Here is a 71,106-nt window from a genome sequence, read left to right as displayed (position 1 = left end):
GAATAATCCCATGTTAACTGATACTTTCTGTGTCCACCCATGTACAGAGGTTCACTAGGGTCTGCATGACATAAATTTCATCATTCGCCCACAATGAAGACTATGGAAACTTGCATGAGGTTATGTCAGGAAGTCTGTGAGTAGCCACACGTGTACAACTCAGCACTCAAATACATTGAAATACAAATGAGGAATTTCCCACACACAATACAGTATCTTGAACAAGTAACTGACATGGATCACTATTTTAGTATGAATGGAAGCGCATGTGTAATTGTAAAAAATATTTCATTACATTTAGCAGACACTTTTATCCAAAGTGACTTACAATGGAATTGAATACAATCAGCCAGGGGCGGAGTCAAACTTGCGACCATGGTGTCTTTCGCACACAGGGTACCAGTCTTAACCACTGAGCCACTCCACCCCTTCAATAGATCCCCATCGATACGACACTTCAATGAATCGATACAGTATCCCATCATGATATATCCCAGTATTTTAGTATATCACTATTTTCTTACACCCCTGCTGTGTACACTAATTACTCCGGGAGTGAAGTATTGTTTTTGGTAGCTGTGTCTGTGTGTGCAAAGTCTGCCATGTCTTTTTTTCAAAGAAAAAATCTCATACATGAAGATGCATAAATAATCAACCTTACCCCACCTGGCTCCTGATGGCTGTGCCGGCAGCGTGTGAATAGGTATGAAAGATGAGCGATAGAAAAATAGCTGCATAGAGTTACCATCCAAATGTGAGGTACACAGATATTTCCATGACTAGTGGTGTGCAGGGCTTTTAAAATATTGAATTGTCAAGAAATCAGTCTTTCTTTGAGAGCAGTTTTTTTTTTTTTTTTTTTAAACATTTTAATAAAATATAACTTTATTAATTTATTGACAAATTATCTAACTGATGTACAGTACATGCAAAATCAGCACTGGATGGCCCAAATGAAAGAAAAAGAAAGATACACTTCATGAGTAACTGAGGTAGAGGAGTAAATGCAAATGTATACTCACAGTAGATCTGTAGGGTGAATGGTATTGTCTCCTCTTTCGACAAAGCCGGACTGGTGATGACACAGTGGACCACATGTTGGTAGATTTCTCTGGTAGGTTCACCTATCAGGTAGCTGACTGTGGTAGTCGTACCATTTTCATGTTGGATGTAGTCGGTTGTTGACCTCAGTTTTTGTGTGAGAGTACCGGTGAGCCACCTCACCTCTGCTGGAGGCCTGGAACCAGCAGCCAAGCAGGTAGCAAGGGAAATTTCTTTATCACCCAAAACAGGAAGATCGTCTTTTACCTCTGTGACTGGAGGCACTGGGGGATTAATGAACAACATAGTTAACATCTGAGCAAGACGGTAGCAAATACTCTACCTCTTCCTCTCCCACTATCACACACAAAATATTGGAATGAAATGTTAGATTTAACCTAGCACTTTTAGAGGTATCTCCGTCTTGTGATTTCCACTCGGGAAAAGAGTGAAGATGCATGTGTAGACCCCTTCATCCAGCAATGTGACGTTTGATAACCGGAGAGATCCATCGTTCTGTTTTAAGTTCCCAATGAATTTAAATCGACCATCTTTGTGCCCATTGTCCACCACTCTTCCATTTATGGGCACAATCATAAAGAGGTTTTTATTCAGAGGTTCTCCTCGGGTAGCCCTCATCCATGAAACTTGGCCAAGGGTCTCTGTGGTGTCAATTATGTTGGAATGTAAGACAATTGTCCCTCCTTGGACTGCAGTCCGGTTTCCTCCAATCACCTGGACAGCTGAAAGTAAAAACACACAATGTTTACAACTTACAGTAGAACAGTTTCAGCCTATGGATTTTTTATGGCCACTAATTATGGTACTGCAGCTCTACCGTGTAAGATGCATATCTCATGTAATGGCACCTCATTGTGCAGGAAAGAGAGGCAACTATATATTTAATATATCCTGCCACTGAGGGTGCATATTTATACTCCTGCTGCCAGAATATATTCAGAACTTTATTGATCCCAACATGGGCAATTCATTTGCAGCTTATACCAGTCCATACAGACACACAAAGTTATGTCTCGTCAAATATGTCAATGCTGTATGTAATGTAATCATGATTAGCGTTTCCTGTTTTCTTGATTAGTTTATGTTGGTCATTTGTGTCTCTTTATGTTTAGATAAAGTCACTCATTCTCCAGTCTTGTCATGCACTTACTGTTTTATTTTGAATTCATCTTTTCCCTCCATCTTCAAATCCTGACTTCCTCCCTTTGTGTTAGTTTTGTCATTGGTTTCACGTGTGTTCCCCTACCTAAATAGTCCTTGTTTCCCTTGTCTTGTGTAGTTTGTTTCTGGATGTCTTGCTTTACAGTCCTGTCGTCCAAGAACCACATCACCAAGTAAAAGTTACGTTTTTGAGTATAGATTTTGATCCCCTATGTGAGCGTTTTTGTTGTACTTATGCCTTTGTCCTTGAGAGCGTTTTCTTTACCCTAATTTGGAGTTGAGCTTTGAGTAGTTCTCCTTGTTGTGTTTAAAGCCCTAACACACAAAGCACATCAGCAGGTTACGTGAGAGGCAGCAACAAGAAGAAGCAACAATTATTTTGACTTTCTCGTAGTCATTCACCTCGAGCAGCTGTTCGATCTACAAACTACTACTGGTCTTGTTCTTACTTACAATTTATAAATATATATATATACATATATATATATATATATATATATACATACTGTATATAGCAGTATTATTGCTAGTCATATAATTATTACTGTACTATATTAATAACGACAGTTGCTGCTGTTATTGTTATTTAAGGTTATTGAAAGGTAGCTAATGAGATGTTCATTCATCTTACCATGGCCATATTTGTCAAGGAACAAGAAGACTAACGTCAGCGTTAGTATCCTGGTGCACCTCATGGGAAACGAGGAAAAGCCACAGTTGCCCCCGGTCAACTGTGCCAACCATTGTCAGAACTTATGGGCCAAAGTGATTTTATTGTACAGTAAAAATTGAGTTTTCTGCCTTTTTCTGAGTAAAAAAAGAGAGAACTTTGAGGATTAATTTCTCAGAAATGATACAGTAAAAATGTTTGATAATGAGTGAGTGAGTAGTCAGCATGCTCCTAAGTTCAACTGTGCCAACAATTGTCAGAACTTATGGGCCAAAGTGACTTTATTGTACAGTAAAAATGTAGTTTTCTGCTTTTTTCTGAGTAAAAAAAGAGTCAACTTTGATGCTTAATTTCTCAAAAATTATACAGTAAAAATGTTTGATAATGACTGAGGTAGTAGTCAGCATGCCCCTGAAGTCAACTGTGCCAACCATTGTCAGAACTTATGGGCCAAAGTGATTTTATTGTACAGTAAAAATTGAGTTTTAGGCCTTTTTCTGAGTAAAACAATTACAATTTTGAGGATTAATTTCTCAAGAATTATACAGTAAAAATGTTTGATAATGACTGAGGTAGTAGTCAGCATGCCCCTGAGGTCAACTGTACCAACCATTGTCAGAACTTATGGGCCAAAGTGATTTTATTGTACAGTAAAAATCTAAATAAGTTAAGGAAAATATTTAGTTCAATAGCTTCTGGCTATCAGCTCGATTGATTGCAATTGTCTTATTTTGAAAACCGGAAGTGATCGCGCCGGTATCAAACTAGCGCTGATTCTCAGCCGACTCCCAGCATTCACCGTAAATTCGACTGCACGGGCGCACTTAAAAAACGAATGACGGCTCACTTGACCACGCGAAGACGAATGACGGCTCACTTGACCGCAGTCTCTCGCGACAGTAGGTTTACTCCGGAACAACAACATACTGCCTTCTTTTAAACTTGATTGAAAATGTATCACAGATAGATAGAAAATAACATCAATGAACCTTGATCCCTTAATATGGGAATACACCATTTGAAAATGTAAACATGTAAGGACATACACCACAGATACATTTAATGAGAAATAAGACATTTGAACGCAACCAGATTACTAATAGTTATTGCCCTCATGCAAAAAACCCACAGCAAAATACACAAATTTAAGGGTTTTGTATCCACCCAGGCATTGAGGATTTCCATCAAAAACATTTGTCACAACACAACCTTAAAAGCATTTCACAAATCATCCTTTGTGCTATACTTTCAGCATTTATAACAGTCTTTGCCTCCATCTGCTGGCGTCTTACACAACTACATACATAGGCCCCTTTGCAGACATTTTAACATTGAAAGAACAGGTGCAAAATCAAGGAACACCTAGTCACAATATCACCCATAAGAACTTGAACTCTTGTTTTGAACCCTTGATCTGAGCCTTTGCTACAGCATATTCACAAACATAATTTTAGATGAATTATTGTCTCGATCTGTACACGTCTTATTCCACAGACTGAAGAGAATATCTTTGTTTCTCACAAATATCACACAGTAATCCTTTTAAATATGTTTTTGAGAATGTAAATGAGCATAAAGATGTAAACATGAACATCTCCTCTGATATCACAAAGCATATCTCAATCACAGTTCCTCACAATAATCACAATTAAAAATCATTAAGCCCTAGTAGTAGTAGAGGTTCCAATTCTGACTGCATCTTGTGCTTCGATTGTATTGTGCTTCGATTGTATTCTGCACAACTCTAGTGTTGTCGCCTCTAGAGACTGGAAAAAAAAACATATATCAAAATCAGACACAGGAAATAGCAGAGGCTGTGGGAAAATGTTTAGCGAGCGACACAAACATGAAATATTTGAGGTATAATTTCTGACTGAACATGAAACTAGGCACAACTGTGGGCCCTGCTGTCAATGTCGAGTTTCTCTTTGGAGGTCATGGCCAAGCATTTGCTTCTTCTGAGAAAACAATATGACTTAACTCACCCGTAGCATCTGGCAGCGGCAGTGATGCCACACAGGAGCAACACAGTTATAATTATACATGGGAGTACATAATACTGCCTCTGAACATATGCGATCTTGTCTATATATATTTGTATATATATATATATACATATATATATATATATATATATGTTATCATACCTGCAAGGATGGCACGAACATAAGAGCTGGACATAGAACAGAGCTGCCTTGTTTAAGTCAAACCAGGCAGCTCTGATGACCACAACACAAAGAATGAACCTACCTTTCAGTCCTTATATGTATTGGTGAAGGAAGGAAAAGGAAGTGGTTACTTGCTTTTCAGTTAAGCTTGCAATTAAGGTTACACCCTATGCGTCCAATGATTTAATTCAAATCAGATTATTGAGAATTCAATTTTTTTATTAGGAACAATGACAAAAACCAAATTACAAAATGCACATACCAGACATTTTTAACTGCAAGAAAACAATGTGCGCATGATGCTGATGACACTTAAACCAGTGAGACATTGCTGCTGAACAAGGTTTAAGAGCTGGACTTGCACTTCTTGATCAGAACCACAACATTTTAGTCAATTTCAAATGTTCTTCTCTTGTTTCATTTTGCGTTGCTTTTATCACAAAAGTCTAATGATACAACCAAACCTGTTCATTTAATAATATTAATAAATTAATGTATTCACTGGTAACATAAGCATGACTCTATGAAGACATTAAGACTTGGTATCTTGGTGTCCACATAAATCCTTAATCCTTTGATTGCCAGCACATGAAACATTGTTCAGAATTCAACATTTAACACACCATATAATTAATAAACCTATCACAAATAAAGGAAAATAACAACAATAATACTGTAAACATTTAACACACCATATAAAAATATAGTTCCTTAAAAGTATGGATACTGATTGTATTAAAGTTAAATAAGTCTGAAACAGCTGTCCAGCTCACTTGAAGCACCGGGTTTGAAATTGAAATTAAACTCCAGGTGCCATTTTAAAGTCCATAGATTGAGTTCAGCCTCTCCATGTACTGACTCCTGTGCTTTGTATTCATCCGTCCATCTGTTCCAACACGCAGCACCACCTACAAAGGACAACAAAGTGGAAGCAAAATTGAACAATTTCACAAAAGAAGAAAGGAAAAGAAATGTGACGACATGAAGATGTTAAAAACTCATCTGACCTCTGCTTCTGACTGAGGGAGCGACTGGACCTGGACTGAGTCGTCCTCTGGAGACCGGCTCCTGACTTTTCTGTAGAGATCAAACCGTGACCCATAATCACACCCAATCATTAAATCACACATGGGACAATAGAAGAAGAAGAAAAAAAGCTGATCGTTTGATGATTTAATCAAATAATAATTGAATAATTTCCCAAACAAAAAGACTAATCATTTCTCTAATTGCACAAGATGTCTGAATACATTACCATGTAGTTTGGCAAATTGTGATGGACATTTCTGACTGAATGGACTAAACAGGAAAGAGATCAGATTATCAGTATCCCAGTTATAAAAGGAACTATAGAGGCTGCTGTAGCCTACTAGATAATATTGTTTCACAAAATTGGCAAATTCACTAAAGGAAAGCTGTGTCCAGTGTTTATTTGCCTTTTGCTTTTGTTCATTACAATGACTTGTAAAGACCTTTTTCTGTGTGCGATAACCAACAAAAAGAGAAAACACATATATTAAATCTTAAACTTTATCTTGTAAAGTTGGTGTTGAATTGCAAGTTATGACTGTTTGTCATGACGGCACAAAAATATCTTGACCAACAGACAAAACCCACAATGACCTCACGGCCGCTTGTGCCACTTTCTGCAGGGCCATGCAGGGACAATTCACCCCGTACATATGAATGAAACCTTCCGGTGATCAAAGCACTAACAAGATGTAAAACAGTGTACAAAACAGTGACAAAAACCCAGACAACAACCCTTCTCTCCTTACACTGATGGATAGGCTTTCAAATGCAGCCACAAGAGAATGAGGATGAAGCATCTATGTATAGTGACACTTAAATCATCTGTGGACTATCAGGGTTTTTGGGGCCAATTCTTTTTTTCTTTTTTTTTTCAGACTGATACAACAATCTCAGCACAAGGTTTGCTCACAGTCAGGGAACAACACCGCGTCCAATTAATAAATGAAACACATAGCTTAGGATGTCTCTCGGGTCTTCTTGGCGGCAAATCAACTTCACCATGCACCAGGTCACAAGATGATCTTACTCTTGAAAACCCACCACATTATCATAGCCACCGGAAAGCTTGTTTATAAATATAATTATGCTCAAATCAAAAATAGAAAAACTGGCAGAAAGATGCACAATTGGATGCACAAGTTGATCCTTGTATTTCAAAGAGACCTTTCTCTCTTTTAAATACAGAATCTCTGTGGGATGCTTTTAGGGCCATTGATATAACAACGTCATCTCATTTAATTGGCATCTGTGAGTCGGTTCATTGACTAGTGCTGTTATATTTTATATTTTCTTCAACAGCATTTGATGATTGTCATATTCTCACTAGGAAATCCCTCTATCTACAGAGCTTTCTGGAAAGATATTTCACAAGCTGTGAAAAATGTTCTACATCTAATTACATGACATGCGCTATTCTACACTTGACTTGGGGGCTGTAGTTGCTTGCTATTGTCAAAGGTCAATAAGGAACTTCCAAATACCACAAGCCGCACAATCAAACGTCACATTAGCCTTTTGTAGAAGTGAAATTCTTTAAGTAAAATTTCCAAACCTGCACATAAGTCATCAGTGATCATTTGCTTGATTTGATTTAAACGCAACAACTCAACAACTCTTATGAGATAATCTGAAAACCTACCTGTGGTAGCAGACAGCGGCAGTGACGCCACACAGAAACAATCCAACCACAGGTGCAAGTATGGAAATTAAAATCCAAAGGGGAAGAGGTAGGGTGTTTGCTGGGGGAAACAAAACAGTCAGGAATAAAATAAATGCAGGTAGCAGACAGTTTGATCTTATGAACTGTAAAGCTGGTGTAGCAATAATTAGCGTTGCTTTGTGTTGTACTTACCTTTTTGTTTCTCAAGCACAGTTAAATTCCATGTAGTAGTCGTTATACCACGTGTGTAGGTCATTACACATTTGTAAAGTCCTGTGTCTTCATGCTGAGCATTCGAAATACTCAGGTTTGAAAGACAGCAAGGTTCTATTGTCACGTTTTGGTAGGTGAAATTTGAAAAAGTGGAATTTCCTAAGATCCTATGGGCAAAAAGAAATTTGCCTTTGGTCCAGTTAATTTGTGTTAAGTTTCCCGCCGATATGTTGCAGTTGAAGATGACGGGGTCTCCTCTGACCACCTGTACCTGTACATGATTATCTGACGCTGAAAAACAACAACAACAACAACAACGACGAGTCAGTGTCACCAGGAAATACGTGGCAACATCTGCAGAGAAACATGCAACAATATCAAAAACACAAATCTTTACCATACCTGCACGGACATGACACACAGCTAGGAGCTGAATGGAGAGCAGAGCTGCTTGATTTCTATGAAACATGACGACCACAACACAGAGACTGAGCTTCATGTTTTTCTGTGCTTGTTTTATTTGTGCTTGTGGAGGAGGCACACATAGGAGGAAGTGGTGACTTGCTCTTCAGCTTAGCTCAGAACTATGTGTCAGAACAAAATGAAGTAATAATAATGATGAAGAAAAGGGGAAAAACAAGAAGAATAAGTCATGTTTGGTTACTGCTGACAATAATGTAGTTAAAACACGTTTCATTTCAGTCAGTCAAGTAATAAATATGAATTCATCATATGAAATGCATATAGGAAATGTATGACAGGAAAATAACACCTCTGCATTGACAGCTGTGTTCCTTGAATGGTGTGACTTTACACTTAACGGTTTTTACAGCCACGCAAACTGAAACCTTCCTCTTAAAAGGATAGCGAAAAATACAGAATTCAAAGAAAAGAATACAGTAAATTATTATGATTATTATCATTTTTATCTTATTCTCAAAAAACCCCTAATAATTTGACTTGTGGTTGAACTATGATGTGTGAGCGTCACCCACATGTCTCTCTCTCTTTCTTAATGCAGGGCTAATGTAGCAGAATGTGATTAAAGGCTTTAAATCTTTTTCAATAACATTTTTGCCAGAGCTCTATAGAGCAGCGGTACTCAATAGGCGGTCCCTGGGCCGCATCCGGCCTGCCGGCCACCTATTTGTGGCCCCCGAACTGTTATTTCTTCAGCAGTCCGCAAACAGTACTGCTCCGGTCACTACAATATTTTCACGGACCGGCCTTTAAGGTGTGGCGGATAAATACAAACAAAATAAAATGATACCACCGGCATACAAAGTGGTATTTTCTGAATATAATAATAAACATGAATCCACTGTGTATGCAAATTTATTAACAGCATCCTTGCGTCGGTAACGGAGGACCCAGATGACGCGAGCCAGGAGACGGGTGCTGCGTCAAGAGCAGCGGCTCACCCTGCTTCACCCTGTAATTGAGTACCAGTGTGTCATGCTCTGTTTGTCCATGTCATTTTATTGTGAAAATCCCCTCTTATTCTGAAGTCCTTTTCGTCGCTTGTCTGCGTGCACTTTACTTTTCCCCTCTGTGATTACCCCAACCTGTTAGATCTGTGTCCCTGATTCCTCAGTGTATTTAACCACTCCCCCTTTTGTCTGGCTGTGAGTTTGACCAAGTGGACAAGTTTTTTGAGCTCTCCGCTCCATCTCGTGGTTGGCAGTTCTTTGACCAGTGGATGTATCTGCACGTGTGTGCTTCTGTGACTCTGCTTAACTTTGCTTTCCTGTTCCAGTCAGTGTCCAGTCCCACATTGATGTCGGGCCTGCGTTTATACGCACATTTGAGGATCTTTGTTCCTGTCTGCCTGCATCGTTTTTTCGCATGTAAATAAAGAATGTTACCCACTGTCCTGCATCTGGGTCCAGTCCTGTTTGTTACAGAGTGTACTCTATATACGTTTGTGTGCATGTACTGCATATTCTGTATGTGTTCAGGGCCGTCAGTGACAATTTGATGTCATTATGTTTAATGCAATGCACATGCTGCCTTCTACTGTGTAGGACTTGTTGAGTATATTTCCTCTTTGTCACAGTATGTTCCAAAGGCCAGAAGCTTAATATGAGGTAACAGCACCGAGCAGGGACAGCGAGAGAAAGAGAGAGAAAAGAGAACAATGCTTTTTTTACCCCCACTAACACAATTAAAATACTTTTAACATCAACTCATTTGTTTCCATCGAAGACACAAAACCCTCTCCGAGCCATCTCTCTTTGCACAACCATGATTCACAATGATTAGCTTGTTTTGACTGCACTCATTATCCTTCCCTGCACTGGCTCTAATATGCACAACTGGGAAATTATGAAAGCAGGGTGATGCTGTTTGCAACAGAATGAGGCACAAGCCTCCTACTATAGGAAGTCTCAACACTCAGCTGTTAACCACACACTTACTCACACACTACAGAGAGAGAGAGAGAGAGAGGCAGAGGGGATCAGTAGACTCACCCGATAGACAAATGGCAGCACAGACTACAAATATGTATGCTCTGTTCGTTTGTGTGCATGTGTGTGTGTTTTTCTCCCCAGCAAGTGTCTGAGAGAGTGATTGTGCGGGACTGTGGCCACTCTGACCCTCTCAGGCACTGATGGATGTTTGTGAATATTTGAGATGCCTCTCAGAAAGCCTCTGGCAGAACAAGGAGAGACATCAGAGGAGCTAAAACCTCTGTTCTCCATCCTGAATACTGCATGGCTCGTATCTACACTCACAGTGCATGAATATAAATCAGTGGTCGTAGAGCGCAGTTTTCACGCCGGTGCCTCAGAGAGGGAGTGAGTACTGTTTGTTGGACAGTGCAGCGACAAAAAAAGATGAAGTATTTATTGTCTCTCACCTGATTGCAGTTCTTGATATTTCACACATAGGGTGTGAAATTTATAGATTTCCTCATCTCGACAGATGACATTATCAGTCTGCTTTTATTAGTTTTTATTTGTAATATGGTTTTAATTAGTGTTTGCAGGAGGAAAACACACTGGTATGAAAAGCCTAAAGAGGGTGGTGCAAATTGGTGATTTGATTTGATCTTTATTCGAAAACAGATACATCTCTGAAGAGTATACATGTAAGCTATGGTTCACATCTTGAAATACACTTGTGGTTAGGCTCAAGCAAGATGGCAGCCATGAAACATGAGTCATGCTTCTACCAGTGGACATTGTAGAGTGAATGATGAGACTGGAGGGGAAACAGAGTAGACCAAAGACTTAGTTTTGCACTCTCATAACATTGTCATATTCACATGAGGAGACCAGTGGAGCAGACACCTCAGCTACGTCTTTATTGATATATTATTCCACACACAATCCTTCTTTTTTGGACAAAACCATGTGCCTACATTGTCCACAGTTTATTTGTAAGAAAAGAAGGCTATAAACAATATGTACTGTGGGTATGTAGTAGTATTTGACAGAAGCAACAAGTTCACAACATTTAGCCCGGAGAAAGTAGAGTTCAGCTCAGCCATACCACGTACATGACTAAATTAAGTTTCTTTCTGTATTGTATCTAAGTTCGCTTCGCAGCACAAGAATTGTTTTGTAACTCCCAAAGGGAAGCTCAAAAAAAAAAGAGAGAAAATAAACATTTTCCTCTCATTTCACAGAGCTTCCTGTATGCCAGCAAACCAGAGAGGCAGGCAAAGGTCAAGTGAGACAAAGTGAAAAAAAAGAAGAAAAAAAAAGAAATCCATAAACAATAATATTCATGAGGCAATCTGAGCAGCATAAAACTCACGCTTTCAAACACAATGTCATGTTTTTTAATGTTATTCAGTGTCTATGCTGGTTGAATATGTAACACCACAACCCACATACACAAACATGGCATACACATTCAACAGAGAGCCCCGGGGTGGTGAATAATCACAGCATCTCTTTACACAGGTACATGTCCTCAAAGGAGATTGAATTATATATAATTGATGGCTTGCATTGAGGAAGAAGATCCATTCATCCCCGTCCTACTACACAAAAATCCCGTGTGCCACAGACCTTCCTTCTTAATCGCTCTTTAATTACTCCGTGCTGGAGCATGCACACCAGTGGTAGTTTGTAATCATGAAATACTGAAATCAGGACAAGATTTGATGCTTTCAGCACATGTGGGGGAAGGTCCTTCTCTATGGGGCTTCTGTGGATGTAAGACTGACTGAAGGGCACAGCCAGAGGGGGGCATTGTTCAGTGCAGCTTAAATTATCTTGTACATTAATAATGTGACAGTCAGCTGAAATAAGAAATCACTTGTACAGATCGCAACAACAATATATGCTTGCACCTGAAAACATTGTCTTCAGATAAAAAACAATCTGCATCTCGATGAGCGTTTCAATATATTATATTGTGTAACGGTTCCATTCAGGTACGTCAGAGCATTTCTTTGTTTGCATAGTAAGATTTCGCATGAAACATGAAAACATACATATCTCACTATCTCACATCTGTGCCCAGCCTTATTATTCTTATTATTATGACTGTGGGTGTCACGAACAGCAGTTATGTTAGTTTAGTTGGTGTGGGTAGTTAGGTTTTTCGGTTGTTATGTCACTTCCTGTTTAATATTGGTGATGGGTTTCCACTGTCTGTGTTCACCGCACCCCGTTGGTTAGTAACCACTTGCACCTGGTGATAATTAACCCTGCGCCTTTAAAAGCTTCACTCTCCCCTTGTCAGTTGTCAGTGTGTCACAGATGAGTATTCAGAGAAGACCAAGTTATCGATTCAAGCGTTTGTGTCTCGTAGTTTCCCCGTTCATGGTAGTATCGCAGCAAGGCTGTCGTTTTGATTCCAGTTTTTCGCAGCTTGGCTGTAGATTTCTTTTCTGTGTTTGCTCCCTCCCTGAGTTTTGTTTTGACCTCTGGTCAACTTTTCATTTTTGCTTATCCAAGCAAATAAACCTTTTTGAAACCTGCTTCTGTTCTCGTGCAATTGAGTCCAAGATCTTGTCTCTCGTCGTGACACATGGATTCACGGCCTGTGGAGGATAAAGAGATAGAAGATGAATGGATGGATGTTTTATCACTGACAGGGATTACGGGTGTAGGGAAGTGGATGGACAGGGAGCGATTCTGTTTTTTTTATTATTTTTATAGGTAAAGCCCTTTGTACTACATTTGTATGCATTATTTATGTATCATGTTATTATAAAAAGTATTCTATAAATAAAGTTTGATGAAATGATTGATAAAAAAACAAACAAAAAAAAGTTTATAAAAAGGGAATATAACCTCCAAAATGGTGTACCGTGGATCTTCATTCTCAGCTGATAGTCAAAACGTGGCAAGTAAGAACGAATCAGAAAGTTGCTGACGGCATCATCCGTTTGTACAGGACTGTGTTGTGTCTGCCCCTCTGCACTGAAATTCAACGGTTTTCTAACATGTTTTCAAACTTCTCTATTTGTGGGACTCTGTGACCCCGTTCAGATTGTCACAACATTTGTCCTGAGTGATTCCGGTCGAGACCAGAATCCTCAGATCCAACCACAGAAACCACACTCAAAGATGGTGTGAGGACACATTTGTCTACATTCCTGAACTGCAATTGGTAATCCGTCCTCAGCACAGGATTAGAGATCCCCTTGTAACAGGCCAAATTAACCCCTGCCTAGAATAAACCCGAGTATAGAGTATATTCACTCACTACCCAAAAATAAAACATGTTCTTGAAATCAGCTTTTTTCTTCAGCAACCTCACAAAATGTAGGATATAGAAGTCATGTCATCAACTACTTTAGTCAGTTTTATACATTTATCCGAAACAAGTCTCTAATTATTAACAAACTTTTCACATTTGACATTTTTCTCAGGGTGATATTGATGTGGTGGATTAAAATGGTGAACAATTAAGTCATTCTTATGTAAATACAATCAAACCTCAACCTCTTTACACAAGAGGGGTATGTTCCAGCCTAGATGTGTATAGTCTGGCCTAGGCTAATTTATACTCCGGGGTTAAAGTGGCCTAGACTGTAATATACCTGGGGTATAATCTAGCATAGGCCACTTTAATCCCGGGTTTATTCTAGACTGGGGGTATACTATGGCCTGTTACACCGCTGTCCTCAGCTGTAGTAATGTGATCAGCACTAGTTTCAGCATAATTACACTTACCAGTGCTCCATCATTAATATTTTCCTTTATCTATTCATTTATTTATTTCAAACCAAATCTGAATCTAATGATTGTGTGTAGTGTTTGAAATGCAGACTTTCAAAAATCAAAAAAATCCATCTGGATCAAATCTGGCTGAACAAAAAGAAAAAAAAAAAGAGAAAAATCCAACAGTCTGAACAAGGCCTGTGAGAGCTGCACTCACTTTCCCCGGCTCCTCCTCCTCTGCTCCTCTGTAAACATCCTCTCAGGAAACCCTGACGCTCTCATTGGTCGCGGTGGCGGAGAGGAGGAGGGAGGAGGAGAGGAGGGAGGAGGAGATGCAGACGGACTAGCACGAATTCCTCAGCTCTCCTCAAATTTCTTGTTGAAATCCCGGACCGTTTTCCCCCGAACCCGCACCGTCCAACACACAGAGCAGCTCCCCCCCGACCTCCGAGCAGACTTCACCAGTGCAGCAAGCTGCCGTTCACAAAAACGGTGATACAAGTTTGTGTGTGTGTGTGTGTGTGTGTGTGTGAGAGAGAGAGAGTGTTCTTTGTTTGTTTCTGAAACTAAACCTCACTTACTTACTCTCTCTTTTGTCCAGATGTTACGAAGTGTCGCCGTGCTCCTGCTGCTCTCCGTGGCTCTCGCTACCGCCGAGGTAAGTTTGGCTCGGACGCGTCTTCTTGAAATGTCTGCTCCCAGTTTGAATCAGTTGTAAAAGCAGCAACTGTCAGGAGTGAAGCCGAACACATCTGGAGTCAGTCTGTTAGTGAAAGCGAGTCATTTACAGCTGTGAGTTTCAGTTACTGTACCGAGCCATAGCGTGTTATTATGGCATCTATCCATCTCCTTAAGGAGAAGCAATTATGCCATTATTTTTGCCACTCCACCCAATTATGAGCTTCATTATGGCGACAATAAAGCTCGCAATTAAGCTTAATTACCATTGGGGGAGTGCTTTCTTTCACCACAGGGACGTCCATTATATTTGTATTCCTAAAAAGAAATTGCACACATGGCATTTCCCTTCACAGGCACATGTACATCTCAGTGCTGTAAAAGGACTGAATAAATACAACTATTTTAATAGTTTGATTTGCTGTGATGAATCACGATTAATCGTGCCTTTTCATTTTACTAGAGTCGTTTGTAATGACCGATGTTCAAATGTAAAATCACTGAATTATTGTAGACATTATTGATATTTTTGATTCAGGGACTATGGTTGGTTTAGTCCATTTAAGAGTTTTTTTTGTCAGAAATGAAATATACTATCCATATGTATGTATGTAGGTTTGTATGAAGTATGAAAGAGCCATCAAGGCCACTGAAAGTGTGTAGAAGAAAAATAATTGCCTGGGTGTACTCGGTATTATAGTGGCATTTCTCTGTCGTACTCACAGTAGTTTCCCGTCTTAAACAGTGAAGTGCACTCAAATGATCATTTTAGATCAATTACTGTCTTGATCTACGCACATCTTATTCTACGGCCTGAAGAGAACATCTTTGTTTCTCACAGATCTGCATGGAAATCACGCAGTAATCTTTTTTTTTGAATCATTTGAATCGAATGAAAGTGAGAATAATGATGTAAATATGACCATTCCCTCTGATATAAGCGAACCGAATTTCGCGATTACATAAGTGTTCAAAATCGTTCAGCCCGACTGTGAAGCCCAGTAATTGCCATCACATACGTTATATAATAAGAGCAAGGACCCTTAGCTTCATCTTCTTACACTGTGTACACTTCTTCCGTCGTACTCTACAAGAATACATTGGCGACAGTATTTAGCCAAAATAACAGTTAGGTTCTTTCTTACATGTTTAATTTTTTGGTCAACAACTAATGCACTCTCATATTTTAGACGGGGTCCATCAGGTAATTCTTTTTAAAGTGAGACTAGAAAGTCTATCAGTAGTTAAGTTTGCATTACCCTTTAGAAATGTGCAAAACTGAAATATCGCAATAAACTACTGGTAAATATATACATAAAAAAAAAAAAACTCTTAAAAGTCACAAAAACATTTTTACGTTCTCATGCGGTGGTTTTTCAGACATGTCGCTATAAAAGTTTATCGCAAATTGTAATGGAAACACTTTTTCCGCATTTATACGTCACTGGCGTCACCGGGTATGACATGAGGGGGTCACATGACCAGTTCACTTCAGACAAGATGGCAAGGTATGTGGTTCACCCGCTGCCTTCCTCCTCAGTTAAAAGCAATCATAGATCACTGTTCCAAAAACCATGGAAGCGCAATATGCTTACAGTCATCGTACTCAAGCTGGAGTCTTGTGGGACAAGAAATTTGTACGAGAAAAAGTTTTTTGTGGAGTTGTGAAGTTAACGGCGCACAAAAGCAGTCACAAGAAGACAAGAGTGACACTGGAGTGACAGACAGCTGTGAAAAGAAAACAAGGGGCTGGGAGGGGTTGTTTGTGGAGACCTCACCATCTCTGCTGCTCTTGGGGTTTGCGACCCCGGTCATCAAATGTGTGGCGTTCATCAGTGCAAAGCACTCTGACAACTGGCAGCTGCTCCGCTTGCATGTCTGGGTGGTCGGTCAGGGAGCTTGTGTGTTTGTCTGTGTACTCAGGGGTGGTGAGTGTGCTCAGGGGTTGAGAGGATACTCACCTTGTGGGTTTCACACTGCATCACTAAGTAGTCCAGCTCTGAGTCAACACAGAAATAATCTGCTGGGAAAACAACCTAAATTGTATCATAGATTACACGTAAGCACAGGAATCCATTCGCTTTGTTAATTAGACTTCAGACATTACCTCTGGAACATGTCCGGACACTTTGGTTCTTTCGGGATTTTACTGTTCATGTGTGAATTATGTAGCAGGAGATTAACTGTGTCAGACGTGTTCATGACAACAGGGATATTACTAACAATACTCTGTTTTCTTTTAAACAAACGCACCCTTGTGTTTCCATGTATAGAAACATTAGGAAACTTTGGGGAAATGATGACGTCATAGCCCCACCTCTCTCTTGCTCTTGAATTCGCAGTCGTGAATACTGTATTTACTGCATTTAGAGCCCTTTCTTGAAACAATGCCATGTTTATGTGTGATGGACTGTCGACCTGTCCAGAGTGTACTCCGCCTTTTGCCCTATGTCAGCTGGGATTGGCTCCAGTGGCCCCCGCAACCCTCATGTAGAGGATAAAGCTGTAGACAATGAATGAATGAATGCCGTGTTTATGGGAAACCTTTTAAAATGACAAAGAAAAAGATCACATAGGGAAAGTTCTGTTTCCGTGTGGATAAGGCTTTATATTTTCAGTTTTTATCTCAGTTTTAATCTCACAATAGAAACCCATGTTCTCATTTTTCACCATTGTTCTTGTTTAAAACTAAGCAAACAACTGCAGAGGAGAAGATCTGCCGGCACCGGCGTGTACCTGAAGCGTCTCGCGGTATATCTGGTCAGGAAAATCACTCGGACTATCTGTGGGGAAATTTGGCTACAAGGGGTTGATGGGAACGATATTTCAATTGTACGGACTCTAGTGCATGTGTTAAATTAGCATTGGATCATGACATTGGCACCACTGTCATTAGTGTGTGATAACGTTGAAACTACATCCTAGTCACTGCCCAGACATGAGAGTGGCGTCAGTCGTCACATTGAGCCTTAACTCCTCAATGGCGATACTAAAACAGAAACACAGCAGGTGGTGTTTAATGTTCCTCACCTCACCAGACACAGCTGCTCAACACCTGGCTTTGTGTTGACTCCTCTGTTGACCTGCACAACAGTTACAGGCTGAGGAAACTAACAGGGAACTGACTTCCTTTCATTTTTTTTTTTCCATTTGCTTTTGCCTAATTAGAGGATGGATTTTTCAAACACTCACCACTATGGCAACCTAGTCTATCTTTACAGCTTCACGCAGCTGGCCATTAGCGTCTCAACAGACACAACATCATTTATAGGCCCTCACAGCTGACCTTACACTGGCTTGCCTACCTTTATTGGCTGGACAATGCGCTATTGTGTGCGTCCATATTGAATTCATGGCCATGATCTGTGAGGTATGGCAAAGTGAAGACAAAGCACGCAGCAGAGTCTGCTGAGTGTACCCGTGAAGTTAATGGGGAGGCATTAGAAAGGCATTTATTCTCCAAAGGTAATTACCCTGATAATATATGGCCTGTTCACTGGCTGTGGGCAGGGCCTCCACTGGCATACCAGTGAGCTGTCTAAAGGAGGTCAACAAGTTGGAGCAAAGCCCTCGCAGGAGTAGATCTGATGAGGCTGTTTTTATTTTCTGTTATGAGTGTAGGCTATTAAAATCTGGAACGCAAACCCCTGATTTATTGTGAAGGAGAATGCCCGTGTGTTTCCTGAGGCGAGAAATTGCAGCGCTTGAAGATAAGCAGCTCAGAGATGTAGAGGAGCAGAGGTTTGCTGGGGTGAAGACCATGGGGAGAAGCCAGTGTCTCAGTGTGAGATGTGCATCTGGTGAATAAAAATGGAGCTGTACTACAATTTGCTTGATATGCAAAGGAGGACGTGTGAACGTTTGCAGTCTCTGAGAACATGTAAAGACGGAGAGAACGGTGTTTATTTCCTTTTTGTGCTGTGTTTATCGCACTATCCTACATCATCTGTGGGGACAGGGGTGGAATGACACTGTGGTCAAATAAATAAACTTGGGCTCTGGATCTGGAAACGCATGCACAAGGGAGTGTCCACCATATCAAACCAGACAAGCTCTCCTCTTTGCTTACATACTACCAGAGTTAATGGTGAAGATTTAGCCTCTTGAGCCTCTTTCAGACTGAAATTAGTGGATGTACCTGAATGTACCTGCTAAAAAAAGGACTACATTCTCACTGCAAGTTGTTCGTCTGCCCTGTGGTGTGTGTTCTTGTTCCACCCATGTGTGAATTGTGACTTCACAAAAGCTGTGGAAATGAAAAGAATCAGAATTCTGAAGGAAAAAACAACACACCCTCAGTGATGAAGTCACGGTGGCTACTATTTGTTGTACCTTGTATTTTGGTTCCTCTTTCAATAGCTCATTCAGCCGATCTGATTGTTGAAATGAAAAAAAAATCGAGCGCTGTCCAAAAGTTGTAAAAGTGAGGTTCATCACAAACATTCATGGCTTATAACTGAGTTAATGTCTGCAAAATGGATGTGAGTTGTAACATTGAGCTAGAAATGATGCAGGAACCTGCGTCACTGCCACTGATGCTGAAGCTGAGAAAAACCCATCGCAGAAGTCATTTAACCTGGGAATAAATGACACATAATTCCCACTGGTAAAAAAACAAACAGTGAAACCTGGGATTTTTTTTGACCGGTGGGGATGGGGTATTGTTGACCTCTGTTGCAGCCACTGATTGGGGTCACAGCCATGCAGGCAGTCTGCCATGTTGCCATGATGATTCCTGTTATTTCTCGTTCAAGGTGGGCTAAAAATACCCGCCCAGGTGGCTGGAACATGAGCATGAGGGGGACACTGTGTCCTCTGTCTGGATCAGCCTGCTCTAATTACTGTAACTCAACATCCAGTCATGGATCCTGTGCATGGGTTGCAGTGGGTGGTGAGATAGAGTGATGTAAAGCAGAGGCAAAATGGAGCCACAGTCGTGCAATTATAGCAGGAGAGACTGGGGTTGAGGTAAGACTCCGTTGTGCAGTAAGGGGATAGAGAGAAAGAAGGGGGTGAGTGGGTGGGATGTACCATGTACCATATCCCTGCGTGTGTATTTTATTCACTCCTGGCTCGGTTTAAAATGAGTCCTCATTTAGTAAACCAGCTGCACTGGTATCTCATCATTACCAGCACCCTGCACTTTAAAGTGATGCGCACACAAATTAGTCTCAAAGAGAAGTATTTAAGTCTTCTACGAATGCCTGTGAGTAAGAGAGAGTTAATGTGTAATTGAAACAAACATGGAGACTAAAAACATCTGGGCTCATATTAGTTCACTCACAAAACAACACAAAAAGCACACAGCGAGATAAGTATTGAATGTTGGTTGTAATGGACGACATTCTCCCATTGTTTGCCTCTTTCCTGCATTCTGCCCTGAAAGAGGCAATAAATCACCATCACTTGGGTCAGATGTTAAAGAAAATAGTTCGAATTCCAAGGGAGGGTCCATTTTTCTTGTCAAATTGACCCAATTATCTTACAGTATTTTCTGATAACTGGCACAGAAACTTTATAACGTGATTAAACATTTATGTGCATTTAAGTCTTACCAAACGTGTACCATCTCCATGTGTTCTGTTCACCTCCAGCAAAGTGGGTAACAGAACAGATACAGTTACAGAAATAAAACAACTTCACTACACTGCTACACCTGATATTGAATATTCTATGAGTGTTTCAATGATGTTGACACGTTCTTCTTCATGGCTTGAATGCCAAATACTGCTTTTGTTGGTTCTATGAGCTGCTTAACTGGCTTCATTCAAACAGTTATAAACAGAAATAGTCTGTCTGTGGAGTGGTCAACAATTAAAACAATGAATCATCATTAAACAGTCATCCTTTTTCATTTTAAACAACCTGTTGCAGAATCGCTCCATTGGGGAAAATACACCAACAAGCACACGGTCAGCAGCACTCAGCTAGGCTGTGGCAACACACTGCTGACACAAGGCAGTTTGGGTCATGGATTCATGCTGTGAAAAAAAATAAAAAAGTCTGACTCGACCATTGACATGACTCAGAAACCCAGACTCGTCAGAGCAGGCTAGATGTTCCCCTCTTCAACAGTGCAGTTTTGTTGAGTGCTTTCATGTGTCTCATACCTGGGTCTTGTGTAGCTGATTTGACAAACAGTGGGTCCACTAATAGCTTCTTGTAAATTTTGAATCATACGTCTTTATCTAGCAGTCGTTCTTGTTAAACATTTAGTTTGCACTTTGGCATGTGTGATAAAATATATGAAGCAGAACTTCAATGTGACATTTTTTCAGTGTCCTTTGAAAGTCCAATGATAAAACTAATTCCCTGGAGCCCAAGGACCTACTTTATCTGACTACCAGTCCAAAAATATTCAAATTACAGTTCAAGTTCCAACGAAACAAAGCACATTTTTATTCTATAGAAGCTGAAACTAGTTAACATTGATGGTTTTGCTTCTAAAATGAATGTAAATGATAATCAAATTAGGTTGGGATTCATTTTCTGTTACAGTAACAAATGGTGAAAGCTCTTACCGAACCCTGACATACTGTATGGATGTGTCACCAGCACAGCAATTCATGGGAAAAGATTATGATTTTGGAAAGTTGCACGCTCTCATTTGAAAAGCTTTTGAATGGCTGGAATCACACCCTGTAAATAAGTCTTCTCCTTGTACAAACATGCTCCAGCTTTCAGCCCCAGCACTGGCCTCAAACAGGGAGAAGAGAAGAGGGCAGGGAAACTACTCATTCTCCTGGCCTGAGCCCAGTACGGACCCTCCCTCCCTCTTTTTCTCCCTACTTTTCCTCTCTGGCAATGAAACAATTCTTAGGACAGAGCAATGGTGGAGATAATGTGGTAGAAAGTACAAAGTTAGGAATGGGAACGTTTAGGGGCATCGTCAAGGTCACTAGGTCAAGAAGGGAGGGAAATCAAAGTTGAACGAGACAAAATAGAGTTTATACTGGAAGGAATGCTAAGAGAGGAATGTAGAACAGATGATTGGATAGAGAAGGTGGGTTATATCTTTCATGAGATGGATGTGGGTCAGGTGTGTGGACAGGGGACACTTTTGTCCCAGCATTGTGACAACAGCGTGAACAAGGCCGGTGGAGGCAGGGGTGGTGCTGTGTTCATAGCATTTTATGTTCCCTGGTGACGTTTTAACTGCTAGCAGATGTGGCTCTGCTCAGACCGGGACTTTTTTTTCCCTGCCTTTCTTTCTTCTTTGTCTCCTTTCTCTCTTCTACGTCTCCCTATGTTTTCCTTTCTGTCTACCTCCGTCTTCTTCTTTCTCCCTTCATTACGTCTCTTTCTGTCCGTTTCTTCATCTTCTAGTGGTTTTTTTGAGGGTGTAGTTGCTTACATTTCATCTGTGGAACATCGAGGCCGCTGGGTGTAAAGTAAGAGGTTGCAGACTGTGGTGACATCATGCCGTCTGTTGTTGCATTCCTTTCACACTGAATAAGAAACGGGGAGAAGAAAAACAGAGATATTAGAGTGAACTGGCATTACATTCAGTACCTTTACAGTACCTTTTATCTGGTTTTCAACTGAACTTTATTTATTTTACTGTCATTATTCTCTTTGTTTCTATTTTATTTCTCTTTAGTTTGTTTTAGTCTTAGTTAGAGCTGCAACTAACGATTATTTTCATAATCGATTAATCTGTCGATTATTTTCTCGATTAATCGTTTGGTCCATAAAATATCAGAAAACCTTAAACCAAAATGATTAACTTTTAAGGATTTCTTTGTTATATAAGAAGAAAGAAATGAAATGAAGAAAATATTCACATTTAAGAAGCTTAAACAATCGGAAATCTTGTTTTAATCATGAAAAAAGGTTCAAACTGATTAATCGATTATCAGAATAGTTGTTGATTTATTTAGTAATCGATGAATAATCGATTAATCGTTTCAGTTCTAGTCTTATTTTTAGACTTACTCACTATATATATAGAGAGAGAGAGACAAACAACCATCCTCTCACACTCACGGTCAATGTAGAGTGTCCAATTTGGCTAATGGACTGTGGGAGGAGAACCCGGAGGAGAACCCGGTGAAACCAGTACACAAAAGAATAATACAACAGCAACAACAAACGTGGCCAAATCAGGGCCAGTACAATTGAATTACATTTTCCGGAAATTCATTTTATGCTCTCTCAGCTTAGAGAATTGAATATTTTAAAGTTCATGGATGCCGGGAAGTCTTGGAATTGCACTCAACATGCCAACAACTAGCCAGAAACCATCTAATAATAACAACTAATAACCCATTTAATAATAGTGTATTGCCACCTAGCATAGTAAAGGCACACAAACTTCATTTAGTAATGAAGTTTGAGAGCACCGAGAGAGAGGGCTGTGACAAAGCTTCCATACCTTTATAACATGCTCAAATAAGTCTTTGGTTGGCCTCATTAATCCAAGGACACATCCTGCCAGTTCCTCTATCAACTCAATGATCCATGAAACATTAACCAAGCGTTTTTGCTCAAAGGAATTGTGCGAGTAGATTGTTTTGTTTCGGGGATTGAGAACGTGTTCCTCAGTCAAGTACTTTGCTGTTTGTCTGATCTCCAGATGCTGTCAAGTACAGATGAAACGAGACTGATTTGAGTCAAATGTAAAGATACAGGCCTGAGAGTTTGAGGAACTTGAATTATTTAGGGCAAATGCTTAAGTTGTAATGACTGGAACTGGAGCTGCTGTTCTGTGATGTTCCTCCCCTGTGCGATGAATTTAGTCACAAGCTCACACTAATTCCTTTAAGGAGGAAACTGGATCATAGTTAACTTGTGTGTGTGTGTGTGTGTGTGTGGAGCCAGGGTTGTTCTCATTCTTCTTTGTAAAGCCTGTTTAGAGGGAAAGAGAAGTGGGAGGAGGAGGATGCGATGAGCGCTTAAGTTTCAGCTCTGCTTCTGGCAGAGTCCACATTTAATGATGCTGAGGAGTGTTGACTAATCTAGAATTTAAGAGACTAAACAGGGAAAAGAGGGAATTTGCTGGGGGGGTGGGGATGGGGCACCTCTCTGTCCTAGATACCATGGAAGGTTTGGCTCAAGATGAACTTTGTTGAACCCCAGCTGAGGCTCACATAGCTCAGGAATGTTAGCCCCATCCTGTCAGTCTCCTCGCTCTCGTTGTGGCGCCATTATTTCACCTCACTGTCTTTAAAACATGTCTGTAAAACACAGGATTGAACCCAAAGGTAGTGAGGGTGAAGTTACCTCGATTTGTGTCCAGTTGTCATGTATGAGTCTCTCTGTTGTGTAGGGAATGGAGTCACTGTTGGTTAGAGACAAGCTTTATCAGTGTTGTTTTGCTTTGATGCTTTAACATGATGGTTTACAAAAATCATGCCATGTCTGAATATGAGACTACAGGTAGTAGCTTTGTATAGAGTAGAGTGTATAGAGTACTCTATACAAAGTACTCTGTTTCCAGAGTATACAGTCTGGAAACAGCCTGGCTCTGTCTAGGAATGGCTTGATACCACTATTTTGTGTCCGTCATTGTTATCAATATCACAATCTAAAGATACCATTATTTTTTATTTAAGGTTTTTGGATCATATTGGTATATTTTAATTTTGACTCGTATCAGACTGATACTGAGTACTATAACACATCTATGGCACTTACAAATGACAAAAGTGTTTCATAGCTAAGTACAGCTTTCTTTCTTTGTTTTTTTGTACATAATATCCAACAGTTTTGTGAAGTTTTAGGCATGGCACGATACCACTTTTTCGTGTCCGATACCGATGTCACTCTGATGCAGTACTTTTAGACCTTTTAAACTATGGAGCTGTTAAGAACACATTTGTGCCATTTCAAGATATTTCAAAGACATAATTCTCCAATCTTGTAACAGATTAAAGAGAAATAAAATTGCTTTGATTTTAACCGGGATCGGACCAATATTGAGTATCATATCGGCTCATTCCATTTAATTGTAAGGTTGATTTTTTTCATTTTATAAATAGAAATTGTCGCAAACTATAAATGGAGGCAGACTGATTTCTTCAGTCAAAAGCTGATCTACATGCTACATGCCTTCGTGACAGCTTCATCTGCTCATGCCATTAACGTGATATTAATGAATATGAATGATTTCTGAAGAAAGAAAGAATTTTCACGGGTGCCAAGTAAAACAAGTTCTTGTTTAGCCATTATTTGGCACTATTTCTTTAGTCATGTACAATTAAAATATAATCAACTTCACATTGTCATGTTTTTAATCAGATTCATAGTCAAAGCAGGAACATGTTTGAAAAAAAAAAGTTAATATAGTATATACTGTATATTTAATTGTGTACATGCAACCCGAACAAATTGAAATATCATCCATCTCCTTCCACCCTCCTGGGATATATTATATTTCAAGTTGTCAAATATCATCATATTTTATTCATGGAAACACATACCTACCAGACTCAGCGTACCCTGGGGAAGAAAAGACATTTTGTCAATTCTTGTACACTGAGTTGTAGCTCTTACCAGATAGATGCATCTTATAAACCCAACACAGAAACCTGTAAATGTCACTTTTGTCCAACTTGTCTTATTCAGATAGTGTTGGAAGTGTGTTGTTGAGATGTTGATGCAGCTCTACCTCAGTCATCTTCCACCTGTTTGTAATGCAGATCAATTCAGCAGCACCGGGAAGCGCAGACTCCACAATGAGCATAATGCTGAATCAACACCTCTGAAACACAGTCTGAAGAAAAGCTCAATATGAAAGAGATTGGCTGCCGAGAACTTGTAGTAATAATAATAACTCGAGCACTAACTTGTAAATCAGGCTTATTTTGCCGAATGCACTCATCAAGTTGATGGAACTGTTCGTGATTGCTTCAGAAATTCATGTTGTCATTAACAGAGAGCTTATATTCAGTGTTTAATGCCTTTTATTTTGTTCGAGCAACCTCCATTATGCTGTTTTTTTGTTGTGGACATATCCATGGCTGGGGTAAACCATCTGTTAATCAATGCTTTCTATGCTAATGATGGGCAGAGTGCATTGTGGGAATGGATCCAGTGTGGCCATTAAGTGACACCAGCCGAGGATCATGGATTGGTCTGTTGAATCGATGGAGCATTGCCAAGATGCACTCACACACACACACATGCACAAACATGCACTTATAACTGGATTATCTCCATTAGTGTGTGTGTGTGTGTGTGTGTGTGTCTTGGGGCCGGTTCATACTTACCCTGTTCCGCGTCTGCAGAAAGCCTCTTCACATTTCTGCAGGCACGCACAGAGAGAGACTGATGGATTAAGTAAGGCGAAACGTTCTGAACTGTATGAGGCACAGATGACGGCACATGCAGTCCTTTTTTGTTTTTGAAGAAATAAGCAGGGCCTCTGGGTGCAGGCAAAACAAAAGGACACCAGAAACACTGAGACATAGACATAGAAATCCTGCTGACACCAAATTGCCAGACATAAAAAGCATAGCACTGTTACACAAACTGCACAGGTTACATGTGTAAGCTACCAGCGATGTGAAAGCAGAAATCAGTCTTCAGGCCTGCTTCTTGTAAACTTAGAGGTTGTCATGATACTACAACTCTATATTCGATACCACTGTGTGTCTTGTTACTGTTATTTGTGTGACTATTTTTCTTCAAACAAATCTTTGTATTGATTAGTATCTGGGTATAACGCTAGTTTAATTGTATGTGGAATATTATGGGCACTATAGTCTGTCACAGAGCATTTCAACACCTCACGGTGGGTAATTCGACTTCTCCTCTTCTGTTCTTTCTTGATCATCGATCACTTCTTGTTCTCCTTTTAGGCTTCCTCTTTCTCATTCTTTCCTCTCACCGCTCACCTCACTCTGTCATTGGGAAAAAGATGACAACGGGCAGAGAATCACACCATAGCAAATGTTCGACTCAAGTTGTGAGGACTTACAGTACAGATGAAAAGGATGCACAAAGAGGTTGTGAGACAAGGATGTTTTATATTGTTCTTTAGACCTATTATATAGTTTTAACCTACTAAAGACACAAGACTTGAATCAAAGAATAGTGGGACGGAAGGAAATTGAGCTGCACAATGTGAAAATGTGTGTGTGTGTGTGTATATATACAGCCATAATACAGCCAGTATTATGCATGAGGCAGCATTGTGTGAAGGGCTCTGTTATGATCTGTTATGTCATTTATTAGAACTCGGCCTTCTGTTTGAGGTTTTAAATGGAGAGGAAGAAAATGAAGCAGCATCCGTTGTCTGCAGTGTAAAATGTATGTTATTTAAGTAGGACATACCCCCCCACACACACACATTCAAATTCGCACAGCTATCCTTTTAAGGACTTTGCATCGATTTGCATTCATTTGGACAGCCTAACTAAAGCCTTAACCATAACCACTATACAAGTCTTAGCCCTAAACTTAACCAGATCCTCAGAAATGAGGATCTGTTTCATTGGGACCACATTTTGGTCACTTGTCCTAATGAGGTAACACATACAAGTAAACACACACACACACATACACACTGTGTGTTGTTTTTTGCTGATGTCGTACATTTTTTTAATGGCTTTTCCCATGGTGATTGGGTTAATGATGGTATTGAACTTCAGATATGCTGATAGATGGATTTTGTTAGTTTGGAAATGAGCCAGTATTAGGGTCATCGGCTCCAGTTTTGAGTCATTACAGAAAACTGTTGTTTGTCCCCGTTCCCACTCTTTTATGCTAAGCATCTGCTGGATTTTTATGACTCAAATGTGGAACGAATCAGAGCCAGAGTTAGTTACCGATTCAAATGATCGGAAACCAGAATAATTTTACATACACATGGAACATTTTTTTTGCATGTAATTAAATCCCACTACCTGAATTGTGATCCGAACCATGTTGATATTCTTCATCATGTTGCATCTAATGGTGCATGTGTGCTCACTCTAGAACAAAGGCTCCAGGCTAAATGCAGTCATGATTTATGATCTCATAAGGTGGACGGGCGACAGCTCTGATTTTCTGTCACACTTCTCTGGCTTCTCCGTTCATTGTTGTCGGCACTCTTGTGCTGTATTGCTGTGTCGATCATAAAATCTGCTGCAATGTCATTATGACACTTGGTTCTGTTTGCCTCATTTGATTGACACATCTGTGATCTTACCACAGCAGCCTGCACATGTTCTCACCATAGCAACAATCCACTTGAATCAGCTGTAAGAAAGAAAAAAATAAATAAATAAAAAAAAGAGCCCATGCCTCTGTATTCATTAACTAAATGTCACGGATCCTCTGTTGGTTGTGTGGAGCCCTTCATTTATACCAGACTCATGTAAGGAGCCCATCCATTATTCATGTTCTCACTGGAGGTTTGTTACAGGTTTCAACATTCCTCTCTGGCCCATCTGTGTCTAACAAACTGGATTGTCCAATATGCTGAAGGCCACAGGGATCGCTTTGAAGATTTTCCATGACCTCAACTTTGGAGTGTCTAATGTATGCATACTACTGCAACCAAAAATCCCCTCTGCCAGTTCTGAATTAAAGCCGCTAAACATGTGATTGCCACCCTCCCCTGTGTCAATCAGGCTATGCCATTTTAACCTACATACCAGAACCTGGACTCACAAACAGACGACAGAGGCCTGAAGCCAACTCACGTGCTATCATATCGGGGGGGGGGGGTCAACTTTCTGCCTCACTCTTACAGGAAATGGCGGCTTATAGGGCAGAGAAGGGGAGTCTGGAAAAACAGGGAGGAGAAAAGATTTCGCAGGGCCTGGGAATGAGCACAAAGGAAAACACAGCTCAGACTCCAGATGTGGAAGCACCCTGTACACACACACACACACACACACACACTCGTATACACACAAATAAAATTACACATATACAAACACTCACAGAAAAGGAGGAGGTAAAAAGGGCTGTAAAAGCTGCTCTTGGAGCTCCGCTTGGCATCTTGTGATTGGTTGGTTCGTAGTTCCCGTGAGCTAATTTCTTGGCAAGTCCACTGCACTGGGGATCATCCGCAAAGATGGATGGCAGTCTTTGGCAAACAGAAGAGAACAACACTGCATACAATTCATTTACAAAGCACTATATGCCAATTTACTAGGATATCTGCCTGGTCTAATTGCCCACAGATCGTCTTCTCAAGATTACCTTGAGAACTGCTGCATTACCACTGAAATCGGAAAGCTTTCTTTTAAATAAATATGCTCAAAAGTGGAATAACTGATAAAAACACGCACAATTGGACAAGGTGATCCTTTTTTCAATTCAAGCACCTTTTAGCTGCCTTGGGGGGGATGAGTGCGGATGTTTGCGCTTGCATTGACAGTGAATTTTTGATGTTTCTTGTTTACCTGATGTGTTTCTATTGCTGTTTTGTGAACTCAGTTTCATATACTGTATAATTTGACAGTTTTTTTTTTTTTACAATGTAATGTGTTATATGTAATTTTGCAGGGCGACCGTGAAAAAGAGAGCCTGCTCTCAGTGGCCCTTGTACGTTTTAAATAAAGGATAATGATAATGATCCTTGAACACACCAAAACACAGCCTCGAATTTGTGAACAAGGAGAAATGAGCGTGAATAGATGAATTTTATAACCCTAGAGACATTTGAATGAAAGGGGTGAGGGTTTGGTTCTAATGTAAAAAAGAAAAAAGCTGCTGTTTGGCAGCAGCTCACTCTCCTTCTCTCTCACATACACACACGCACACACAGAATTTATCGTTGTCATTCAGTTTTCTAACGTGCACCATTATCTTGTTTAGTCTAGATTTAAAAGACAATGGCTCCACTATTCCAATTCTTTTTCTAGGTGGAGTACGGTCTGTCACTTCATTAGCTGAAGTTATTAGCTTAGCTTAGAACCTGGCCAGCGTTCACATGGCAACTACTGGCAAACATACTGTAAATGCATCACCAGCGACCTCCATAAAAGTGCAGACGTGAACTAGGTATAAAAGAGCAGAGACAAATCCATGACTAGGAGGCGTTTAGAGAGCACAATCATGCAAATGACTTGCTTTAAAAAGACACATTTTCTGAATGAATCATTGACATTGCTTTTGGAGAGTGCTTACATTCTGCATTTGTACAAGGCTGAAATGTTGGGAAATGCAAGTGAGTCACCTCGAAGTTATTGCTAATTAAATTCAACATATTTGGGGTTTTAGTCTTTGTGTTGCGTCACCTAGTGGGGAAGAAGGTGCCTCTTACATTTGACTGCAATTCAATTTAAATTGTGTCACACAAAAATAAATGCTATGCAAACATGAAGTCGTGGATTTCATGAGAAATGTGGTAGGAGGAGGTGTGGTAAATCAGGCAGTTTGCATGCTGTGGGGAAATTTACATTTTTACAGCAGCAAGACAGTAAAGATAAAGATAATAAATAATAAACATGCATTATAGAAAATATTGTAATAGAAAATTACTATATAATAAGATATTAACACTTAGACTATAAAACATTAGTTAAAATAGAATGTAGAATGTACGTTATAGACAGTTAGAAGAATATAAACAGTATGGACTTGATATTTACAGTATAAATTTGTATAATACTGTATGCAAGTGCATAATTGGTATGCGTCGTAAAACGTGCCCAGCTGTACAGACCACCCTGCTTATAAAATGGGGGCAACAGTGCCACCCTGTGCGCAAAACCAGTAGAAACCAGTCCTATTTCAAAATCAGCAACACTGACTGGGATTTCTTTTTTTTCACCCCAGGAGCTGCAGAGCAAGAGCAAAGTGTGTGCCAACGTGTTCTGTGGGGCCGGCAGGGAATGTGCTGTCACTGAGAAGGGGGAGCCCAGCTGTCTGTGCATAGAGGTGAGTTGCAGCACAGCAGAAAGAATCACTTATTTCCACACTGGAATCTTGTGCACAAGTTTTCTGTGCAGTTATTTTGATCAAATCTAGTGCTATACAGTCATTAAAACTCAAATCAAAAGAGATATGAGACACAATGTTTTAAATCTCCTTTCAGACCTGTAAGCCCCACAAGAGGTCAGTGTGTGGCAGCAATGCTAAGACCTACAGGAATCATTGTGAGCTCCACAGAGATGCTTGTCTGACCGGCTTGAAGATCCAGGTGGCCCATGATGGACACTGCCAGGGTAAATAACAGCACACAAGATAATCCTGCTTGTTCTGTCCCAGCACAAGTAATATCACTAGTTGTATCACACAGTCTTCCTCTGCAAATTAGAATTTCCTTTGTCTAAATGTGTGAGGCTTAGTGTTGATAACGAGTGCTGATAACGTCATTTTCTTTTCATGGCACTGATATGTGAGGTGATCGGGTTGACAGTCAGCCATATACAGCCTGACTGAGACAATCAGCAAATACATTTGCTATCCTCGCCTTGACCTATCATATCGATGCATCTAATGTGGGCTTATCTAAACTGCTCTCTCTCTCTTGAAGATGTTGCACGGCGTGTGTCCTCGCTGGCCTGAACATTGATCGCAGCAGTGGCAGAATCAAGAGCAATAGTTATCTCTGTGCTGTCTCATCTTCACAGACCTTTGGACGAGTGCTCGGTCACAACCGGGTTTAGCTTTGTTAATCTGAACTAGTGCAGTAGCTGTTCTATGTGTGCCTGTTTGATTTTCTTCTTGCGTTTCATATCTAAACATCGCCAAAAATTGGCGCCGCACACACTGGTGCCCTTAGTAAGTCACCTGCTATGTAAGTTTGAAGCTTTCTCAAGTGAGTCATTTGACAGCTTTGTTGTGAAGATGCAGGCAGATGTTGCATTTATAGATAAATTAAGTCAACGTTGTTGAGTCAATTTGCCTCAAATGTCGTGTTCTCTCTTGTTTCAAATCTCTTTTAGAAAAAAAGACTGAGCAGGCAGCTGCCAGCCCAGGTGAGTTCTTGTGACACAAACACAGACACAATAATGCTGTGGGAACTGGAAGCGATAAGTGGGGAAAAATGGAACCAAGTTTTTTTGTTTTATAAATCTTAATCAAGCAATCAATAATGCATTGTCATACTGACACACTCACATGAGGACAGTGAGTTCAGTGATGTCAGAGATATCTCGCAAGATAGATTTTATTATTTGGATTATTCATTGACGTCTGTATATGTCCCCACCCTGCAGTGGTATGCTACGCTGCCGACCGCAATGAGCTGAGGAGTCGTGTGATCCAGTGGTTGCAGACTGAGGTTGTCCCAGACGGCTGGTTTGCCAAAGGATCCAACTTCTCTGACATCCTGCTCAAATACTTCAAGGTGGGAGTCTTTTCTCTGCTGTGGGCAGAAACACAAAATGAAACCTAGTCTGTGTGCACAATATTACACAGCTGGCATCTGTATGAATGTCTGTCTCTCGGCCCCCCTTCACCCCAGTATTTATTCCCAGTGTGCTCCACATTTTGAAGATATACTTGTATACTATAATCTTCTACAAACATGCTACATGGATCTTTAGTCATCTGAAGATTCCACCACAACACCACGGCCAGAGAATTTCCCAAGGCAGCGATACCGATGCTGATTGTAAAGTACTACTTAAGTCATGCTCAGATACAATATGTCATTTAGATAATACATATATATATATATATGTAAAGAGTAATATGAGCATAATAATGTAACCTTGTCCACTGTACACAACACACAAAACTCAAACTTTGAGTCTGTTTTTCTGAGACAATGTGCTCATTTTGAGGTATTTTCCATGGAAAAAGAATACAAAACACGGTGTTTGCTTCCTACGGGTGTTTGCAACCCCCTTGCATGGTACCTGGATTAGGATTGGCCTATATATTGCATTAACAAGCAAAAGGCAGCTCTATCAGTATCTTCTCAGTTCAGCATGAGCACTGAACACACATTCATGTAAAGCACCAACTTTTTTAGGTCGAGAACAATATGGAGGGCTACCATAAAAACATTCAAATGATGAATACTGTGCATTCAATTGCATACACATTTATTCCAGTGCTTACTCCTGACGATTATCACAGCTTTTATAAACGATATCAATGATATTTTACTGAGTGATCACATGGATACATACAACATGCAGCTATCCTGTGAAAACAAAACATGCACAATTTTTGTTTTATTAAACGGTCTCTCTCTGTCTTTCACACACACACACACACACACATGCTCTCAGTCAGGTCAAATCTTCGTCAGCCATTAAAACTGTGCAGGCACCTTATTGGCCATGTTGGTGACCGCTGATGTAAAGACGTGCAAAAAAAAAGTACTATATTTAATTTTAATTTTGTAGTCCGATGACTATTTCTGCTCCATTTCTATTTTTAATGTCCCATATTGTACAAAGTGAGATTTCCAGGTCACCACTGGAAAAATGACCCATCTGCTTATTTTTAATCTAATAATTGCATCAGGAATAATCAGTGAAAGCTTAGTTTCAGCATGTTGTATGCTCAAAATCGACCGTCACAGTCCCGTACCCCTTGAGACAATTGACCTCCAGCCGTGTACCACCTTCTCCCACACACCGTGTCTGTAAGGGAATCACTGCTCTCCATGAAGGTGACTGTGTGCCTCTTCTGTGTCTGTCCTTGTTTCTGCAGTCTTATGACAATGGAGATTCTCAGCTAGACTCGACAGAGCTCCTCAAATTCATCCAGCACAACGATTCCGTTGTGGAGATGCAGTCCTACGCTGACCAGGAGAACAACAAGCTGCTCAGGTTAGTGTGTTTGGGGGTTTTGGATTGTATGTTGTTTGCATTATCACTTGTCAGTAATGTTTGCACAGACCGACCTAATCTTTGACCTGTGGTGCTATTTTAAGGTATGTACTCTAAGTCATTGAACTCAATTTAGGCCAGTGCAGACTTCCCTGACGCCAGCCTCCTGTGGGAGCCAATGCTGTGCTCTGTTTTCCAAAACACGACTACCAATGTATTATTTAAACGTGATTATTTGATTTTGTAGTGTATTAGTCTCTGTGTGTTTATTCTGTTTTTGTGTGTGTGTGTGTGTGTGTGTTTTACAGGAGCCTGTGTGTTGATGCCCTCATCGAGCTTTCTGATGACAACGCAGACTGGAAGCTGAGCTTCGATGAGTTCCTTAACTGCCTGAAACCTGGCTTCAATCCACCAGAGAAGAGTGAGCTTCGAGTGACATATCATAATTATGCTAAATGAATGCGGACGTGGAGCAGCCCTGGCATTCAATCTAATTGTGGAAATGAGCCTCACTCTTGTCTTGAGGAGTTTGACATCAGATGTTAACGTATCTGAGATAAAGTGAGATAAGGGTCACTGGGCTCTGTGGCACTCCCCTGTCAGAGGGAAATTCAGTACATTTTCAGTTCAGTTCAGTTCAGTCCTTTTATTGGTTTAACTTGCTTTACAGACAGACTCTGGATCTGTGCTGCATTTAAGAACAAGCAGACTCATGTACACAGAGAAATCAAGACTTTTAAGCCTGGAGCTTTGAAAAGAATGATGTTAAATATTTGAAAAGCATTTAAAATAGCTTCTTGGAGTCACTTGCTTTGTGTGAGTGTTGGCTTTTCATCATTGAGTCTTATATGTGTCAGCAAGTGAGTGATGTGCTTTTTACATGAAGCCACTGGAGGATAAATGTCTGTTTTCTTATCTGTGATCTTGTCTAAATAACGTGTGTCGTGTGTTTTTTTTCTGCAGAATGTGCCTTGGAGGATGAGACATATGAGGACGGAGCAGAGACCCAGGTGGAGTGCAACCGCTGTGTCTGCGCATGTGGCAACTGGGTCTGCACTGCGATGACCTGTGCTGGTCAGTCGGAGTACTGGAGATTATTTTCAGTCCGTTCAATTTATTTGAATGTTCTACTGATCAACTCACACATGTATCCCCGGTTTTATTATGTGTCCAGACAAAATTGCGGCTGTGGATGAATCCACAGATGCTGGAGCAGAGATGACTGAGGAGGAGTGGAACCTTCGCGTGGCTGAGCTCAACAAGCACCAGGTCTGCCTTTGCAATCTGGAAATCATTCACGAAAAATGTTATAATTAATCATAGTTCTATCAAAAAACAGGATATGATATCGTTATTATTCCTGAAGGTCATTTTATCAGCAGTATTTACGCATAAAGAACAAAGGATGAAACCAGAGCTCAGGTTGGTTGATATGACCAACACATATTCATTATATAAAAAAAGAAACTGTATTATTTTTGAAGAAAGTTATATCACAATATGGTTTCTTATCACTATCCAGCCCGAACTAGACCACACTACAATTTAAACACTAGTAGTATTTAAGTATTTAATGTGTACAGTATTTCAAAGAGAAAAGGGATGTTTTCTCTAAATTAGGTCGATAAAAACTATCAAATTGAGAGTAGATGGGTCATAATTTTGCTTCCAGTATTTTTAAGTATTCTTAAGAGGAACATTCACAAATGTAAATCAGGCAGTGAAACTGTACCTTTCACGATGTGGATTTCTTGAAATTTTAATTATTCCTGTACTTCCATGGCAGCAAGTAAGCATCAAATTATTTATTTACTTAATACCTCAAAAGTAAGGTAAACTGCTGTACATTTAAAGGGGAATACACATTATTTTTTTTTACATTATGAAGTTGATCTATGTGTCTTGGGAGTGTCTAGATTTTAGGATTGTTGAGTAGTTTTAATTCGGCACTGTTCGGCTTGATTTCGGTCCACACGTCTCCGGAGTACAGCCTCCTACTCCACAGACTACAGCAGCAGCGGTCTGTGATGCCGCTCGCGATCGCCGGCGCTGTCCCTAAATACACCAGACTCCTCTGTTAAATATAGAGATTTCCCTGGTAGTTGTTGGAGATTAACCCATGTTTTTAGGATTGTTAAGTAGTTTTAAGTCATCTACAGTTTGCCACTGTTCGGCTTGATTTGTGTGTGGGACGTCTCTTCCTGTGACGGCACTCTGGCCAATCAGCGGCCGGCAATCATCGCATAGTACTTACTCGGCACGCTTTCGGAACCTCGCCTGAGCAGGTACTAAAAATAGTGCCTGGTACCAGGTACTATGCTAGTGGAAACACTACTTAAACCGTGGCGTGGTGAGGCGAGGCGAGTATAGCCGGTGGAAATGCACCATTAGAATGCAGTCACCATAACCTGACCAGTACCCACATTTATGAGCATCTCTTACTAGAGTCTTCGACTCAACTGCTCATGGCATTGACGCCCAACGTTAGTGAAGAACCTGTATATAATGACACTCTGTTAGCATAAATAATGTACACAAAAAGGGGAGCTCAGTATTATAGTTAGAACATCAAGGACAAATGCTGCCAGTGTTGCGGGAATGTACAAAGTCAATGAAAAGTACAAAGGAGTGCTTCAGATAAATAATTTAGTAGTAATTTGTAATTCATATAAAGTCCCCAAGACATAAATATTACAGAATAAATGTCGGCCTATAATAGTCTACCAGACTGATGAGCAGTCTTAAAATACAATGTATGTATGTGCTGATGCTGTCGATGGCCACACAGGACACTGTCACTGCATACTGCAGTATCTCTTTTCACAATGGTATTGTCTCCCTGGGCAAACAATAGTGATTGTCTCTCCGTGCACCCAGGACAATTACTACAGTCTCTTCTAGAAGATAGTCTCGAACATCCATCTATACATACAAACGCTTTACATCCACATGAAGGTCGCGGGGCTGCTGGAGCCAATCCCAGCTGACTTCTACTACCTAGATCTGAAACCTGGAAAAAAAAGGAAAATCTACTGTCCTAGAACAAAGGTTCCCAACCTCTGGGGGGCCCAGAGCTCCACACGAGGCCATGAAACTATTTGGATTTTAAGGGTTTGGTCATTTTTACATGTAAAATATAGATGACATAGCATTTTATTCATTTGTTTAGGGAAAACAATTTAAGTTCAGGGTTTCCAGCTAAATGACCAGGTTTTACAGATGTAAAAAAAAAAAGCTGAGCAGGAAGAGGAGAATCCTATATTTCTCGAAATGATGGCGGAGTAAATACATTCTCAGAGCAACAGGCAGCATGGACTTTTAAGATGTGTGTATTATAATTACATTTTTTTTGTTTTTATCCAATATAATACACATATTTAAGATGTGGTATACTCCTACTTCTTTTTTGTAAGTGTTGGTGGGTCGTGTGGGGGCCTCATTGTATACAATCGTAACTATATGGCTTGCTCTTTAAGTTAAAGGGTGGGAACCACTGTCTTAGAATATCTACAATGAGTATAAATGTGTATGTGAGAGTATGTGAGTGTGCTTGCTTATAGGCGAGTATGAGAGCATGAGGCTCACAAGTTAGCTTTAGGACTCTGGCTGGAGGCCACGGCTGAGTCAGCAGGGTCACGTAGGCGGCCAACTGATAACAGTTGCATTGCAGCTCTGTGGGTATACATTTAACATGCCCAGGTTTATGCTATAGTCTTTGAGGACCTGGCTGTATAATGATGTGTAGTCAAAAAATATGTGTGCGCATCATTATGTATGCAGAATGTTAATGAACCAATACATCTGTTTTTGTCACTGTTGTAAATATAGGAAACAGTTGAGAAGATGAAGGCGAGCACAAAGGAGGCCTAAATAAGGACGCGATGAGGAAGAGGATGCACACCTTCACCCTTCTTCTATACTTGATTTACCTTGTGGCCATTCGTTGTTGTTAAAATGACTTTTTCCATGTTTCACTGCTATGTTCATTTTACATTTTTAAATTGTTAAAGTGTCTGTGATGTTTGTTTAGATTCAGGGGCTATCGAGGAGTATTATTGGATTCCCGTGTGTTCAAGTACTGTCATGTTTGATTGTATTACTGTGCCCCTACACTAGCAGCAGGGCTATTTTTTACGACAATTCTTATATTTTTGCAGTTACCCTAAAACAAACTGTCATGTTGTCACTGGTTTGGAATGTGGAAGCCACTGTTTGAGAGAGGTGGTGAGGTCAGGAACTCGGAGAATCCAGCTGTTTGCTCGACATCTTGACACCTGGTGCAGCACATTTCCCAGCGTCCTCAGAGGTTTTATGGTCAGGAGGTTGGGTGTAGAAGATGGGATGAGAGGGTAAAGCGACTAGTGATTTCTTTCCGTTTTTTCCATGATTTTGTTGCCATTTAGAACTGACACATGAGGCCACTGCGTGACCGATGCACTTCTGTCTGTCTCTCCTGGGCTTTAGTTTATCACAAGCCTGAACTTTGTTTTGTATCTTAGTGCTAAAGTAATCTTTTTTTCTTTTTTTTTTTCTGCAGAAACCTTTGCTTCTATGTACAGTATGTTATTGATTGGAGTTGGAACTCATCTTGTTCCCATGTTATGCTCAAGCAAGTCTCTCCGGTGCTCTTCAGTCAGACTATTTTTCTCTCCATGTCATATGTTTGTGAGACATTATTGGTCCAACGTTCAGGGTGGGGGGGGGGGGGGGGGGCAGAGAATCTGCAGCCAGGTGAGACCTGATCTGAATATAGCATGGTGAAAATTGAAACCAAAGTCGTGATTATATTTTTGAATGATGTACAAAAATCTCCGGGTAACACATTACTCTGGACCCAGCAACAACACTATACCTGTGCTTTCAAAATCACTCTAACAGCAGGACTAGCCTCACTCTAAACTAAAGTAGCTTAGACGCATCATTACTGGGTGCATATAAAGTGCTTGTGTGTATGTGTGTGTGTGTGTGTGTGTGAGAGAGAGATTTTGTGTGATGCTGAGAGTAGTTTAGTTTGCATAATGTTTTTATTTGTTCAAATCCTGTTTTCTGAATTGGTAGGTTTGACATTAATAATCAGTGCCTTAGACCTGCAAACAGTATAGGTCTCTACCTTTGCCTGCACAAAGGCTAATGTGCCACGTGGCAGTGTGAGAATGAGAGCGCTTTGCTGAAGTTTAGCAGTAAACTATTGTTTTGTGACTCTGTCCCTGATAAACGGCTGTGCGGAAGTTGCATTACTAGATTCAATCTAAACCTCTGTATTCCATTAGAAGTGCAGAGACTGTAAGACTGTAATATGTATGTATGCCAATAAAGTCCATACACCACCAGGAGAGTGTTGTTACAGTGTTGTTGTGTGTGAGTGTGGTTCATCTGTCAAAATGAAAATACTTACAATTGGAAAACTATTTGTTGGACAGATTTTTAGTATTTCAGAAAGCTATCAAACATTAGGTCTCTTGGGGTAATAAGACTCATTTTCTTCATGTACATAAATTGTAGTGACATGTAGCTCCCACAAGTAGACTACTGGTTTGAAAATACCCACAGATTTACTATATTACACTTTTTTGTTTTGTGTGTATTTGTTTATTCATTCAATCTTAAAAATCACGCTGAGCTCAAAACCTATTACCTTGACAAGAAGTGTGTGTCCCTCTTTCTGTATGTAAGGGGCTTTTTGAGGGTTAAGACTTGGTTAATATGGTGTCATATTAGCCATCTAGAAATAAATGTGATAAAAAACTAAGGAATTGGTTATCAGCAAAAAAAAAACCTAGACCTTAAAACTCATCCAGTATCACCAGCTTGTTGAAACTGAAATTTAACTCCATCGACGCCATCTTCCCAGAACATTGAGCTGTCTTGGGGTCAATTCCCAGATCCTGGAATTTTCCTGCCTTCCTTGGTCACTTAAGTTGTCTAAGTGCAAATGTAAATTAAACAGGATTGTATCCTTGGCGAGCAAAATAGTGGAGATACACCACAAAAGCCTCTGAGCCAACTTTACATAGAAAGGAGGAGGAGGAAGAAAGCCAGAACAATCTTGGCTGACAGCTCACATAAACTTTCTGCTCAGTTTGAGCTTCTGAAGTAAGTACTAAGTCCCCTTGGCCAAAGGTTTTTTCAAAAAATCCTCAAAGTCTCAAACGCCATCAGCAGTGACCAACCCACAAGTGCTCTACTTTTTGCTCTTAAAATGTATTGTTATTTTAAATTATTTTATTGTTATTATTTTTTTATCTTGTGTTTGGTGTAATCAGTGTTGTCGTGTGAGAGTTTATGTATGTATGTGCGCGTTTGTGTGTTAAATGAAGTTTCATTGACTAATTGAAGGATAAATTAAAAACAATATTTGGTGCTGTGCTAAGTTTATGTTCTTTTATCTGTAGCATGTACTTCAGTTAATGTGTAAAAGTCCCTTTCTGAAGCTATACTAAAGTTATCTGGTGGCCATGTGTTGTTGAAACGGACTTTTTCCATGTTTCCCTGCTATGTAAATACTTCTTTACACAGGTTAAGAGATTGTGATGGTGTATGTTGCATTCAGGGACTTTCAGGGGGGTATAAAAGGATTCTCTTGTCAACAAACACTGGTCATTGGTTTGGACCAGCTCTGCACAGTACACATACTGTGGAGTACACTTCTTTTCACCCTGGTGCAGTTTAGGGGTCTGAATCCAGTGGGAGGGTCCAAAAAAAGGTCCTGTGCACATCTAAATCTGTGAGGCATTACATAATGTAACTGCAGCGGGAGTTGCATAATCACATGTGGACGCGGCAGCTGTCGTGATGGATCATTATACACGTTTCTGCTTTTCACTGTCAACTTACCACGAACTCACCGCAAATAACTCTCTTTAAAACGACGACGAGTATATGTGAAACAAAAAAAACACAAAAAACCTCTACGATAAACGTATTAATAACTGGCAGTTTTGTAATATGACAGACAGGGTGGTTGACCAATCATTACTCGGGTGGGCGGGACTTGTTTCATGAATCAGCCAATGCCTGAAGTTGGAGGCAGATACTTGTGGCTGCGTCGCTGCTACTTCCACTGTAGTTACATTCTGCTGCATTTGTTTTATCTTAACGTAAAATCATTGAATTTCTACAAGGAGATGCGGTTAAATGTGACGGGCGGGCGCAACCGAGTGTTTCTGTTGACTACGTTGAAAATTGACGGCAACTCCTGGAGCTAACTCGCGGAGTACGGGCGGGGGCACCGAGCCTACAGCCCAAACATTTGCCAGCACTTTGTTTTAAGAGTTTAGTTTCACGATTAAGTTGTCAAAATGGAGACACACGAAGGAGCAGCGGCAGCAACAGGCGGCGGCGTCCTCGACTTTTCCCGGCTCAGTCTGAACACTTTCAGCGCTGTCAGTGTCAGCGACGAGAGGAAAAGAGACACCAGGCAGCTATACTTGAACTACAACCGGCTAGCTTCGCTGCCCTCGTCGGTCAGCGTGTTCTGCAACCTGGAGCTGCTGGACATCAGCAACAACGGACTGTCGTCCATCTGCGAGGGCATCACGCGGCTGAGCAGGCTGAAGACACTCATAGCCAAGAACAACCGCCTGGACGAGTTCTCCCTGCCCAAGCATTTCGGCTCCCTGCAGCTGGAGGTGCTGAACTTCAGCGGAAACAGATTTGAGGAGATCCCGCTGCAGTGTACCAAGCTGCTGCGGCTGCAGTCGCTTTCACTGGGCGGAAACAGACTGAAAAGTATACCAGCGGAGATAGAAAACCTGACCGGGTAGGTAACCACCTACACTTAAAGGTAACACTTGTTATTACAGTACAGTAACAGCATGGTTTTGATAATTCAATTCCCAGTTTGGTGAAGTTGAAATCCACACTCGCTTGGTGATTAATGCAGAAATAAAACGCTATTACCATACTATTTACATATTTTTACTATACATTACTATGAAAATATCTACCCTCAAAATACAGAAATATCTATATTGTAGCTGTTACGTTGTGAAATAGTTTTTAATTTTAGACTATATCTGGTTTTTTTGCTATCATTATGATGTAATTCTACTATAACACAAATAATCAGGCTTTACATTGAAGTTTTTTTTGTGGATTCCATCTATTTTTAATTTATGTTTAATTTAATATCATAAATATAGTACTACCCACTAAATGCAGACCTGTGTGTGTATGTATGTATGTGTATATATATGTGTGTGTGTGTGTGTATATATATATATATATATATATATATACACACACACACACACACACACACACACACACACACACACACACACACACACACAGGTCTGCCACTAGAAATCTTTGGCCCATGTTTGTAGAACCCTTATTACTTAATTCTGTAGCTATTTCATTATTGGTTGACCTTAATTAACTGCTCCTCAACCACACACATAATTGACCAAGAGTCCATTCTTTTCCATAATATCTCCTTTTATATTTTCAAGCACCACATAAACCAACAAACATCAACCTGAACTCAACTCAAGCTGATAATTATTAACAATGATTAAGATTGTTAAAGTCTTTTCCTGATGTTATGAGGTAATCAGGAATGATTAATCATCATTATATACTTACATTGTTGAAAGTAGATAATATATACAATACAAGTAGATAATATATACAATACAATTTGTTGATAAATAATACAACCAATAACTAAAAAATATTATAATACTTGTTAGTTAATAGGTTTTACTTTTCAGGTGATAATAATGAAATAATATTCAGCAGAATAAACTATGCTGAATTATACATGTTAAGTGCAATATCTGTAAAGTTGTATGAGGTCAGTAGAAGTTCATCATTCAGTGTTATCTCTCCAAACACGTGGGGCTGTAGATGAAAAGTCATCCTGACATCTACAAACTCTGCTTTGACACACTTTTCCATTGTTGACATTTAAAGTCCACAAGTCATACATGAGGATCTGACACACTTTTGTAACCTGGCAAGAGGTTTAATGATGTTTGCTCTTAATTTGACGTCTGTCCCTGGTTATCAAGCTCATTTCCAGTCATTTTATCCAGTAAACATTGTGATTCATTGTATAAATGGGATCATTGTGTACTTAAACTGTTCCCGTAACTCTCAGAACTTTCCAAGGGCTGGAATGTAATAGTGTCTTTAAAAAAAAAAAAAAAAAACACATATAAAACAAGTTTATTGTTGTGGAAAAACACAAAACATTGCAGCAAATTAAGGTAGATGTGCTGCTACAATTACATGTGGCAAGAACTGAACACACTGGAGCACAAGGTCTCATTTCAGTTATGTACATGTAGTAACAGCAGAGGGAACATGGAAAATAGGTAAGCAATAAGAATAACTAGGTTTCTATCTTATCATTTCCAACAGTAGCATGTCACAGTGATCAATGTGGGGTCAAAGATCAAACGCCCACCTGCTTAATTTGTTTTCACACATAAACACGCTAGTGTGACTTACTGCCACAGACCATGAGCATGATGAAGGGAGACAATCTTACTGGACATTAATGGACTTTACCCTGCCATTTCTCTAGTGCATAGGTCAGGTAATGTCCGACTGGTGCCAGTAGTGAATAGTGTGACTACAGTAGAGCAGATCACAATGCAGCCAGGGCACAGCATAGGCTGGTTTGTCACTTTTCTCCTGCACCCTGCATTCATGTATCATAAGCTAAGATGCCCCAAAAAATGTAGCGCACATTTTAGCAGAATTATTAAAGATTCAGTTAAAGAAAATGCACATTTATCTATTTTTCCTTCAACTGTTGTAAGCCAAATAATGGGAGTTAGGATAACAAGGCGAGGGCGTGAACAAAGGGCATCAGTAGCTATTGATACTGTATACTGTATAGTGGTGATTCTGCTTCAATTCAATTCTTTATTGTAGCAATATTGGCTTTTTGCACCAGGTGGAAGAACATTGTGTTTCTTTCATCTATCCACACGTTTCTCCTGTTGCCTGCTGTATTTTTAGAATTCAGAATAAGTTATATTTGCACACACACCAATTAGTGGTAGTGAATGTGACAGTTGCATTTAACTCTTCCCTGTTGCACACCAGTTGTGAACACACACAAGCTGGGTGCATTAGCAGGGGGAAGCACTTCTCTTTACTTGGGGTGATTGGGTGCCTTGCTCGGCGGCACATCAGCCCTTAAACTGTCCTGGGATTTGAATCGGCGACTTTCCAGTCCTTTCCTCATGGACATGGGCTGCCATAGTATTTAATTTTTCCAGTACGGTGAAATCATTTCACGTTGCAGACATATCATGAGTTCCAAACATCCTCTTTTATTTGGTGAAACCGTTTCCATGCCCTCATTTGCATCTAATTTTAACTGATATGCCAACTTTACCACCTGACTCAACTTAAATGCAATATTTATACATTGTGTATCCACTCAGGTATTTTTATGTGCAAATTGAAAATGTGCATCAAAACAGCCTGATGGAAATTCACCCAATGTACTACTTCAAGTAACACTTTAAATAGACAAACTCATTTTTCACTGAGAGTTAAAGATAGATTCTCACAGCCCCTCTTTGCCCTGTGCGTTTTCTCTCTCGCTCTTTCTCACACAGCCCACTCTGTGAATAGTCCCTCCTTTGTGCCAACTCTGAATAAAAAAAGTCACTTTTGGCATCGGTGTATGGCTCTTAATGTTTTCTCCTCCATCCCAGATTACCGTAATAATGAAGAAGAATTTTCAACGGCTTATCCTGAGGAGTTGTAAAGACAGACTGGACCCAAAACATGTGCAAAACAGACTATATGTAAGGAAACACAGCGATAGCCGAACTGTTCGACCCCAGTTGGGAGCCATGCATTTAATATTGAGTATTGTTTATAATATTTCCGGACATTAAACGGTTCTGCTGAAGGGCAAAAGGAGATCAAGAAGAAATACAGTAGCTATAACTGATGAAAAGAGGCTAAGTGTCAGTGCATCTTTCATTTATTTATTTGTCACAGAGATATTTGCAGTGGAGCGCTTATATAACCTTATATAACCTTATATAACCACCTTATGTATATTTAGTAACAGCCCCCAGCCCCTGGTCAGCATTGCCACAAATGGTGTGGAATTCTGGGAAACAGTCCAGTAAACAACTCAAACAATCTCTACCAGTGTAGGCTCAAGTCTGGACTAAGTATAAATGGGCTTTATTGGAGAAAAAAAAACCCTGACGGTCAGCTTAAAACACTCTTAAACATACAGTGTCAAGAGGAAAACACTGCTGAGTCTTTTTGTTTGCACATCCTCATTTCAGACCCTCTGATATGCTGTAACATTTATGGAGCAGGAGGTTCTATTTCCTTTTATAAAATAGTTATTTATTTAACTCACTCAAACGTCTGTTGATGTTTAAGCCATCGTTGTTTATCTTTCACCTTGTGTGTGGGACAGTTGTCCTGCAATTTCAGCCAAGTTTTCAAGCGGGGTTTGTGTCCTCATGCCTTTTTTCTGCTTTGTTGCAGAAACGCCTCAATTATTAGCAAAGTAAATGTTGTTAGTATTTTTAATTCACATTTTATTTACCTTTTGCTACTATGGAAACACCTACAACAATGGTTGTATGCGTAGTATTTCCCTTATTTGCCTTAGTGACCATAGTCTAGTGATCATGATGTTCGTTTTGTCTGGAAAGTGACAACAGTATACTATATTTCATAAAATATAACCCTGCTTTGATTACATACAGGTGACCTTCTACCTATTAAACACTTTCCTCCAAAAAATACATCCTTTCTCATTTTAAGGTGTGACATGATTTAAGTAAATGTAAATGATGGCTGCTTTAGTTTCAGGGTCCTTGGTGTGCACTGAATCACTTTCATAGTGATTAATGGGCCACTTTGCATCCATTTTCACTTGGACTTTCAAGGACTTTTCTCTTTGTTCGTGTCTGAAGACTTATTTTGAATGCAAAAACATCAACGGCTGAATACAATGAAAACCTTTGGCGGTGGCGGCTATGTTTTTGCTTACTTGTGGAAACTGTTATATTGTCCTCGATATGCTCCATAAACCACTGTTATCTCTGGTGGCTGATTTGTGTCACTGTGTCGGTGATAAGGGTGTGCAGACTCTGAATGTCTTTATTCCTGTCACAGAAGATCTCACTTGGTGCTCAGCCACCAAGGACAGTATAATGGCTTGCAGTCACTGTGTCATCACTTCTCGCAGACAGGTGGCCTGTCCGCTTACTTTCGCTGACCAACCATCCATTGCTTTCTTCCGGGTCTCTCTGGTTCACTTGCTATCACTTCATACCTGTGTGCTCGACACCTGTATTAACTCACCAGGTTTAAGTAGCACAAACATAAATCACTTGTACTTCCAACCAAAAACATGCATCATCTATTATATCTCAATATTAACTTAATGTACACTTTTGTACACTTTTCTCTGTGGGGGTGATAGCTAGGTGATGTCTGGGTTCATTCTCGTTTTCTTGTAGTGTCTGTTCACTCCTGTGTACTTAATCCTTTCCATTCACTCCTTGGCATCAAACTATGTATCTGTAGCTCCCCCTTGTGGTGTGTAATAGTTTTAAACTCCAGGTCACACTGCTTGGTTGGCCTTAGATGACATTCATTACAGTACTGTGATGCATTGCATTAGACGATTGCTGTGCAATTGTCTATTGTATTGTGTGTTTTCTGGTCAAATGTAACATCTTAACTCACTAAAATGGTAACACGCTCACCACAACACTGAGAGTTCTAGAAATTTAACCTCTAAGGAATCAATAGCTAGTGTAACATCACTCTTTATATGTGTTTATACTGCACAGAACTGTTGTGTCTGTCTCTAATGTTTACAGGACTTTACCACGAGTCACAAATATGTCACTAATACACTATACATACATGTACTTAGAATCTGTTTAAGTGTCTTATCAGCTCATAAAGGGAAGAAAAAAAACATACTGTTACAACACTCATTTTGCGACACATTAAAACACATTTAAAATAAATGAAACTTGGAATATGAAAAGTGAGTTCAACCCACGAATGAATTTGACCCAAATGGCGATATTCTTTTAGAATGAAAAAAACCCTTCTCTGCCTCTCTTCCTGGACAGTCTCGAGCTGCTGTATCTGGGCGGAAACCTCATCACAGCCATCCCTCCTGAAGTGGCTAACCTGCCCTACCTCAGCTATCTGGTCCTGTGTGACAACCGCATTCAAGGTGTGCCACCAGAGCTCACCAGGTAACAGCCGAAGTGTCTGTGTGTGTATATGTACTGTTTATAAACCGTCTGAGATTGTCAGAAAACTGAGAATTGTAATTGTATGTGAAATAAAAGTATCTCTCTCTCTCTCTCTCTCTCTATTTCTAGGCTGCACTCGCTGCGATCTTTAAGTCTTCACAACAACCTGCTTACTTACCTGCCAAGGGAAATCCTTAGCCTGGTGCACCTGCAGGAGCTCAGCCTCCGAGGAAATCCACTGGTGGTGCGCTTCGTCAAGGAGATGACTTACGACCCCCCCTCTCTGCTAGAATTGGCAGGGCGTACAGTCAAGAGTCGTAATATTCCCTATTATCCCTGTGACCTGCCTTCAAATTTGCTGCGATACCTGGACTTGGCCAGCAAGTGTCCCAACCCCAAGTGTGCCGGTAGGACGACTATATGAGCCGTTTGTAGACCAGAACATACTGTATAAATAATAAATAACAAAAAAGGCAAAGAGTTAAGTATCTTTTAAATATAAACGGATTGTGACCATTGTCAAATTGGTTCATACAATGCTGATAAAGCCTAGTAATTCCACATGACTATCTCTGAGTTTCTCGTCTAGCAATGTTTAGATCTAGATTCCCACACTTTACATTGGATATTGATTTGTTTCATGTCAAGTCATTTACTGTAGAGGCAATATCAACGTTGTGCTAGTAAAGTGAGATGACTGCAAACAGGTCGGGAGTTTTCATAGAAAGCACAAAGACACAGCCATGAAAAATCTCAGAAGTGAACAACACTTCACAACACTGTTGTGAACAACAATTCTGCTGCTGATACAGCCCTTGTCCACTCCACACTGCTGGTATATACACACTAGTGCTTCCTCAGTCAGGTCTGATAGTTTTGCTTGACAGAGCTTGATTTCAGATGAAGGACGCAGCAAACAAATGATGTTACATTGTTTCTGTTCATGAAGATCAAACAGGCAGAAAATTAACCACACAATAAAGATCACTTACACACTGCAACTTAAACACTCTATATCATAATGTACCTTTTTCTTTTTCCTGTAAATGACCTGGTGTCTGCTCTCTTGTATCTTGTGACCACTTGTTGACCTCCAGGATGAACTACTGTACTTCTCTTTTGTGTTACTGTTTTCTGCCTAATTTGCTGACCTGAATAGTGTATAGTTGATTACCCAGAACAATACAAGTCACTGACCTCTCCCTTTTTTTGCAATATTCTCCAGGCGTCTACTTTGACTCATGTGTCCGCCAAATCAAATTTGTGGACTTCTGTGGAAAGTATCGGCTGCCTCTCATGCACTACCTGTGCTCCCCAGAGTGCACCTCTCCCTGCAGCTCCAACCCCCAGAGTGACGCTGACTCGGAGGATGAGAACAGCGTGCCCGTTGACCGCCTGCAGAGGGTGCTTTTGGGATAGAATGACATAACATTCTTATCCCTGATTGTAGACAGTGAAATCAGAAAGTATTCTCACCCCTTTTTAAATGTGCAATATGTAAAATTGTGCATGCACACTGTATCAGGAAACACACATTGCATACATAAACAAATAGTAGAGTACTAATGTTGACTTGGCTAATGAGTGTGACATTACACAGTCTGTGTTCTGGTAGCCGGTCCAGCTATTGCATTTGAGTACTGCAGGAAACTTCAGACCCTGTATATAGATATGCTGCGTTTAAATGCTGTTGTTTGCTGTGTTAATGAGAGGAGCCCATTTGAACACTCCCCCCCCTCGCCATTTTCACGACCCGTTAAGTCTTAGGTTTTCTTAAAACATGAGGGTTCAGGATGTCCTGTTTAATACAATTTCATGTGTCGCACTCAAATGCAGCAATCGGACACAGTCGGTTAAATCATCCAACTGTAGACGACTCTTTGAATTTACTTCCAAAGAAAGCTAAGAAGGCTTCAAACAAAGAGAGAGAAGATTTCAGACTAACTTGATACATATACAGTATTATACGTATTATGTTATGTGTCTTTTGGCATGATGGCTTACTGGCTTTAGCTTGACTTTGGTCTGACGTGTGCTCAACTGCAACCTCTAGTGTCTCTCTAGTATTGCATGTTGGACCTTTTCATTCTTTGTTATCTTGCTGCCTGGGGCCGTTTTTTTTGTTTTTTTTGTTTTTCCAATCCCAAATCAATGTCCCATGAAAGCATAAATTGGGTTGTGTTTAGGGTAACATATTTCCTTGCCCCATGTTGTAGTGTAACATCGTGGATGTTTTCTCACCACTAAAGTCTCTGGTACAGAGTTGTAACAGCTTTATGGATGAAAAGGTCCCAGTTGTTCCAACTGTCTTCCTTTTAAGGATTAGAGACACTGCTTTTACTCTTGAGAACTTTCAATGAAGCAGAATTTCCTGTGTTTTTTGACACAATCCTCAAGGCATGTTTTTTTTTTTTTTTTTTTTTTTTTTGCTCTGATATGCATTATCAGCTGTCCAATTTAAAACAGATGGACTCCAGACAAGGAGTAGAAACCCCAACTATGATAATCAGAAACTTTCATAAGGCTGCAACATAACAAAAAAAATGTGGCTGAAAGCAAGGGGTCTGAATTCTTTCTGAATGTACTGACATAGTTATACATATAGCCTCTTAAACTCACAGTTGGTGAGCAAGGGATCCCTACTATTAGTGCTCAGACAAAAGACTGTTGTGATTTGTTTACTCACATCACTACACGTAACATAAGTGAAAGACTATCTTCTCTTCTGTCTGTGCAAATCCATTCCACACTCATGACTCTGTCAAAGTGTTGGTCTCATGCTGGAGCATAGGAGGGCAGTTTAACTCTTATTTGGACTGTGAACTCTGAAGGAGGATTCATTTCCTTTCCAAAAAAACAAAAAACACACTTTATCTTAAATACTACATTTTTGTAACCTTTAAGCACATATTAAGTCTGTTTTATCTTTTAAGTTTGGAAATGAACAGTGTTATATTTTTGTCCAACTACTGAAAACGCACAGCAGGCTTTGATTTGTAGTTCTTTGATCAAGTCGACATCAAAGCTGCTAAAAAAAAAAAGACTGGGATTTCTGTCAACAGAAACAGTAACTCTTCTTACACTTCAGTACTGTGAGGTAACCTTGTGTGTGTGTGTGTGTGGTGCTTTTAAGCTGTCCCGCACAATATTGAAACATCAAGGTTCATCAGGACACCAACCTTGATTTCTTTTTATCTTTTTTCCCGCTTATTCAACTCTTATTCTTTTTTTATTTTTTTTTTATTTGATAAATTAACCCAGATCAGGGGTTATGTGTGCATGTGGAAGAATGCTTGTCCAGGCTTACTCACAGGAAATGGATGTGGGGTGGACCAGGGAAACTATTCACCGTGTTCGCACAGAAACAATAGCTATTCAGCAAAACACAGTGGCAGCCTTCATGTTTGTGTTCAGGGCTGCAGGTTTTCTCCGGACATAAACACATGCTCTATGTACATGTGAGAGAATGAAGCCTACAGTCAGTCAGAAGTATTTTTTTGAGGCAGAAACTCGTCTATGGCGTTCCTGTGCGTGGTTACATCACTGCTTTGTCCATTGGGTTGTTTTTTGGAGCAACCTCCATTACTGAGGAGGAGGAGGGGGGGGGAAGGAACGCTCCTCAATGTTACAGTAGTATTGATACATGAGCATCAAAGTGCCTTACTAATGATGATAGCTTACACAGAGAAATGAAGAAATGTGATTATATATGCACCCTGAAATGTGACATCATTAATATTCTGCTTTATAAAGTCCTTTTGTAAGTGATTGTGTACTCATAAGGATAACAGACTAAAGAGAGGAAAAAAAAAGTAATGTTTTATAACAAAATGAACTTTTATACAAATCCCTTTTCTAATGTATTTAAATGTCCTGCAGAGTAGTTGGCACTTGACAGATGTACCTTTCAGATCATGTATGTAGACTGTACAGTATATGTAACATTAATAAAGTCTAATTGTAACAACTTAACAACGGTTTTGTGCTGTGAGTAAATGCTGCTGTGTAGAGCAGTTGTTTTTCCATTTTAATGGCAGCTGCTTTGATAAAGCCTCCCATGTTTCATTTGCATATGAAGCTGAATTCTTTTTCATCGTTGAATACTGAGACCTTCTCTGCAACCCCAGACCCAAGAGATGCCAGGGTGAGTGCATTCTGATTCACATTCTCTGCTAATTTGTTAAACGTCACCTGCCAAGAACCACATACTACTTTGTTAATCTTCCTTTATCTCTTTTCACACTTTCTTCTCCTTTCTCATTCACATCCCCGTTCCTCAAAGCCTGTCTGGCACGAACGATACTTTGAACTTCGCACCGTTTGTGGATTTTGAATGGTCTTTAATGAAGTCACAGCGGGGCTCCTGTGTTGATGTGGCATGTCCCTTCTCCCTTATTTTAACTCTTGCAGACACGTGCAACAGCAGGCACACCGAGGACAGATTGTGTAGATTGTGTTACACCTAAGGCTTCTGTGCACACGAGCAAGCACACACTCCTGTATGCTTCCCATAAGTCCAGGATATTGTCACTACATTGCACCCTGATGAGCTTTAAGTTGAATTTGGGGAAAAAAACAAAACAAAAACAGGGTTTGAACTCACCAATGGAAGATAATAGCCCTTGTTAAGTCATCTTCAACAGGTTAATGAGTCTATGTGCTTTCATTTACACGTTATGTGTGGTTGCCATCGTTGTACATGTCTTGATTTTAAATCCATGTAAGATATACACTCACTGGCCACTGTATTAGGTACAGAGGAAAGTTTCAGGCTACCGTAGCCCATCTGTTTCAAAGTTGAACATGTTCTACATCAAAACATGGTCTCCTTCATACTTCAACAACTAGGTTTTTACAGTTACTGTTGCCTTTTTATCATTTGAAACCACTTTGGCCATTCTCCTCTGTCTTCTGGCATCAGCAAAGCATTTTTGCTGAGAGAACTGCTGCTCACTAGATATTTTTCTCTTTTTTCCGGTCATTCTCTGTAAACCCTGGAAATGGTTGTGTATGAAAATCCTAGTAGATCAGCAGTTTCTGAAAGACTTGGACCAAATATCACCGTTTTTCTTCATTCTTGTGCTTTGTTTAAAGGAATACTTCACCGATTTGCATTTAGCTTTGTATTACTAGAATAGGGGTGGTACTTTTGAAAAAAGTGCCCACCAGTGACACTTGGTCTGAAATCTGTGAAGTATTCCTTTAAGCATAAGTAGCTTGTCTTGACCATGTCTGCTGAGTTAGGGCCTGTTTATAGCTGCTGAATTTGATTGTGTATGCCTTCACAGAAATACATACAGTTACCACATTAATAATTGGATCAAAGAGCAAAGGGCTTTTTGATATTATAATCCTCTTATCACGCTCAGAGACGTACCAGTCCAAAGTTAATCGGCATGAATTAACATTTATGCCAGACCTCGCACGCGAGATTCAAACCTTCTGTCAGACTGAGCCTTTGCACACGACAGCCACACACTGCAAACACCCTCACGGCACTGCTAATTAATCTCATGAAGAAATCCTGGTTGGAGTTGCTCTAATGGAGGTGAGATGGCGGTCAAATATTCATCCACTGCAGGGAAAGTGTGTTAGATTACCATGGTTTCTTACTTATAATTACGTTATGCTCTTACTAACTCACAAAATGAATTAAAGTTGCATTCAAAGTTTTATAATATTAAAGGGGTGGTTTAAACGTGTGGTTGTATGTGGTGTTGACACATTATCAACACTGATTTACTGCTGTTTTCGTAAACTAGCGTGGGACCTGGACTCTAGTTATCACTGAAAACATGGCTTCCAGAATGGACAGAAGATCTGTTGGACCTTGTTGACACTGACAGCAAGTGTCTGGGTCCCAGGCTGGTTCAGGGACATAGCAGCACGCTCTGCACAAACACTTTTGATAGTGTGTCTATAGCTCATACAACCACACTTCAAAATACCTCAACCATCTCTTTCAATTGCATATAATCATTATGAACAACTCAATTTATAGACTACCTTTTTCCATCACCAAACAAGTTATCTGTCTGTTTTTGCATCCTCAGTTGCCATCTTTCTTTTCACCCCGTGTGTGGGGACGCCGATGCTTTGGTCAGCTTTCAGTAGAAACACCATGTCTGCTGAGGAGATTTAATCCAGGTCCATGGCAACACTGCAGGACGAGCTGCAGATCCAGAGCGGGAATTGTCTCGGGGCATGTGAGTGGACAAACCTGGACATGTCAACAGGGGGAGGGTCCAGTTGCTCTGGCAAGGACTGTGTTTGGGTCGGAGATGCTTCACACACACACACACACAGAGCAACGCAATGCAATTCCACGCACAATTTATTTGTTAATAAGTGTGAATAAGTGAATTTATGGTAAACAAGAGTCTTATGAAGGTTTTACATCCGTGCAAGTGACACAGAAGGTGACATAACAATATTTGTGAACTGTGTTCAGATATTGAGTCACAGGTGTAAATGCCTCCCTGTCAAACCTCCAGCTACTTTATGTGACTCATATGCTTGTCCAAACACCTGTATTTGTTAATTATAACATGTTAATGTTTGAACTGATCCCTGGTAACCTCAGTAGAGTGACATGTGTCCAGTTTCTGCCAGCTCCTCCTCTTTGACTCCTGCTTTTTGAGTTACAGATAAAATATTTAGGATCCTTGTAATTTAAGCTCAGCTGAAGTCCACCTGCTGCTGGTGCAGACCACGTCTTGAACCTGATCTTGAGAGAAACCTGAGAGGGATTGCCACGTGTTGGGTGTAACAGAGCTGGCAACAGTGAAACAGTGCTTCAGTCGGGTGCTAACGCTGTGTCATTTGATCTCGACACAAAAGCGAAAATGTTTTTTTCTGTTTCTTTTTCGGTGCCACAGACCTTTTGCTGTGGTTATTGCCTCTGGCCTTCTAGTGTGGTTGTTACAGTCTGCGTTTCTATTTGTAACCCCTAACCCTATAAAGTGTTAGTTTTTAAATACACATATTTGTCAAAAGTTTGGTTAAGCATGCAGCCTGCAGAGGTACAAACTATCTTCAATGAGAATTAGTACACACTGACCTTGTCAGGACCGGAAGTCCACATGGAGACCAAAACCTGGTCCTAATGAGGGAGAACCTCATTACTGAGGGCACAAATTTTTTCTACCCTTTAGTGTCCTTTAACATTCTTACCTCATTTATTTACTTACTTATTTTAACTACTGATTGACTTATCTATTTCATTAAACTGTCTCTATTACTATTTATGTTTTTAATTTATCTTTTACCTTCTTTTACCTCCTGTTTATATCACCCATTAGTATTTCAGTCTCCACTGTTTTCCCTCGCGGCTGTTTTGTGAGCATTTCCTCACTTCCTCTCTTCTTTTCCCTCACTTATTCATGTGTGTTGCTTTCTTTGATTATGCTTTTATCCTGTGAAGCACTTGCCTTGCATGAAAAGTCAATTGATTGTTAAAACTCCAAAAAATGCTTAGTCTGTCCGTTAAAGACATGGTGGTCCAACATGGCGGCCTGTGTAGAGAAGACCCAACCCTGATGTAAATAGAAAGTGCGATTTTTAGGGGTTGAGATGGTCATCGATAACTATCTGCATATTATCATCTTCTCTTTTAGAAATCCCTGTGAGTGTGTGAGTGTGTTTCCCCACACACAGCTGTGGAGACACTCCCTCGGCAGGAATGACGTGTTTGGAGGCTCACACTGTAAATCTCTGTGACGTCTTAATAACACCTTCATGTTTCTTATTCCAGGCAGAACAAATGCAGAGGTTTTTCTCTCTGCTGACTGACTGACTGACTGACTGGCTCTGCTGCTGTCAGAGAAACCAGTCTCTCTTGTCATTCCCAGGCTCACACACACACACACACACACACACACACACACACGCAGCTATGACTGCTTTTGAACTCAACAAAGCAAAACAGAGTTGATGTGTGTTTCTCTTTCCATTTAAACAAGTGCTGTTATTCCCTGTGTTTGTTTGCACAGAGTGAGACGCCCTGTCCCCTACACACGCCACCCAGTCCCCTGTGGCCCTGCAAAAGAGATGCACCCACACACCTGCACAGACAGACAGACAGACAGACAGACAGACAGGCAGATATTTATTCATATATTAAGATGAAAATTGTATTCATTTATTAATTGTGTTTTGTGTCAGGTTTTGTGTTGTTGGCACAGAGGCAGGGAGATGAAAACAGAAGAAACAGATGTACATATTTTTGTTTAGCAATTTTACTTTTTATGTAAAATTGAGATGGTTGTAGTTTTATGTTTGCTGCATGGGAGAAAGAAGGAACCTAACAAACAAAGAAATAGGTTGTGTTTCTTTGTGAGTCGATTGTGATTGTCCTTGTTGTGATTGCTTTATGTTTGTTGTTGGGGTTATTAATTGTAAATGGAGCTCTCTCTCTCTCTCCCTCTCTCTCTCTCCTCTCTCTCCTCTCTCTCCATTTACACAATACACACACACACACACACACCTCCCTCTCTCTCTCACTCCATGCTCACGTGAAGTCTCTCTCTCTCTGTCACTGGCGATCATTCCCCTCGGGTGGTGTACGTGTGTAGTGTAGTGTGTGTATGTGTGTGTGTGTGTGTGGATTGACACTTTGACAGATCAGTGTCAGCTCGTGTAGTTATGGGAGTTGATCTGCAGCGATGTTAGACAACACAGAGCTTTTGACTTTCATCAAAACGTCTGCGCTTTTTACGCGATGGAGTTTGGAGCGGAGAGAGGCGACGGGAGCCACCGCGCGCTTTGGACACCGAGGTTTGCGCTTTTAATTTCTGTCTCTTATATGAACTCTTTCCTTAATAATCTTGTTTTTTTTTTCTCTCAGCACTTTATTCTCATGCAGTTATTCCCATTATTACTCTGATAGAGTATTTAACCTCTTTGCAAATGGATGCAGCTCTGAGTGAGCACATGTTTTTACGCACCTTTCCACCCAAAAATGAACTGTTCCGTTACCGGTGGCAAACATTCAAACTGTCAGATGATATACGTAAGTCCTGGCTTTATTTAAATATGATGTTACAGTAGTAGGCTCCAAGCCACTAACATATCATTCTCCAGTTAATTCAGTCATCTCTAGAATGTTCTTTGTGACTACGAAAGGCTATTACTACAACAACAACAACAACTACTACTACTAGTAACAACAACGATAATAGTAATAATTAGTATACCGCAAACTTTAAAAACATAAAACAATCTGATCTGTTTCCCCATTCTCAAAATGACAAAGTTCTTAAACGGGGACAATCTTTACTGACTTGCTCCTGTCATAAAGGAGCAAAGAAACCAAAGCATATTAATACTGAAGAAGCTGAAGTCATTTCACTTAACTTAATAACTCAATCAGTTATTATTATCAAAAGAATTGATGATTGTCTATAAATGTGGACTGTTGTTTGGCTCATGTGGTTCAGCGTTAGTGCTGCTCCCTCAGCTCTGTTCTTGATAAGAGTGTGACACAGTGACCACTTTAAAGAATCAGGCTGTATCTAAAGTGGATGTGCGTGCGTTGGGCCTGTGGTGGGCTTTCAGGGTCAGTAAATTGCATTCTAACGCAGCTTAAAGAATAAACTTATAAACGGATTACCGACAGAGGAGGAATGTTCATGAAGCCAATATTGGCCCCTGAATCAGGCTTTACATCTGGCAGAGCCCGCTCCTCTAATCTTAAAAGAGAAGCAGAGAGATTGACAGGACAATGCATGGGTTTAACTCTTTTTTTTTTGTTGTTGTTTAAAGTTTGAAGGTACAGACCCAAACCTCAGGTCTGCATGTTGGAGCTCAGAGGCTTGTTAGGAAAAGTTGAAATATAAAAAAAAAAGTGAAAGCTAAACTCCACACCATGTAGACCCACCCAATATTTTAGTAAGACATTCAAGGCCACAGATAGCTCAGGTATTACGTGCGGTTGCTTTGGAACGTTAAATACACTCCTCATGTTGATTCTAAAACTGTCAAAACAGGTCTATAAAGCCAAAGTCGGCCTCTGTGCGAGTGGCTGCACTGTGACCCCCCTCCCAAGCTAGATGTTGGCCGACCTTTGTTGACCTCTGTGGGGTTTCTCCTGAGCTGAAATCTATGGATGAAGGTTTTTTGAAAAACTGGCGGAAATGCCTCTCTCTGTCGGCCTTTTCCTGCGGGAAGCAGCAGAACTGTGATCTAAAATTGGACAGTGACGAAAGGACAGGGACAGGAACTGCAGACATTTCCCACACATGCTTCGCTGAGGTCTTCATTGTTCTCTTAACACCATTAATTATTGCAAGTAAATCACCTTGGGCTTCACTTAACAGACCTATTCAAGGCACTTCAAAGATATAAACCCGTAGTATACTTATATCTTTGATTTTTGAGCCACAGCCACACTTTTCAATCATTATGACTGCTAATTAAAAATGACTTTGTTGAAATAAATCCTATGTAAGTCTGCTGTAAAACTGATATTTGCCCCAAAACCTTGTTTGAGTGAGGCAACTTACATTGATATTTATTATAGTTTAAAACCACAATATTTTATATCGTTAAAATAAATATTGTTTCCTTAATGTGTTAATTTTTGCAGTTAAGCAAATTTTCATAGATTTTACCATTTACGACATACGACAGTTTGGGCCATTTTGGGGTAAGGTTTTGTACATAATCTGTAAATGTAATGAATTAATAAATAAGACATAAAACTTTTTTTTTAACAAAATATTTATCACTCTCCTAAAATTGCAATAGCAACTCCTGTGCTTAATAATAATAATAATAATAATAATAATAATAATAATAATAATAAAAAATATATTATTATTATAATATTTATCATCACTTTTCCTAACATTTTGGATACATGTTTTTGTTGATTATTAAAGTGATATGTTAAAATTAGTGTAAGAACTATTCTTAAATTCTGGTTGTTTAAGAACCCATCACCTAATTTGCAACACAGCGCTTAAGGTTATCTTAGTCATGGTACAGACAGTGACACAGCGTGATTCCTAATCACATGCTTTTCACATAGACACTTACCTGTCTGCAAACGCTGTATCAATACAAGTGGACTCACAACATCAGGAGCCTGAGTCACGGCAGCGTTCGCACTGATCTGACTCTCAGTCTAGAGTCGATACAGCCCAGAGCATCAGGTGATCCCGTGCCGCGCCGCACAATAAAACCTCTAACATGTCAGTGCAGCACAGGTAACCTCATAAATACCTATGGCAAGAAGTGACAAACAGTTGTTTGGTGATCTTTTCCAAACTTTATGGAGATAAATAATAATAGCTGCAGATTGTGAGGCCCACGGTGAAACTGTGAGTGTGCAGCATGTCGTCCCAGTCTCTCTCTGTCTTGTGCACAGATGTGTCACAGCAGAGTGTGAGTGTGTGTTGTTCTGGTGCACCCTCCGCGATGACGTAGTTGCTGTGGAAACTGAGGATAAGCAGAAACACAGAGACTTCCTGTCACACAGCCCATGTGCTGGCAACTTCATTTGTTTTGTGGCGGGGAAACATTAACACATAATCATTCTCACCTTAATTTAATTCTATTTATAGTGTCAACTTGTGCCTGTGGTACATTTCCCTGTTGGTTTAATATAAATGTCTTGCAAAATGACTTCTTAAGAGTTTTCTGTGAGAGCACCACACTGTGGTGGCTACAAGTCTTGCAACACTAACGTGCAATATAGAGCTGGAAGTAGAAGCAGGACTTCATTTGTGCATCTCTAGTGCCTCATTTTATGAATCTCATCACAACCTTTGTGTGTGTGTTGTTTTTGTTCCTCAGGATGTGTGTGTAAACGTGGACAGACTGGGGTCAATCATGGAGCCTGAGCTGAACTGCAGCTCCCACTGTGATTCCCCTCTTTGCTTCATCCACTCAGGAGTCAACAGGCAGGAGGGCCTCGAAGTGCTGCAGAGGCTATGCACTGTCAGCATGGTAACCTGTCTGTCTGTCTGTCTATTTATCTCTCTCTCTCTCTCTCTCTCTCTCTCTCTCTCTATATATATATATATATATATATATATATATATATATATATAAATAATGTAAAATATAATACAAATCTAACATTTCTGGATCTGCTTCAGTTTAAAACAGCTCAAATAATATTTAAAGCAAGAAATAATTTACTTAATAAAATAAAGATCTATCTATCTATCTATCTATCTATCTATCTATCTTTCTTACAAAGTTGCAGCTGTAAAGCATCTGCTTCAAGGCTCAATGTGTTGTGCATTATGCTCTTCTGCATACCTTCGCCTGAAACGAGTTGAGCTCATGCCTCGCCTGGCTTTCTATTACCTCAAACCAGTCTTGGCATTCTCCTTTGACATCGACTCGGCCTTTTCTCCCAGAGAACTGCTGCTCACTACATATTTTCTGGTTTTCGGGATGGAGATGAACGCGTGAGAAAATCCTAGTACATCACCAGGTTCTCAAATACTCAGACCAGCCCGTCTTCTGGTCTTCACTTCTTTCACCATACCACTTTCGGCAAATCGTCTTGACCATGTCTACATTGCTGGAATCGAATTGATATTTATTTATAGTTGCATAAACAAACCGTTGAATCATTGTTCCTAATAAAGGGGCCAGTGTGTGTAGATATTTTAGTTGACTATCTACAGTAGTCTGTAATTATTTGAAACCCTGCTGTTACAATATGTGTTACAATAGTATTGAGTACACCTGACGCTTTTAAAGTACTTTTCAAGTGTTTTGTGTTTACTGTTCAATTGATGCTGATGAACTCGTGGCATGCAAACAAAAACACAGAGGACATGCATGTGGTTGGTTCAGTCACAGAGATCTGGGAATGTTATTGGGGAGGACCAGTGAAGCTATGTTTAGCATCATCTCAGTGGTAAGTAGAGATCACCAACATGGCATGTCGTGGCACAAGAAAAAATAGAACCTGAAGTAGCAGTGACACCATGTCAAGCCACTCAGACGCTCTTCTCCTCTCCGTGCTACACTCCATGAAAACAAGGTGAGTTATCTCTTTCAATGTTTTATCATGTTAACTTATGAATGTGTCTGTCCTAAAGTGTAGTGATCATGTTTACCTAAGGGGACACTAACAGAGATGTGCTGTGTTTGATTTTAATATGATAATGGCTTATGAGACAAGATAACTTTCTAATGCACTATTTTATTTTATTTTAGTATAATGTCCAAACAGTCCTTCTTTGTAGTTGTATGTTTTGTGTGGCTGACAACAAATATTTAACTCCATACATGAAAAGGAACAGAGACAACATATTCCCTAAAATCCCACCTGCTTTTCTTTTTCAGTTATGGCTGCTGCTGCTGCTGGCACTGTGCTGTCAAAGGAGCACTTTCTTTGCCCAATCTGTCTGGATTTGTTCAACCAGCCCGTCTCCACTCCTTGTGGACACAACTTCTGCAGGGAGTGCATACAAGGATACTGGCAGAGTGCTAAGTTGTCGCAGTGCCCCGTGTGCAAGCAGAAATTCTCCAAGAGGCCTGAGCTCAAGGTTAACACCTTAATCTCTGAGGTGGCCTCTCTGTTCAAGGAGTCACTGGAGAAAAGAGATAAAGGTGAAGAGGAGCAGCGTTCAGGCCAGGAAGGAAACGTTTCATGTGATGTGTGTGCTGCGGAAAGAGTCGAGGCTTTTAAATCCTGTCTCGACTGTTTGGCCTCTTTCTGTGAGACTCATCTGGAGCCCCATCATATGCTGGGCACTTTCAAAAAGCACCGCTTGATTAATCCCACAATGAACATGCACGACAGAGTGTGTACGAAGCACGAGAAACTCCTGAAGCTGTTTTGCGACACCGACCAGACATATGTGTGCCAGCTCTGCGTCGAGAGAGACCACGAGGCTCATCGCGCCGTTCCTATCGAGGAGGAGAGCCGTGGCAAGAGAGCTCAAATTGGAAAGATATGCAAAGAGGTGGAAAAAACGATCCACCGTCGATGGCAGAAAATCTGCAAGATTGATGAAAGTGTGAAGCTCAGCAGGGGAAACTCGGAAAGAGAGACTGAGGAGAGTTTGCAGGTTTTCACCAAACTGCTGCACCTTATCCAGAGAGGCCAAGCTGAGGTGGCGGAGCTGATCAGTGCAAAGCAGAGACAAGCTGAGAGCAGGGCCGGTGGAATCATCACGGAGCTACAGCAGGAGATTGATGAGCTGAGGCACACAAGCGCAGAGCTGGAGCAGCTGTCGCGGACTGAAGACGACTTTTACCTTCTCCACCGCTTTCCAGCTTTCTCCACACTGCCAGCTACCAAAGACCGCTCTTGCACTGATGTAGAAAGTGCTGTGTACGTGGGCATGGTGAGGAGAGCAGTCAGGAGAGTAGCGACGCAGCTAGAGGAGACTGTACAAAGGGAGGTGAAGAGGCTGTGTGGGATTGAATTCCGGAGGGCTCAACAGTGTGCTGTGGATGTAACGCTGGACCCTGATACAGCTCATCCTAAACTGGTGCTCTCTGAAAACAAGAAGCAAGTCTTTCATGGCGACATGGCACTCGGCCTTCCTGACAACCCTGAGAGATTTTACCCAGGTGTAAGTGTCTTGGGAAAGGAGGGTTTCTCCTCTGGCAGATTCTACTATGAGGTTCAAGTAAAAGGGAAGACGGAGTGGGATGTTGGAGTTGGGCTTGAGTCTGTCAACAGAAAAGGGGGCAGCATGCTGAACCCTGAAAGAGGCTACTGGACTCTGGGGATGAGAAGTGACAAGACCTACTGGGCGCTCAGCAACACTCCTGTCTGTTTGCCACTGGTGGAGAAGCCGCAGAGAGTTGGGGTGTTTGTGGATCTGGAGTGGGGCCAGGTTTCCTTTTACAACGCGGACTCTGGTTCCCATATTTACTCATTCACTGGATACTCGTTCAAGGAAAGACTCTTCCCCTACTTTAACCCGCGGCGTAACCATGGTGGCATGAACTCTGCACCTCTGATCATCCCACCTGTCAAAGTCTCTGCTTGAATGCTTTCATTTCCATGTTAAAGATTTAGTGTCATATAATGGTGAGACGGGCAACTTCACTCACCTTGTCCTTTTCTCAGCTACATCAAGGAACTATGGTGGCCTTCACCTGTCAGAAAGGATGCGAACAATCTCTTTCTCTGGTGTTTCCTCCTTCTTCATCATCAGTTTATACATTGGGGAGACACAAGATGGCAGCATCCATATTGCATGACCCTTGCTTAAAGCACACAGATGTTGTTGTTTTTTGAAGTGATTGCATATATTTGCACACTTAGAAATAGTGTATTTATCCAATTTCTGTCTTAATATTACACATTGGAAGCTGTGAGATGTCTGTGGCTGTGTTTGATTGAATTAAATTGTGTTTACTCTAATGAAATGGTGACTCTGGATGTTTTGTTTGCACTAAAATGAAAAGTCACACACACACGACATTTAAATGATGTCAGTTTACTAAAATATTTTAGATGTGACTCTAAAGGATTCCCATGTGCATGTCTTGCGCACAGATGGCAGTGGAGCTCCCAAGGCGTTCACTCTCCCCAGTGCTAAGAGCTGTGGTGTGGACGCTGCTCTGTGGTGGCATCCTGCTGGCCTTCTGCTTCCTCCTCTTCACCCTGCGCTTCAAAAACAACAGGTAGTGTGAAAAGTGTATGAACATTGTATTGTATGAACCACAAAGACCCGTTAAGTGAAACTGAAATTGTTTCCTCAGGATAGTGAAGATGTCCAGTCCAAATCTGAATGTCCTGACTCTCTTAGGAAGTTTCCTCACTTACAGCAGTGGCTTCTTGTTCGCTGTTGACGAACGACTGCACTCGCAAGGTGGAACATCGACGGCCGTGCTACAAGTAAGCGCTCACGCTCTCCTCATCATGTCATGTCATTGAATAAATCACTGTCAATATAGTAATGCAGTGCTTTCTTCTGCAGGCTCGCATGTGGACTCTGTGTGTCGGCAGTACCCTGGTGTTTGGCCCAATTTTGGGGAAGACGTGGAGACTGTACAGAGTGTTCACTCAGCGACTGCCTGACAAGAGAGTGGTAGGCACGCTCTTCTTCAGACCTGTTAGTCATGGCTCTTTAAGCGGATGCAGGACCTTGGAAGTGGTTTATGGTTTATTTTGTCATACAGGCACACCAGGAGGCATCATACATACGACATTAAATTGTCACTGTTATTTTACATTCTATAGAAGTTAGAAGAAAGAAAGGTTGGGGGGTTATATATGATTATAGTCCTATATTTCTTTTTACCAGTTTTACCACATCCCAATTTATCCTCCACATGAGGGTCATGGGTGCTGTGCCAATCTCAGCTGACATAGGGCGATAGGCGAGGTACACTCTGGACAGTTTGCCAGTCCATCGCAGGACCACATCCATATAGACAAACAACCACCCACTCTCACGGTCAATTTAGAGTGTTCAATATACCTAATATCCATATTGAATGTTTTTTGGACCGTGAGAGGAATCCGGAGAACCCGGAGAAAACCCATGCACCAAACTCCATGTAGAAAGGCCCATGTTCTGACCGGGTCGCGAACCTAGGTCTGCTAACCACTACACCAACCGTGTGATACTCAATATAAATGAATTTGATCTCATGCCTTGATTCACTGAATGAATTTCATAGGAGGCTAACAGAATCATCTCACAGTGAGTGGCTTCATATGGATGGGAATGAGTTGGTTTTGAATGAGATCTGTGACTCTCTGCCTCAGATAATCCGAGACATACAGCTGATGGGCATGGTGGCTTTGCTGATCCTGGTCGACCTGCTGGTTCTCACCATCTGGAACCTCACAGACCCGATCAGGTGTTCCAGATCTGTCGGGGCTGTTGTCAAGGTAGTAGTTATTTTATGAAGCAGTACAGATTGTGGGCATAAGCTGCACAGCAAGTGGTAAAGCTATTGTTGATTCTGTTTTGTTGATGTGCTAAACATAAGAAGGTTTAAACTCTCTAATAGTGTGTTTCTTCTATCATAGGTAGCAGACAGAGGCATCTTCTACTCTTTGTCACAGATGGACTCTTGTTCTTCTGGATACTCTTATCTGTGGGCGATCATTATTGCTGTTCAGAAGGTTAGTCGTCTCTATCTATTTACATAACCATAGTTTTTCTCAATTCAAGCAACAATGTATGTAGTTAACGCCTTATACTGTATATAGCAGAAGGGGACCTGAGAGATCTGGTTTGTTTGTTTGGGCTACCATAGAAACATGGCAAGATGATGGCCTCCTCTGTAAAACAAGTACATAATATAAAAGGTTTATTCTAAGGCTGCATTTTTTTTAAAATTTAAAGTGATTATACACCTATGCAAACATACTTATTTGTATTATATTACATTTCTGCCACATTTCTGCCAGCTCTCATAATGTTTCACACTTGACACACTTGACTGAAATGGAGAGCCTATACATGTTTGACCTACTGCAGATGTTTGAGGTTGTACAACCAAATAAACTGTTTTCTAAGAAGAAAAATCACGTACTTCATATGTAAAAGAGTCATTATGTGTTGTTTGTTTTTTTAAAAATTGTTCCTGGATCTGTTTTCAGGGAAGTCTTCTCCTCTATGGCACTTATCTGGCAGGGCTGACCAGCAACGTCAGCCACCCTCCGGTCAACCAGTCCCCCACCATCATAACAGCCGTTACTCTGGTCACCCTCTCCTCAGCTGTGGTCGTCCCGGTGTCCATCTTCTTGCCGGCCTGGCCCAACCTGGTCTACAGCACTGTGGCTGGAGCCATCTTCATCTGCACATCGGCGACTAACTGTATGCTGTTTGTGCCTCAGGTTAGAAACACACACACACACACACACACACACAGGGTTAGGGGTTTGATGTGTTTTTGAATCATTGTCTGTATTTATTTTTCATGTTTCTGGGGATGACATTTTTGTAGCACATCTCCTTTTACTATTTAGGCAGAATTGTATGGCAAACAGGAAACCAATACAGACACGGATAGACTTTAGGTAGACAGACATATGACAATATTTGACAATAAAAAAAAAACGTGTGTCCGACTTGTCTATCAGGGGAGTGTGACTCACACAGAAAGGGACTATGAGTCAAAGCTACGTAGGCTATTGCAAACAGGTTTATGACTCTCTGGGTGTCTGGCAGTGAGTTTGTGTGACAATACAGGAATGCATCTCCAGTGGAGAGGAAGGAAATATCTGAACAATGAGTAATGCACTCAAATACACCTGGGCAGATGATTTGGTAACATGTGTTTGTAGCGCGTGCATTCCCACAAGATGGTGAGTTACAATAGAAGCAGTAAGAAGAGGTTTTAAAATAATAATTTAAAATAAAAAATAGGTTTTTATTGCTGAAGTTCAGCTCTGAAATATTGCCAACCTTAAACCTTACCTCGCACCAGTCACTAGCAAGGCACGGGCTGCTGCACTCCACTGTGGTTCATGAGGCTTGCACATTGAATGAGTTCACTTAATCCAAGTTAACACCTTTCCGTCTGCATTCTGGTGTTAGATTTTAATTTATTTATTCTAATTAGATATTTGCAACAATGAGCAGTTGAAGAGTTCTAGCTAATAAAGTGGCTGATGAACGCTTGTACCAAACATCCATCCACATGTTTCTTTATCCTCCACATGAAGGTCACAGGGGGGCGCTGGTGCCGCTTGTGCCAACACATTTTTAAATTTCATAACCATACTTTAAAATACCTGGTACTTCTATATACTTAAACGCTGCAGGGAAACCTCAAGTAGATGAGATCAATAAATCTTTCCATCACATTCAAACCCAACAACATAAAACACCATACATTAAAAAACAGCTTTAGGCTTACACGTGGTCCCTGCCCACTTATGATCCCTGCACACCAGACTGGAACGAGGTGTGCACTCACCTCACTCCACCTCCCTGAACAGAAATCAATTCGAAATGTTCCTCAGCCCTATAATTATAGAACTGTATCTATAGAACTAATTGGTGCACCGCCCTCTTTTTGTGCTTCCTGTCACATAAAGCTGCCAGCTAATGTAACTATCTGTACCATTCTTTCTCTCCACCATGCAGCTGACCCAGTGGCGGCAATTTGAAGAAGATCAGAATAACCCGGGTCAGATGGCTAAGTATTTCAGCAGCCCCAGCAAGAGCCAGCCATCTGTGTACAGCCAGGATGAGATCTACTACCTGCTGGGGGAGAACAACTCCATGAAAAAGCTCCTTAATGAGGTACTGCATTAGTCTTCCACAGTACTGTGTGCCATTTCATTTTTGTGAGCATGTCTTTTTAAATTCAGTTTTTATTTTGCCATGTTCTCTCTGAATTACATTTCACGTCTCTTTAACCCTTGAACACCTAAGCCTCAAAATGTCCATTAACCATAAAAGGGCCAGAGAATGTCCTGTGAGTGAGTGCTTTTGCCCATTTTTCCAGAATAACTTTCAATACCTGGCAGTTATTTAGAATTGACTGCATGTTTCAATTCAACAACAATTGAAAGTGAAAAAACACTGTAGTTGTACATGAACACCAGTATAAAACATATTTAAAATAACATTTCTTTGAGTCGTTGTCTCATTACCATAACGGTAGCTTTCAGAAACCGTTGGAATTTTCACAATTACGGTAATGCATGTGCGCTTGCACAAACGTGTCGCCTGCAATTATTCCGAGTGGCATCAACAGTTCATGTCACTTTAAACCCTCCATAATCAGGACAATGTGTTAAGACATACACTATACACTATATATTGATTTGTGCCTTTGTCAATGCGCTTTCCAGAAAAACGCTGTGATCGACAGTCTCCAGGAGCAGGTGAACAACGCCAAGGATAAACTCCTGCGGCTCATGTCAGCCAGCCAGCCCCGCGAGGACCAGGACATGGACTCGTCCACCACCAACCTCAACTCCTCCTCGACTCAAACCACAGAGCTCCAGTCTGACGGCCCTTCTTCTTCTTCTCTACCTCAAAGAGACCATGAATTACAACTCTCCCGTCCTCACTGCGCCGCTGCTGCCGTTGTGTCACCTCCTGAGCGTCCCACTGCTTCGTCCCCTCTCCCTGCTGATGTGCGTGTGGGTGTAAATCAAAAGAGTGTGTCAATCCCTGGCACCACACACTCGAGCAAAGCTGGATCCAGAATTGTGGACGATCTCAAACAGCCTGTGTCAGTCCCGTCCTCTGGATTACTCAGGACAACAGAGGAGACGGTTAACTTTGTCAATTCCCTACAGTTCCGTAGAGGGTTAAACCCCTTTCAGGTGGAAACGTTTGGCAATCACAGTGGCCTAACACCTCAGCTGAGACCGACCGGCTTTGTTAGCAGTGAGCAGCTGCAGGAAATCCTCCAGGAGCTTAGTTTGGACACAGTCATAGAAAGTGCGCTTCGCTCTCCTGCTCATACACAGATAAAATTCACAGAACCCTCCCCTCTCTCCTTGCGGACGCCACGCTCCCCTCATCCACCCGTTCTCTTTCGTCACCCCAGCATTTCCCCATATGCAATGAGGAAACGCCGGCCACCGTTCAGTTCGTCCAGAAGAGTTTTGACCTCTCCGTGCTTCTACACGGGATGTGACAAAATCAAAGAAACCTGTGAAAACCAAAATCCAGGCAAGAACCTCGATGGGGTCACTGGTGATGGTACCCTTCTCCAGAATCACCGCAGTGACCTAGAGCTAGATGAGGAGGAGGAGGAGGAGGTGGAGGAGGAGGAATCAGAAAGGCATGGAGTAGTAAGAAAACGTCAGAGGTGTGTTTCAAAATCTCACAGATGTTCAGCAGTGCGCTGTGCAGAACACGATCACGCAGCTCCGTGTGATGTGGAGGCAGCTGGTGATAAGGAGCAGCACCGCAGACACATGAGAGACTCCTGTGGGTACTGGGACTCTGATTCTAGCAGCTCTACAGACTATTGTTACTACCACCGTCCCTACTGTGACTCCTGTCTGCAGCGGGGCTCGCTGTTCTCCTCCGACAGCTCCTCGGACTCCTCCGACGGCGAGTACGAAGGCTACACCAGCCTCTACCGCTCCTCACACCCTGTGGTGTTTAAAGAAGACATCAAACCCACCTTTGTGTGAACATAGGTTTTACTGCACTTTAATTCAATGTCCTAAAAACTCAACGCTATCTTTGTGGAGTGACACATTTAGATGGGAATATGGTGCGTTTGCATCGCTTTCAATAGGAATGTTTGGTGCATTCTGTATGAAGAGAGGGCTTGTGTACTTAATTTGTTGTAAACCTCGCCGTTAACTTTTTTAATATTAGTTATGTCCTTATTTTGTGTATTTCTGCTGTCAGATGAAGGTTTTGAAAGAAACAGTATACTAGCTATAATACTGACCATATTTATTTTAATATTTATTAGTACATTTACAGAATAACTCTCTGTCTTACTTTAAAAAAAAAAGTTTTACATGGTCAAACATTACTGAGAATGTTTTGTGGAATTGGCTTCAGTTGTCAAATGCCTACAATGTCTATACAACATGTCACATGCTTCTCGTCTACAGCTGATTTACATGAGACACCACACACTGCTACTTCTCTTAATTATTTTTAAATGATTATTGTTACTATCCATATACATTCAGAAGTCCCAGTTTTGTGAATATGTCATGTGTGAGTGTGTGACAAAACGCTTTTTTTCCTCTACACCATGAGCTCTACACCATTTCATGCTCATTCTGCATCTTAAATACTAAAAGGTTTATAAAATGCTGACACTTGATACAGGTCTGGATGAACCTGCAGGTCATAAGGGCAGAAACCTTTACTTAGAACTGTACCAAGTTTGCTGTGTTCATTATAAGCACAATAAGAGAAAATAAGAGAAACTTTCACTGCTGGTTTTTGTTTGAAAATGTTTAAACTGCAGTCTGAACAAGCAGAAACTTAGACCTTGAAATGATGATGCAGTTACCCACATTCACTTCCGGAACTGTTCTTAATGGGCACAACTGGACGACAGTGAATGACAAGCTCCGTTAAAATGTTCCAGTTTGACCTCTTGAGTCCAGAAATCCTTGCTCTGACTTTTCACCAGTGTTGTGTCTTGTTAGCAGTGCTTTATAAAACTGCAGAGGAGAAAATTGGATTCCTGTTTACACATGCATGTCCAGTCACTCATATGTTTTCCGGTGTGTTCGTATGGATGCAGATGACTTCTGACTCTATCTCTGTATTGTTTTTGCACAGTTTTCATGGTCTTGTATCTTTGTCTGGCACAGTTAAATAAAACAAACAAATAAACTAAATATTCATATACATGTTCTATAATATCTGCTGCACAATCTTGTCCATCTCTCTCCCTCTCCCTCCCTTTCCACTATCCACTATCTCATATCTGTGTGTTTTTCCTCCTCTAATGGGAAAACGTGAGTTTGCCCGAGGAGATGCTGCTTCAAGGGAAAGCAGCATCTTCCATTACTTCAGCTTCGCTGCCTGTATTTGAGACACTGCTGCTCCACATTCTGCATATGAACCATTGAAGGACAGCCTGGGGGGGATATCCTTTGCTATAAAGCATCACAGAGTATAAAATAAACCACACAAAAGACTGACTATACCAGCATCATTCCAGCAACACAAAGACTTTCCTGCCAAGCCAAGATAAGTGACTGAGGAAGTGGCACGTTGAGGAACGGTGGAATAAAAATAGTTCAGTCACTCAACATATGTTACTGTCTCCACACAATAATCCATGGTTTCCCACATTATTTATGACAAATGTATCATGACTAGACAAAAATTGACTATGCATTTTTATGTAAGTTGGCAAGAGAAAAAACAACAACCCTGTAGTAAATGACATTAATCTGAGGCAGAAGCTAACTACTTTGGACAATTTGGACAAAAGATTATCATCATAGGATAAATCTGCTAATTATGTCAACAATTGTAATAAATGTCAGCTAAAAACTGATTAGAAAAGAGTTAACTGTGGTTTATAATTGCTTTATGGGTAGAAAATGATCAAATCTGGTTTGACAGAATCATTGAGCTATAGATAATTCATGAATTTCACAAATCGGAGGTTAAATGCTCAAAGCAGTTATGTCATACCTCACAATGTGTTTGTGTAAAGCTTCAATAAAAATCATTATATATATGTGTGTATATATGTATACATGTATATGAAACTATTGTTGTATTGTTATTTAATGCTTTTTTATTTATTGGTATTGAATTATTGACCAGTCCTACAAACCGATGATATTAAAAAGTAATGGCCTGTTATGTACAGCACAGAGGTGAGACTGAGAGTTGAGCAAAGGGAGTTATAATGGTGATATGCAAACGAACAAAATGGAAATAAAAATGATAACGAAGCAATACATTTACAACTTAAAGGGATAGTCCATGTTTTTGAAGGGTGAGTTTATGAGTTAGTGACACACTGTCAGCACTGACTTTACCACTGTCACTGTGAACCAACCTGAAAACTATCTGCCATTGAGGACACAATGGAAAACACATTGTAGCTGCTGAACAAAACACACTCACGTGTGTCCTAAGAATGTGTTTGCCACATCATCTTGCCATTTATCAGCCCTTTGTGGCTGGAAAACAAAGTTTATAATGCGTACCAAAAACAAAAAATCAGCATTTGTGGCTTGCTTGGGTACAGGGGCTGCTCAGGGTCACAGGCTGTACTGTTGCCACGTTTGGCAAGTTTGTCACTTAAATCCTAACACATGGTTTTAAACAGTCTTGTATAAACTACCTAAAAGGGATACTTGAGTAAGTACAAGTATTTTACCAGAAAATGACTTTGGTAGAAGATGAAATCATTTTTTATAATATTACTTAAGTAAAAGTCTCAACAGTAATTTTCTAATATATGTACTTACATTTTAGAAGTAAAAGTATTAAAAGTGAGGAATTAGGATTGAGCCATTGTGGCTCAGTGCTCAGTTGTCTTTCAACTGGGTGGTTGTGGGTTTAATTTCTGGCTCTGCTAGTCTGTATGTGTCCTTGAGCAAGACACTTAACCCCATGTTGAAAAGAGTGAATGGGTGAATGAAAAATCTGTGGTGTAAAGCAACTCATCAAGACTAGAAAAGTGCTATATAAATACAGACCATCACCAACTCTTCTTCATCTGATTTTATTTGGTAGTAACAAGTAACAAAGAGTACACAATTTATATAGGAAATGGAGTGGAGTAAAAGTAAAAGCTGTTAGAAATACAAATAACAAAGTAAAGTACAGATATGTGAATTTTCTACTTAAGTACAGCCAACGTATTTGTACTTCCTTACATTAGACAACACTGGCTTTAAACACAGAAGACACATTTGAACTTCTATGTGCGGTGACATGAAACACACAAGGTCAACAGCAGGTGAAGAACAGGTGGGGTGCCACTCTTGCTGCTTTTAGGTTTCATGGGTAATTAGTGATTAGTGTCTGGTGATTATAAAGTAGAAGCAGTAGAGTGTAAAAAGTATAGGCAGGCTTTTGTCACCAACATAG

The 71,106-nt window shown here is 40.5% G+C and overlaps 6 protein-coding genes and 1 long non-coding RNA gene across 8 annotated transcripts in view; 5 read left to right on the top strand and 2 right to left on the bottom strand.

Annotated features, from left to right (window-relative positions):
* The window catches only part of LOC131455383 (nectin-3-like protein), a 7,710-nt gene extending 5,103 nt beyond the window's left edge, over positions 1–2,607 (bottom strand). Inside the window, exons 1-3 of one of the 2 annotated variants that reach the window (XM_058622980.1) lie at positions 2,489–2,607; positions 1,440–1,784; positions 1,023–1,325 (exon numbers count right to left, since the gene is read on the bottom strand). In XM_058622980.1, coding sequence (XP_058478963.1) covers positions 1,023–1,325; positions 1,440–1,680 — 544 coding nt within the window. In that variant the 5' untranslated portion in view covers positions 1,681–1,784; positions 2,489–2,607. Of the gene's footprint in view, positions 1–1,022; positions 1,326–1,439; positions 1,785–2,212; positions 2,230–2,488 lie in introns of those variants that run through there. The other variant, XM_058622978.1, reaches the window with a different exon arrangement.
* Positions 2,608–5,342: 2,735 nt separating this feature from the next.
* Positions 5,343–8,542, bottom strand: LOC131455248 (uncharacterized). Its single transcript, XM_058622781.1, has 5 exons — positions 8,369–8,542; positions 7,946–8,257; positions 7,733–7,832; positions 6,069–6,138; positions 5,343–5,969 (listed from the first exon to the last, which is right to left on the bottom strand). The coding sequence occupies exons 1-5, from the start codon at positions 8,463–8,465 to the stop codon at positions 5,880–5,882; spliced, it is 669 nt and encodes a 222-aa protein (XP_058478764.1). The 5' UTR covers positions 8,466–8,542; the 3' UTR covers positions 5,343–5,879.
* A 5,844-nt stretch (positions 8,543–14,386) lies between these two features.
* fstl1b (follistatin-like 1b) lies at positions 14,387–38,770 on the top strand. Its single transcript, XM_058622423.1, has 11 exons — positions 14,387–14,583; positions 14,693–14,749; positions 30,487–30,588; positions 30,746–30,875; positions 31,599–31,631; positions 31,872–32,002; positions 33,322–33,440; positions 33,749–33,861; positions 34,404–34,514; positions 34,615–34,709; positions 37,269–38,770. The coding sequence occupies exons 2-11, from the start codon at positions 14,693–14,695 to the stop codon at positions 37,308–37,310; spliced, it is 933 nt and encodes a 310-aa protein (XP_058478406.1). The 5' UTR covers positions 14,387–14,583; the 3' UTR covers positions 37,311–38,770.
* On the top strand, positions 28,160–29,272 carry LOC131452860 (uncharacterized). Its single transcript, XR_009237624.1, has 2 exons — positions 28,160–28,236; positions 28,329–29,272. It is a non-coding gene; the product is annotated as an uncharacterized LOC131452860 (long non-coding RNA).
* A 1,693-nt stretch (positions 38,771–40,463) lies between the features above and the next one.
* Positions 40,464–48,223, top strand: lrrc58b (leucine rich repeat containing 58b). Its single transcript, XM_058622913.1, has 4 exons — positions 40,464–41,199; positions 46,529–46,657; positions 46,787–47,064; positions 47,883–48,223. Exons 1-4 carry the CDS (start codon positions 40,739–40,741, stop codon positions 48,074–48,076), a joined length of 1,062 nt encoding a protein of 353 aa, XP_058478896.1. The 5' UTR covers positions 40,464–40,738; the 3' UTR covers positions 48,077–48,223.
* Positions 48,224–55,203: 6,980 nt separating this feature from the next.
* Positions 55,204–68,407, top strand: gpr156 (G protein-coupled receptor 156). The gene is made up of 10 exons (XM_058623223.1): positions 55,204–55,432; positions 58,454–58,606; positions 62,139–62,266; positions 62,345–62,480; positions 62,563–62,673; positions 63,357–63,482; positions 63,624–63,719; positions 64,200–64,436; positions 65,692–65,850; positions 66,405–68,407. Exons 2-10 carry the CDS (start codon positions 58,490–58,492, stop codon positions 67,704–67,706), a joined length of 2,412 nt encoding a protein of 803 aa, XP_058479206.1. The 5' UTR covers positions 55,204–55,432; positions 58,454–58,489; the 3' UTR covers positions 67,707–68,407.
* Positions 58,869–62,008, top strand: LOC131455533 (E3 ubiquitin-protein ligase TRIM11-like). Its single transcript, XM_058623224.1, has 2 exons — positions 58,869–59,660; positions 59,966–62,008. The coding sequence occupies exon 2, from the start codon at positions 59,968–59,970 to the stop codon at positions 61,624–61,626; it is 1,659 nt and encodes a 552-aa protein (XP_058479207.1). The 5' UTR covers positions 58,869–59,660; positions 59,966–59,967; the 3' UTR covers positions 61,627–62,008.
* Positions 68,408–71,106: the final 2,699 nt, after the last annotated feature.

This window comes from Solea solea, chromosome 2 (assembly GCF_958295425.1).
Source record: "Solea solea chromosome 2, fSolSol10.1, whole genome shotgun sequence".
Lineage (NCBI taxonomy): Eukaryota > Metazoa > Chordata > Actinopteri > Pleuronectiformes > Soleidae > Solea > Solea solea.
This window is presented reverse-complemented; position numbering and strand designations above follow the sequence as displayed.

Excerpts from the sequence above, each read along its gene's own strand:
- LOC131455248 (XM_058622781.1), bottom strand. The coding sequence starts at position 8,465 with ATGAAGCTCAGTCTCTGTGTTGTGGTCGTCATGTTTCATAGAAATCAA. Across the intron at positions 7,833-7,945 it reads TGTGCTTGAGAAACAAAAAG|CAAACACCCTACCTCTTCCC; the intron begins GTAAGTACAACA and ends TGTTTCCCCCAG. Across the intron at positions 5,970-6,068 it reads TCCCTCAGTCAGAAGCAGAG|GTGGTGCTGCGTGTTGGAAC; the intron begins GTCAGATGAGTT and ends TGTCCTTTGTAG.
- fstl1b (XM_058622423.1), top strand. The coding sequence starts at position 14,693 with ATGTTACGAAGTGTCGCCGTGCTCCTGCTGCTCTCCGTGGCTCTCGCT. Across the intron at positions 31,632-31,871 it reads GCAGGCAGCTGCCAGCCCAG|TGGTATGCTACGCTGCCGAC; the intron begins GTGAGTTCTTGT and ends CCCACCCTGCAG. Across the intron at positions 34,710-37,268 it reads CTGAGCTCAACAAGCACCAG|GAAACAGTTGAGAAGATGAA; the intron begins GTCTGCCTTTGC and ends TTGTAAATATAG.
- lrrc58b (XM_058622913.1), top strand. The coding sequence starts at position 40,739 with ATGGAGACACACGAAGGAGCAGCGGCAGCAACAGGCGGCGGCGTCCTC. Across the intron at positions 46,658-46,786 it reads GTGCCACCAGAGCTCACCAG|GCTGCACTCGCTGCGATCTT; the intron begins GTAACAGCCGAA and ends CTCTATTTCTAG. Across the intron at positions 47,065-47,882 it reads TCCCAACCCCAAGTGTGCCG|GCGTCTACTTTGACTCATGT; the intron begins GTAGGACGACTA and ends AATATTCTCCAG.
- gpr156 (XM_058623223.1), top strand. The coding sequence starts at position 58,490 with ATGGAGCCTGAGCTGAACTGCAGCTCCCACTGTGATTCCCCTCTTTGC. Across the intron at positions 63,483-63,623 it reads CTGTCGGGGCTGTTGTCAAG|GTAGCAGACAGAGGCATCTT; the intron begins GTAGTAGTTATT and ends CTTCTATCATAG. Across the intron at positions 63,720-64,199 it reads TCATTATTGCTGTTCAGAAG|GGAAGTCTTCTCCTCTATGG; the intron begins GTTAGTCGTCTC and ends ATCTGTTTTCAG.
- LOC131455533 (XM_058623224.1), top strand. The coding sequence starts at position 59,968 with ATGGCTGCTGCTGCTGCTGGCACTGTGCTGTCAAAGGAGCACTTTCTT.